Consider the following 72089-nt stretch of genomic DNA (forward strand, 5'->3'; position numbering starts at 1 on the left):
TGGAATTAAAGTTTTCGAAAGTGAATTTACAAATTCCAAAACTTGAGGGCAAGTTTTGAAACTATTCAAAACCTTTCATGTTCATAACTTATGGGTTTAATGGTTTATTAAAATGAAGACTCTTCACTTTTTGTAACCTATGGTTCTTTAATGACAATTTAAAGAAGTGACTTTTGGTAATCCATAACTTGAGGACAAATTATGGACTCTATCAATGACATTTAGATCAAGAATTATATCATCAAACAATTTGCAAATAATTCCTATTATCTTACTAAAACTCATAAGCATGAACATTCATATCAACAATTTCAAGAATCATAAACACATATAAAACTTAAAATGTTGATAATAACCATTGTAAATGGATTAGCATAATCATTACACCATCAAAAACAGGTTTTATAAGTCCAAGACAGTTTAGGGTAATGATTATAGTCTATTTCCAACAGTAAAACTCGAAATTCTACACACAGGGCTCCTACTCGCCGAGTGCAAGAACCTACCCAACGAGTAGGATGCATTTTCACTTGGACTCGTCGAGTCCCCCCATGGACTCGGCGAGTTCACTGAACAGTAAGCAACAATTTCGATTTTTCAAGCATTTTGCATCAGGTATACAGAAAACAAACCTAGGCTCTGATACCACTAATGGGTTTTGAGCATTCTAACACTCCTATGGTGTACATGCAACCCTAGAAACCTTGGATCTATGTTTTCTCTAATATACATGCAAATAAGAATTTTTCCAAGGTTTACATCCTAACTAGCAAGGCATGGGGTACTTGTAATTTAAAAAACTAGTTGAATGGCATACCTTTGTAGTTGCTTGGATTCCTTAAGACCTTGTGAGACTAGCACCCCAAAGGCGATGCCTCAAATGCTTCACACAACACCACAACTTTGGAATAACTTGAGAGAAGAACACTTTCACTTAAAAATCGGCTAGCCTTCTTGTTCTTTTTCTTAGTGGCCAATTTTGCTCCATATGAGGTTGCTTATGTTTTATGTGCTAGTATGGTATGATGTCATGTGATAGTGGTAGTAGGGGGAATAGTCCCCGTTTCCGGTCGAAAGGACCAAAGGGGTAGGTCGGGCACCCCGGTATGCCTGACAGTATGTAATGTTATGTTATTATGTGGTAGTGGTAGGGGTGAAATAGTACCCGTAACCGGTTGAGATACACCGGAGGATAGGTCGGACACCCAGATATGCCTGACATAGGGTAGGTCGGGCACCCCGATATACCTGACAATGGGGTAGGTTGAGCACCCTGGTATTCTCAGCAGGGTAGGTCGGGCACCCATATATGCCTGACATGGGGTAGGTCGGGCACCCCGGTATGTCTGACAGTATGTGAATAGTATGGTATGTTGTATAATTGGGGAACTCACTAAGCTTCGTGCTTACGGTTTACAGTTTCAGTCTCAGGTACTTCTTTTTCAAAAGGAACGGAGCCGGCAGGATCGCAGCGTATCACACTATGATTTCCGTGTTATGAGATTTTTGGGAGTTGTACTCTGATAATACTTTTCTATGACATGTTTTAATTACTTGAAATAATGGCTTTGATTATGAAATGAGTTAACACTGTTGATGTTTCAGACTATTGGTTTTAAAGTTACGTAATTAAAAACGAAATTTTTGGTCTTGAATTTTTGGATGTTACAAGTTGGTATCAGACCCTTGGTTTGAGGGATTTGGGCACACACTCGGGTGTGTCTGGACTCAAACTGAGGACTTGGTATGAAAATTTTCAGAAGAAAAATCATTTTATAAAAAGAATTTTGAAAAGGATTTGAAAAGAGAAAAAGAACTTTGAAAAGAACAAGGTGTATGATGCCTGCAATCAGCCAAGCTCAAGTAAGTTTTCCCCAAAATACCCATACATGTTATGTTATGATATGCATTGAGAATATGTGAACTGCATGCTAGATTAGGGCTAAGGATCTAGGAAGGATGCCTTATATGCGTACTGTATGTGCTTGTAGATCTGCATGCTAGTACTGATCAGTCAGTGATAGGATAGCCTATTTAGGTTTTGCCTGATTGTATGAGCTTTAGAATCTCATGCCAATATAGATTACTGATAAGAGGATAGAATGGTTTGATTGGATCATGTGGTTAGAATTTCCATTGTCTGAATGCTGCTTCCTTTGTGCTTTGTGGGACTCTTAGCAATGTGAGGTAGCTACTAAGTGAATATGCTAAGTCACATGTGGCACAGGCTGGATAATCTCAGAGTCATGAACTTAGCCCTATTGCGTATCTATCGTTTGAGTCTTATCGTTCTAGGATTGAGTCTTTTACTCGAAGGATTATCTGATCTATATTGCATGTGGCTATGTTCATGAGGTAGCTAGTTGACATTACAGGGAATCTTTCAGCAGCTGAGGACTGGGTGGGTTCGGGAACCTAAGAAAGCCTAGGATATGCTTCAGTGGGTTAGTAGTGAGGTTTAGTGAGATGTGGGACCATCAGTTTAAGGAAGTGACTTAGAGGATTTGGGAGGATTGTTGAGGAAAGTATGTATAGGTGTGGAAGGTAGTATTAGGCCCGTACTACTGATAACACATGATCCATACTCGAATTGGCGAGAGTCTTGGAGAATCTGAGAAGCTTAGGGGAGGAGAATCCTTCATTATGTTTTGAACAGTGGATTTGGGATTGTTCAATTTGGAGATGAGCACTCAGGGAGGCAGTTCTGGATCAGGATCAGGTCTCGGCTCAGGTCGTGAGCCAATCGAGGGAAGGACTGCTAGGTTTTTGAGTTCGCCTTGGATCTCTTGTAACAGGCGGCAAGGATTGATTGTGCAATCTATTGCAGTCTTGGGATTGGAGACTATGTCTTGGGAGGAGTTTGTGACCAGGTTCAGGGTAGAGCATGTTTCAGCTATTGCAGTTCCATGATTACCGAGTGAGATGGAGAGTGTGTCAGGGTGTTAGACCCTGAAGGATTTGATTTTCAGAGTCCGAGGGTGCGAGATCGATATAGAGTACGTTGGGAAGAGAGGGTCATGCCAGGTGCATATAGTAGAGGGTCCCGGGAAGAGACCTAATATTTATGATCATCGGGTGAAAGGCCAGCAGGGTCGGAGTCAGTGCAACACGTGTGATAAAGTACAAAAGGTAGATTGTCGGTCCAAGGGTTTAGGCTGCTACAAGTGTGGCAAGTCCGTTGTGTTTTCCCTGCGATCATGTGGGTCACAAGAAAGCCAATTGTCCGACGAGGGGAGGATTAGTTAGCACGCCTACCCCATATACTTTGAGGATCACTGATGGGCAAGAGAGTGGAGCCGTAGCTCCAGCAGAGAGGAGTGAGACTTTGCAGTGACATGCAGGAGAGATCAGGATTTCAGCAGACGAAGTTGCGGGTATACAACTTTTTCTCTTTTTCAGTTCTATCCGTATTTTGTGGTTGTTTTCTTGCATCGGATTTAAGCAAGCGTATCTATGGGGTAAGCTCTCTTCATATGTTGGATTATATTTTCAAGTAATGTCATATGCCAATTGCATACCGTAAGTTATAAGTAGTCAGTGAAAGGTCCTTCCCTTTTGCTGGTTCGGGGTGTTCAGTGTTCTATCGGCTCGTAGTAGAGATCGGTCGGCGGTATTATGTAGGACGTCTAGAGTTAGCTTCATCAGGGCTAGTTCCCATGTATCGATAGGGCATAGTGGTTTCATCATATGTTCTGGTACGATCGGTGGTGGCCTTGGGGAGAACTTATGGGTTCTAACACTACGGTCGCTAGTAGAGGAGTGGTAGCAGAAGGATACGAGTGTTAGAGGCATAGGTGTTTGGTTATTATATGTTCAAGAGAATTTTATTTTCACATGGGTTGTGTTCGGTTAGAGTTCAGTGGTGCTGTGAAATTGGAAGTGGGAACGAGGATTCGTCAGCCATGGTGAAGATTAAGGCCTCCAGTTGTCAGCATGGGAGGTGGATTGAGGTATCAGACTGGACCAAATTTCAAGAGTACTCTTCAAGATTTTAGAGGATGGATGATATTAGGGTTTAACTGGTAGTGGAACGCAAGCATTGGTAAGCACAGGTTGTCGACAATGGACTATTAGGAAGTAAGAAGGATTGGGAAACCTTGAATTCTCACGTGCCATGAAGACTTAGTAGACTCTAACTGGGGGAGAATCGATTAGGTATCTAGGAGCAAAAATAGGTGTGAAACTAGGATAGGTTTGACATCCCCGATAGGGAGAAAGGCGGTCGAGTAGCCGTCCATATTGAGGATTATGAGAGTTGGGAGTTTGGAAAACGTTCCAACATTTGGTCCAAACTTTCTCTTGGCATCGGATAATAGGCTTCGGGAAACAGGTTAGGCGTTCAGTGAAGACCGAGTTCAGTTGAGTGTTAGGTCGAGTGTGTGTTCGACTTATGACGGGTATGGATGGATTGGTGGTAGGACCAAGGTTGGCAGATAGTGCTAGAGTGTTGTAAGTCTGCGGGTGTAGCCGTAGCATTCACAAGGATGGCAGATAGTGCTAGAGTGTTTTAAGTCTGCAAGTGTAGCTATAGCATTCACAAGGTTGGCAGATAGTGCAAGACTGTTGTAAGTCTGTGGGTGTAGCCGTAGCATTCACAAGGTTAGCAGATAGTGCTAGAGTGTTGTAAGTCTGCGGGTGTAGCCGTAGCATTTACAAGGTTGGAAGATAGTGCTAGAGCGCTGTAAGTCTGCGGGTGTGGCCGTAGCATTCACAAGGTTGGCAGATAGTGCTAGAGTGTTGTAAGTCTGCGGGTGCAGCCGTATGTCACACCCCCAAACCGGAACGGCGGAAACGTTCGGGGGTGGAGGCGTCATGTACACTATCACAACAATTGCATAACAGTAATCAAAGAAAACACAACCATTACATTTATAATGTATTGTATTTACATCTATTCAATTCATAGTTTGTATGACATCAAAAGTGTATAGCAAAAGTATAAAAGACGCAGCTCTAAAAGCTCTGTCTTCTCAAAAACTGTGTGTGTACCTATCTACCGGTTCCTTGAGAATACAAGTGGTTTTGAAAGTGTATCAACATTTAAGTTGGCGAGGTCATAAGTATGTATTTAAGATGGAAAGCTTGTCTTTGTTCTTTGAAAATGTTATAATGTACTTCCAGAAAATCCAATATTTTCTTAGTGAATGAAACGTAGTCATAGAACCTAAGACCAAAATGAATGTTTTTTACTGTACTCTGAACTAGTGAACTATACTTTCTAATAGTAAGTTGTACTCTGAAATAGTAATCTGTACTTTGAAATAGTGATTTGTAATCTTATTAATAAAAAAAACTGTTTCATGAATATTTTCTTGAAATTGTATGTTGTACTAGTGTACTCTGTACTGGAAAAGTAGTGTATTGTAGTAATGTCTGTAATAATGTTTGTATGAAAACCTTTTTGTATGAGTGCCTAGAATCCACCAGTTGTAGTGTAAAGTATTGTACTGTAGTTGCATTATTTAAAATAAAACCTTTTGTATGGATGCCCGGAATCCACTAGCTGTAGTGTAAATTAGTGTACTATAGTTTTAGTAATTAAAAAAAACCTTTGAAGTAGTATTAATCCCGTAAACAAATGTTTTAGTTAATACTATGGTGAGTTTCATATAACCATGCTTGATATGACCTAGTGACCTCTATGACGTTCTTCAGGCATCGAAATGTTATCACATTTGTCACCGCAAGCCTACCGGCCTAGCTGTTGCAAGCAGCTCGGGTGCGGGATTGTTAGTCCTGTATAGATCTATACACAAATTCACGCTCTCCCTCCAGGAGACTCTGTTTATAATTTAAAGGATTTAGACTTGTACCCTGATAGGTACAATGAAGTAGTGCCTCACAACCCTGTATTAACTAGTTTATGTGTAGTGTAGTAGTGTACTTTGTAATGTAAAATAATTATACTGAAATAATTATTTAGTAGTGTATCCTTGAGTTAGTGGGATAGAGTAGTGTTCCATAAACTATACCTATTATAGTTTATAAACTTGTTTTTGTATAGTGATCATGAGCTTGTAAAGTAGTGTAGTGTTTCCCAAACTATACCAATTATAATTTAATTGTATGTTCTTGTATCATGTATTGAACTTTGCAAAATAGCGTAGTGTTCCCCAAAATATACCTTTTATAGTTTGTATGTATGTTATGTAATGAATTGAAAACCCTTGCAATTTAATAGTGAGTATAAATCGGTATTCAAGATTTGTGAAATCACCCTTTTTCTCAACATGTTACAAAAGTTTTAATAATGTAATTTGATACAACGCAGTAGTTAAAACGGTTTTGATGTAATTTCAAGTGATTTAAGAACGTTTGAAAACGTTTGTATGCTAACACAAGATTCCTTGTGTTTTACTTGTATCCCCCCCCCCCTAAAAACATTCAAAAGTAATGAAAATGTAGGGGTATGAACTCACCTCTAGTGTGTTCGAGTCTGGATAGCGGAACAGTAGAGATGATCCTTGGGCTAGCATATGCGGAAAGAACGGTATCCTAGTACTATTTAAACACGTAATCGTATTTAAATTAGCGAAATAATTAATTAAGGTGTTAAACAACACTTAATTTATGTGAGGAATAATTACCGAGAATTATTTGGATTGTTGATAAGGGTTTTCGGTCTAGCATTCACCGAAATCCTTGATTTCGGTCTTAAAACCTCAACCGATAACCAAGTTGTCGGTTTTAAGGTGTTCTCGGTCCGGAACGAGTTCTCGGTCCAAGGTGTTTTCGGTCAGATGAATATTTGAAGATTGTTCTTGGTGTTCTTGGTGAAAATTATTAAGATTTGAAGGATTTTTCTTGAAGGTTTGTAGGTTTTTGGATGATAGTTGAGAGTAAAATGGGAGTGTTTTCGATTGAAAAAGTGAGAAAATGACTTATTTTTCGAGTGAAACTACTTATATCGGTTGGGTTTTCGGCCGGAAAGGGGATTTCGGTCCGAAGGGTTTGCGATCCGAGGGTTTTTGGTCCGAGGAATTGGACCCTTCGCACGTTCTCGGTTCCTATTTTAGCCCCTAAAATTGTGTTTTTGTCTAAATGGTTTTGTTCCAAACATTAAAATAATTATATAACCACATCATTTAAATTGTAACAACGTAAATTTTCAAACAACTTTTTTCATTTTTAAAACACATAATTCTCAATATCATATTCCAAAAACCACAAATGTCAAATTGTCAAAACAAAAATTCATAAATTTTTTGATAAACACCGAGATCCACAAAACATAAACTCTATCTCAGGTGTGTGTACAATCAAGCTGGTGCCTTTCCGCGATCCTAAGAAGTACCTGAAACACATAACACATAACACGGTAAGCACGAAGCTTAGTGAGTTCCAAAATACCACACATATCTTATTAGCCTCTCATGGCTATATCTCGAATAAGACCCTCCGATCAACGTGTCTCAGTGGGACCCTCTGGTCCCACAACTCGGGTGGACCTTCCAGTCGTAACTCAGTAAAGCTCGAAATAATACACAACATAAATCACAAAGACATAATGCAAGATATCACAATACTCAAGGTAAGTATAGTGAGAAAACTCACTTCGTAAACAAGCAAATGAATCTCGTACACGAATCATGGATCTAGCCTCCGCCTAACACATATGATAATTATCTCTAATTAACACGCCATTCACAACTCTAATTAAACCAAAGGCTATTCTCTCTCTCTCTCTCTCTCTCTCTAACTCTTGGAATGGGTAAAAGACCATTCTACCCCTCCATGGTCTCAATAATCCCTGTCTTGACCAAACCCTAAAGTCAAGTGAAGTCAACACTCGAGTCAACATTCCTTATTGACCCGACTCATTGAGTGGACCTATGTGACTCGTCGAGTCCCCTTGTTCCTTCAGAAAAGTCATGAAAACCACATGTAACTCGTCGAGTTGTCTCATCCACTCGCCTTGTTACTCATGCCCAAACTCATCGGGGAAAACCCTAGCCGACTCGTCGAATTGGCTCATCCACTCGGCGAGTCCCTTAAGTCTCAAATCTCATTCAGATGTTTTAAGGCAAATTCATAACCCCAAACTCTAGATATAACCTCTCAAGGCTAATATATCAAGTAAAGCTGCAAGCTTTACGTCCATGCATGGCACTTAGGGCTTGAAATGCGAAAACAACTTCTATTTAGGGTCTGAATCATAAAAGCTCTCCTATTAGATGGATAAAGCTGGGACCTTTGGACTCTAGGGACCTCACATGGCCCAGATCCGAAGCCTCAATTACTTGGTACGCTCAAAGTCTCAAGGAAGATGGAATAGGCCCTAAACTCCATAAAATGAGATCTAATCAAACTAGTGAGCAAGGTAGAGACTTTTTACCTTCAACAGAAGCTCTAGATGAAATAACACCAGATCCCACAGCCTCTTCTCATTCCTTGCTTGATACTCTTCTCTTCTTCTTCACAAAGTGCACCAAAATGCCCAAAGATTAGCTCTCTTTCTCACTTAGCTCACTAAAAACAATTAGGGTTTCACATAGGGGAGTGGGGTGGCTGGTGAGGCGGAAATAAGGGCTTAAGGTCCTTCAAATAGGACCCAACCCCGACGATTTAGGGTTTCCTCACATAGCGCCAACTCGGCGAGTCGGATCTCCGACTCGTCGAGTTGGCATTAAACCCATGTGGTCAATCCGACTCTACTCGACGAGTTGGGCATACAACTCGACGAGTCACTCAGTAAAACCTAAAAATATACATATATAAACATTATACCTGGGATTCGGGATGTTAGATAAATCATATTTAACCATTATGATCTTTAACAAAATAAATAAAACTCAAATTTTATTTAAAATGGTTTGACTTTTTTTGACTGGAAAAATAACGGGTTGTTACATTATCCCCCCATTAAAGGGAAAATTTGTCCCAAAATTCTTTCTATAGTGAATACATCATGGACTAGGGAAAAAGATGCAGGTACTTTTGTTGCATCTGATCTTCTCGCTCCCAAGTGAATTCAGGTCCTCGCTTGGCATTCCAGCGAACCTTCTCTATTTGTATGTGACTTTGTTTCGTTCGGTTGACTTCCCTATCCATGATTTCTACTGGTTCTTCCACAAATTTAAGACTCTCGTTTATCTCGATTTCATCGAGTGGAATCACAAGAGTCTCGTCGGATAGGCATTTCTTTAGATTTGACATGTGGAAGATAGGGTGTATGTTGTTAAATTCTTGTGGTAGACAGAGTTTGTAAGCTACTGGGCCGATTCTAGCGAGAATATCGAATGGACCAATGTACCTTGGATTTAGTTTTCCACGCTTTCCGAAGCGTATCATGCCCTTCCAAGGTGAGACCTTCAATAGAATGCGGTCACCCACCTGGAATTCTAAGGCTTTTCGTCTCTTGTCTGCATAGCTCTTTTGTCTATCCCTAGAGGCTTTCAGTCGTTCTAGGATTTGGACGATCTTTTCTGTGGTTTCTCAAATGATCTCCGGGCCAGTGAGAGTGCTATCAGGGACTTGCCCTTTAGCTAGCTGCGTGTCACCCACTTCAGCCCAGCACAGAGGGGATCTGCACTTACGGCCATAGAGGGCTTCGAACGGGGCAACCTTGATGCTAGAGTGGTAGCTATTGTTGTATGAAAACTTGAAAAGTGACAAATGGGTATCCCATGCTTTACCAAAGTGGATCACACAGGCTCTCAACATGTATTCTAGTATTTGAATGGTTCTCTCACTCTGCCTGTCAGTTTGTGGATGGTAGGCTGTGCCCATGTCCAGCCTAGTTCCCAGAGATTTCTATAATGACTGCCAAAATCGCGAGGTGAATCTACTGTCTCTATCCGAGATAATAGATATGGGCACACCATGCAGTCGCACTATCTATTTGATGTAAGTTTGGGTCAATCTCTCCATTTTGTCTGTTTCCTTTATTGGTAGAAAATGAGCGGATTTGGTTAATCTATCGACGATTACCCATATGGTGTCATGACCACCCGATTTCTTGGGCAACTTGATTATGAAATCCATTGTAATCCGGTCCCACTTCCACTCAGGTATCTCGGGTTGCTATTGTAAACCTGAGGGCTTTTGATATTCTACCTTGACTTTGGCGCAAGTTAGGCATTTGCCCATGTAGGTAGCAATCTCAGATTTCATGTTTGGCCACCAATAGAGTTTCTTGAGATCCATATACATCTTATCTGAACCTGGATGAACAGAGTATCGAGTTTTGTGGGATTCGTTCATGACATCTCTGTAGCCACCAAACTTTGGTGTCCAGATCTGATTCATGAAGTAACGAACTCTGTCACCCTTGATTTCTAAGTCCCTTTCCATTCCTCTCAAGGCTTCATGTGCCATATTATTCGGCTTCAAGGCTTCTAGCTGAGCCTCTTTGATCTGTGTGGATAGATGCGAATGGATTGTCATGGTTAGTGCCTTCACTCTACTACCTGAGTACTCCTTTCGACTAAGGGCATCTGCTACTACTTTGGCTTTGCTGGGATGATAGTGAATTTTACATTCGTAATCATTGAGTAGCTCTACCCATCATCGTTGTCTCATGTTATGTTCTTTCTGATTGAAGATGTGTTCAAGGATTTTGTGGTCGGTGAAGATAGTGCACTTGGTACTATAAAGGTAGTGGCTCCAGATTTTTAGTGTAAAAACTATAGCTCCCAACTCAAGATTTGGATTGGTGTAGTTGACTTCATGTGCCTTTATCTGTCTCGAGGCATAGGCAATAACCTTTCCTCGCTGCATAAGCACACAACCTAGCCCTTGATTGGATGCATCGCAGTATACTAAAAGGTCTTCCGTTCCTTCAAGAAGGGACAAGATAGGCACGCTACAAGAGGCTTGCTTCAGCGTTTGGAACGCAATGTTTTGTTTCTCTCCCCAAGTAAAGTTACACCCTTCTGAGTTAGGGAAGTAAGAGGTTTAGCGATTCGGGAGAAGTTTTATATGAATCTACGGTAATAGCCAGCAAGTCCTAAAAACGGGCGGATCTCTGTTGGCATTCTAGGTGCTGACCAGTTCTCGATTGCCTTTATTTTGGAGGGGTCCACATGTATTCCTTCTTTGCTAACCACGTGACCAAGGAAATTTACCTTCCTAATCCAAATCTCGCACTTTGAGAATTTTGCATAAAGCTTTTCCGCCCTTAAGGTTTCTAAGACTTGTCTTAGGTGCTGGCTATGTTCTTACTTACTTCGTGAGTAGATTAGTATATCATCTATGAATACTATAATGAATTTGTATAGGAAGGGACGGCATACTCGATTCATTAGATCCATGAATACCGCAGGTGCATTGGTTAGACCAAAGGGCTTTACTACAAACTCGTAGTGACCATAACGAGTTTGGAATGCTCTTTTGGGAACATCATTCTCGTGGACTTGTAATTGGTGATACCCCAATCTCAGATCGATCTTTGAAAAATAACTGTCTCCTTGGAGTTGGTCGAAGAGGTCGTCTATACATGGAAAAGGGTATCGGTTCTTAATGGTAAGCTTGCTTAGTTTACGATAATCTATGCGCATTCGGAATGATCCATCCCTCTTCTTAACGAACAGGACTTGTGTTCCCAGGGTGAGAAGCTCGGTCGAATGAATCCCTTACTGAGCAGTTCATTTAATTGGCTGGATATATCCTGCATTTCCGCTGGTGCTAGATGATACAAGGATTTGGCTATGGGGGTAGCTCCAGGAATCAAGTCGATTCGGAACTCGAATTGGCGTTCAGGAGGAGCTCATGGATGATCTTCGGGGAAGATGTTAGGAAAATTACAAACTTCGAGGATGCTCTCGAGGTGTTTTACTTCTTGTTTTTCATTGACTACATGAGCTAGGAATGTGTGACACTCCTTTTGCATGTATTTTTGGGCTTTGATGCAAGAGATGATGCAAAGGTTCATACTGGGTTTGTCGTCGTAGATAACGAGGGTTTCGCCACTTGGCAGATTGTCGCGTATGGCTTTTTTGTAGCATAGAATATCAGCATGATGAGGACTTAACCAATCCATACCGATGATGATGTCGAATCTTTTTATGGAGACCGGCATAAGGTCGATTGGGAAGGAATAGTTGTTTAGAGTGAGGGTATAGCCTATGAATATGTCGTTAGTGCTCTCTTTCTTCCCGTTAGCCATCTCGGTAGTGAATGTTTCGTTTAGTGATTGTTGTTTGTGTTTGAGTAAGTGCTTGAATTTATGGCTGACGAAACTCCTGTCCGCACCACTATTAAAGAGTATGCATGCATAAGAGTTATTGAGAAGGAACATACCCATGACTACTGCGGGATCCGCTACTACCTCCTCCTAACCCATTGCTAGAACTCTTCCTGCATTGCCAACATTCTTTGCCTTTGGGCAATCCCTCTTGTAGTTCCCTGCTTCACCACACCCATAGCAGGCTTGGCCTACTCCAGCTCTGGGGGTCTGGGCATTAGGCTGCGCAGGTGTCTTTCAGAAGCGTGTTGTATGCCCCTTCTTGTTGCATTTGGTGCATTGCATTTCCTGACAAGGCTCGTGGTGGTGGAAGTTGCATTTGTTACACTTCGGTAGGTTACCAGCATATCGACTTGGAGGTGCTGGAGCAGCAGGAGTAACAACAGGAATGGTAGCAGCATGGATTGCCACTTCTTGCTATCTCTTTGAGCGCTCCTATGAAGATTGGCCCTTTCTTTTGTTCCAGAACTTCTTTTTGCTGCCACTCTCTTTAGGCTGTTCAGGAATGGCTGTTACGAAGTCTTGGAGATCTCCGTGATCTACTAGAGTCTATGCCAGACGCTTGACACTATCGAAAGTAAGTGGATTGGAAGCTAGAACATTTCCTTGAGTCGGGGGAGTTAATCCCCATATGTATCTTTCCACCTTCTTTCTCTCCGGGATGATCATCACGGGACATAAAAGAGCTTAGTTACTGAATCTGGCAGTGTAAGCAGCGATATCGGGGTCCTTCATCTTCAGACTCCAGAGCTCCTGCTCTAGTTTTTGCATCTCGCCCCTCAGGCAATATTCTGCTAGCATTAGTTCTTTCAAATCATCCCAACTCATAGCATTGGCTATTAGGAGAGTCAATGACTTGACTTGGCTGTTCCACCAAGTTAGGGCTCTATCTGTGAAAGTGCATGCTGCAAATTTCACTTTGCTAGACTTGGGGCACGTACAGATTTCGAATATTGATTCAGTCTTCTCGAACCAACGTGTTAAAGCAATGACACCTCTGGTGCCATCAAAGGACTTGGGTTTAGCATTCGTGAAGTCCTTATTGGAACACTCTCTCGGGTGTCCTTGACTATCTCTGTGGTTAAGACGATTGGCACCACTACCCGACCCGCTACTGCAACTTGCATTGATCTGTGTCATGGCGGCTGCCACGATGACAGTTACCGCTGCTTGGAAGACAGCAGGGTCATACTGAGGAGGTGGTGGCGGGGGTTGATTCGTCGACTGGTTCTTTTTGTTCCGGTTGGAGTTCTTTGGAGACATCTTTCTATATAATTATTTAAGAGAAAATGATAATAAGTCCTCTATAGTGGTCGTAATTCAGGTGATATTTGAACAAGACATATCCTATCCTGACTGTTATAGTGTTCTATGAAGTCGTTTACAGTGGAAGTCTACTAATATAAGTAAACAATCGCTAACTTCGTTTATAGCAACACTTGTAAAGAATTTGTATAACGCGACTCACACTGGGTCATTCTATAGTTAGCTAGCGTATACGATCTATGTATAACAATAGAGGTCTAAATGTTCTTGTTCTAGTGTTGTAGAAACATAAAATACTCCTATACTATTTTAATTTCATGTTTGGTTCTAGAGTTTTTCTTGTAGGTATTGTTGGTAAGTTTTAGACTTGTTGCAACACTACCATCACTCCCAAACACATGTTGGTCGTCTCTGAAATAAATATAGTTGATCAAGCTATATTTATCCCAGATATGATTACATAAATGTCTAGATTTAACTGCAGTGTCCAACATCTAAATACTTTTGTGTAGTTTTCACGGTGACACTGTTTCTGGTATGTATGTGTATTTGTATACTTCTTATAAAATACTTAGATTTTAAAAATATACTTTTAGTCAGAGCACTTCGGCCCCATTGTATTTATAGTTGTATATCTTGTAAGGTTTTATATACTTAGTTCACTATAAACAATGCTCTGATACCAATCTGTCACACCCCCAAACCGGAACGGCGGAAACGTTCGGGGGCAGAGGACATCATGTACAGTATCACAACAATTGCATAATAGTAATCACAACAAACACAACCATTACATTTATAAAGTATTGTGTTTACATCTGTTCAATACATATTTTGTATGACATCAAAAGTGTATAGAAAAAGTATAAAAGACGCGACTCTAAAAGCTCCGTCTTCTCAAAACCTGTGAGTGTACTTGTCTACCGGTTCCCTGAGAATACAAGTGGTTTTGAAAGTGTATCAACATTTAAGTTGGTGAGTTCATAAGTATGTATTTGAGATGGAAAGCTTGTCTTTGTTCTTTGAAAATGTTATAGTGTACTTCCAGAAAATTCGATATTTTCTTAGTGAATAAAACGTAGTCTTAGAACTTAAGACCAAAATGAATGCTTGTTACTGTACTTTGAACTAGTGAACTGTACTTTGTAATAATAAGCTGTACTCAGAAATTGTATTCTGTACTTTGAAATAGTGATCTGTAGTCTTATTAATAAATAAAACTGTATCATGAATGTTTTCTTGAAATTGTATGTTGTACTAGTGTATTCTGTACAGGAAAAATAGTGTATTGTAGTAATATCTGTAATAGTGTGTGTATGAAAACGTTTGTTTATGAGTGCCTGGAATCCACCAGTTGTAGTGTAAAGTAGTGTACTGTAGTTTCATTATTTAAAATAAAACCTTTTGTATGAATGCCTGGAATCCACCAGCTGTAGTGTAAAGTAGTGTATTGTAGTTTTATTAATTAAAGTAAAACATGTGAGGTAGTATTAATCTCGTAAACAAATGTTTTAATTAATACTATTGTGATTTTCATATAACCATGCTTGATATGACCTAGTGACCTCTACGACGTTCTTCAGGCGTCGGAATGTTATGACATTTGTCACCCCAGGCCTGCCGGCCTAGCTGTTGCAAGCAGCTCAGGAGCGGAATTATACGTCACGTATAGATCTGTAAACAAATTCACGCTCTCCCTCCAGGAGACTCTAGTTATAATTTAAAGGATTTAGACCTGTACCCTGATAGGTATAATGAAGCAGTGCCTCGCAACCCTATATTAACTAGTTTACGTGTAGTGTAGTAGTGTTCTCTTGTACTTGAAACTATATGTATTGGCTTGTAATAGTGTACTTTTTAATGTAAAATAAATATACGGAAATAATTATTTAGTAGTGTATCCTTGAGTTAGTGGGATAGAGTAGTGTTCCATAAACTATACCTATTATAGTTTATATACTTGTTTCTGTATAGTGATCATGAGCTTGTAAAGTAGTGTAGTGTTTCCCAAACTATACCTATTATAATTTAATTGTATGTTCTTGTATCATGTATTGAACTTAGAAAAATAGTGTAGTGTTCCCCAAACTATACCTTTTTATAGTTTGTATGTATGTTCTGTAATGAATTGAAAACCCTTGCAATTTAATAGTGAGTATAAATCGGTATTCAAGATTTGTGAAATCACCCTTTTTCTCAACATGTTACGAAAGTGTTAATAATATAATTTGATACAATACAGTAGTTAAACACGGTTTTGATGTAATTTCAAGTGATTTGAGAACGTTTGTATGCTAACACAAGATTTCTTGTGTTTTACTTGTATTCCCCCCCCCATATAAAAACATTGAAATGTAATGAAAACGTAGGGTATGAACTCACCTCTAGTTTGTTCGAGTCTGGATAGCGGAATCGCAGAGATGATCCTCCGGCTAGCATATGCAGAAAGAACAGTATCCTAGTATTATTTAAACACGTAATCGTATTTAAATTAGCGAAATAATTAATTAAAGTTTTAAAAAACACTTAATTTATGTGAGGAATAATTACCGAGAATTATTTGGAGTGTTGATAAGTATTTTCGGTCTAGCCTTCACCGAAGTCCTTGATTTCGGTCTTAAAACCTCAACCGAGAACCAAGCTGTCGGTCTTAAGGTGTTCTCGGTCAGGAACGAGTTCTCGGTCCAAGGTGCTTTCGGTCAGATGAAGATTTGAAGATTGTTCTTGGTGTTCTTGGTGTTCTTTGTGAAAATTATGAAGATTTGAAGGATTTTGCTTGAAGGTTTGAAGGTTCTTAGATGATACTTGAGAGCAAAATGGGAGTGTCTTTGGTTGAAGTGAGAAAATGACTTATTTTTCGAGTGAAACTAGGTATATCGGTTGGGTTTTCGTCCGAAAAGGGGATTTCGGTCCGAAGGGTTTGCGGTCCGAGGGTTCTTGGCCGAAAAGGGGTTTTCGGTCCAAGGAGTTGGACCCTTCGCACGTTCTTGGTTCTTATTTTGGTCCCTAAAATTGTGTTTTGGTCTAAATGTTTTTGTTCCAAACAAGAAAATAATTTTATAACCACATCATTTAAATCATATTTAACCCTTATGATCTTTAACAAAATAAATTAAACTCAAATTTTATTTAAAAGGGTTTGACTTTTATTGACTGGAAAAATAATGGGTTGTTACACTGTAGCATTTACAAGGTTGGCAGATAGCGCTAGAGTGTTGTAAGTCTGCGGGTGTAGTCGTAGCATTCACAAGCTTGGAAGATAGTGTTGGGGTATTTTAAGTCTACGAGTGTAGCCATAGCATTCACAAGGTTGGCAGATAGTGTTGGGGTGTTGTAAGTCTGCGAGTGTAGCCATAGCATTCACAAGGTTGGCAGATAGTGGTAGAGTGTTGTAAGGTTGCGGGTGTAGCAGTAGCATCCACGAGGATAGTAGATGGCATGGGAGTGTTGTTTAAACGCGGAAGGGACAATAGTACCCACCAGTTCGGGTGCAGTTGTGAGGACATGGAAAATCCACAAGGTGGATTACGGAATTACCCAGATGGGTTAGATCTGGTTGAACCGGTGACAAGACCGTGGGAACAACACGGCAGTCATGGGATCAAGGAAGCAATGGACCGCATAAGGTCGTTTGTGACATAATGATGTCTCCAGTCATGATGCATTCACTTTTAGCTTTGGGTTTGGTGACATCAGGATTTGACGTATGGACCGATCGGTTGGATCAGGAGGTCATTAGAGCCATAGTGGCAAGATAATTGACGACAACTTTTCAAATAAGGATTTCGTACGAATATCGCATGGGGCGACTGTGTGGGATTCTTTTGACTCGACAATCGGGCTGACATTCGGTATTTCAGTTGACTGGCCGACGAATTGAGACCAGGGAGGCCTCGGTGGAGTATAGACAGTAGCCAGGAGGCAGCATGCTATGTCTGACATATTAGTGTTTCAGATAGTTCAGCGTTCGGGCAGTTTAGTGTTTCAGGCAGCGTTAATGTTTAGGATTTTAGGTATGGATGGAGTAACTGGTTGATTGGGAAATGTTAAGTCACTCGCAGAAGGATTGAATAATCTCAGAGTAATTGATTTGACCCTGTTGCGCAGCTCTCATATGAGTCTAACCGTTGAAGGGATGAATCTGCTACTCGAAGGATTATCTGATCTATACGCTAGGTTGGACGTTCGGCATCTGGTTATAGTAAGTTAAATCATTCGGTGGGGGGAGGTAATATCGAGATGATCGGCACTAGAAGCGACTGGGGATTAGTTGTTTATAGAAAATTTATATGGCACTGTTTTGGCATGGGTGGTCTGTCAGGGAGACATATCAATGTAAGGTTCAGGATTCGGAAAGGAAAATGGTGGTTTTGTGCGTTAGACGGAAGATTTATCTTTCATAGAGGTAGAAAAGGGTCTTGTTGATTATGTTATGTTGCCTAGGAAAGGCCATGGACTGCGTGGGGTGATAGTTGTACCCCTTCGAGTGTCAGGAATAAGCACTCATGGAGTACCAGACGGGGTGTCAACGGTTGGTGAGGGCATTGGACCCAGGATTCATCATGAGTGAAGCGTTCCCAAGAGTTCACCTCCAGAGAGTGACATGTTATCTAGAAGGCGGGACTGTAGGTAAAGTATAGTGGTCCTTCTAAGGATTGGAATGGACTGGAAAAGTTATCCATCTGATTCTTAGTGATTTTCGAGGACGAAGTCTAGTTTAAGTGGGGGAGAGTTGTAACACCCGGTATCTAGAAGACATATTAAAAAAAATAAATTGCCTTAGAAAGGGCCAACTCGTCGAGTTAAAGGAGGAAAACTCGACGAGTAGGAATTATTTGGGACGCAGGCTTCAAAACCAACTCGACAAGTTGGGAGGACCAACTCGACGAGTTGGACTGGGTTTGGGAAACCCTAAATCTAGGATCTTACACCCTATTTAAACAACTTAACTCTGGGGTTTTGGCCTCATTTCCACCCTCTAAGTCCCAACACCCTAGCCACGGAACCCTAGAGCCTTGTGAGAGTTTTTGAGACCTTTTTGAGAGAAAACTGGTACTTTTGAAGCTGATGGGAGAAGAGGAGGTTAGAGACTCAAGAAGATAGGGTAGATCCATAAACTTCACTTCATTTGCAGCATTTTCGGGTAAGCAAGTCTCAAACTTGCTCAATGATTCTTTAGATCTTTTCATTTCACTTTTATGGGGATTTTGGTCCAAGAATGTTAGCTTTTGAGACTTGGACATCCCAAGTGATTACTCTTTCAGATCTGGGGTCTAGAAGGGGTTTCATGGCATAAAGGTGCAAACTTTATGGCCATGGAATCCCCATGCAAGCCTTAAGGTGTAATTTTGGCCTTTTAAGCTCCAAAAGGCCATGGATGGAAGGAAAGTTAAAAACTTTAATAAGATATCAGCTTTAGGGGACCAGATCTATGGTTTGGAAGCATTAAACTCGACTGGAAGTGACTGAATTGATTTAGACAAGGAAGGACTCGACGAGTTGTCCATTCAACTCGGCGAGTTGGGTCGTGGTCCCCAACCATTCCTGATTACTGAGCAGACTCGGTGAGTCTAGGAGATGACTCAGCGAGTTGGCTGAGATTCCAAGGGTTTTGAAGATCGAAGAACTCGAGGAGTTCAAGGAAGGACTCGACGATTTATAGTGAAAAGTACCGACTATGTTATAGGGAAGAACTCGACGAGTCTAAGGAAGGACTCAACGCGTTGGATCGTGATTTTTGGATTTATGGTGCATAGGACTCCACAAGTTAACAGACCAACTCGGCGAGTTGAGTCAACCAGAATGTTGACTTTGACTTGGACCATGGACCAGGATAGCCCATTTAGTATTTCAGGCACTTTTGGGGATTTGGCCATCTTGGGTTAGGTCCACGATGGATTTGGGCCTTGTGGGCCATTTCAGATTCCGGCTTTCTATGGGCTTGTAGGTACATGGATTTCGTTGGACTAGCTATGGACATGTATAAGTAGTCATAAAAAGTAAACGGGCTTTAGGAAAAGCCCCATGTAAGTGTTTGTGCCCAATTTGGAAATTCGGCCATTAGTAGGATTTTATAGATTTTATTTGTTTTAGGCCTCATTGGTTTTGGGCTTGGGCCTTAGTTAAGTATCTTGTGGGCCAGGGGTAACATAGTCATTTTACCCCAAATATGGATTATGGATCATGGTATGGGACCGAAATGCTAATTGGGTGATATTTTGGTATTGACAGCTCGAGGAGTTGCCAGGAAAACAGCTAAAGATTTCTTGTAGTGGAGTTCACCAGCATGAGGTGAGTTACCTTCCAGTAGAAGTGGGTTTAAGGCCACAATGTCGGCCCACTAGTAGGAGTTGTTTGTTAGATGATTGTCTTTGTGATAATTGGTTGGTATGCCATTATCTGTTATGTTCTATGTGATAGTATGGTACGATGTCATGTGATAGTAGTAGTAGTAGAAATAGTCCCCGTATCCGGTCGAAAGGACCAAAGGGGTAGGTCGGGCACCCCGGTATGCCTGACAGTATGTTATGTTATGTTATTATGAGGTAGTGGTAGGGGTGAAATAGTCCCCGTAACCGGTTGTGATACACTGGAGGGTAGGTCGGGCCCCCGGATATGCCTGCGATGGGGTAGGTCGGGAACCCCGGTATGCCTGACAATGGGGTAGGTTGAGCACCCCGGTATGCTTAGCAGGGTAGGTCGGGCACCCAGATATGCCTGAGATGGGGTAGGTCTGGCACCCCGGTATGCCTGACAGTATGTGATTAGTATGGTATGTGGTATAATGGGGGAACTCACTAAGCTTCATGCATACGGTTTACAGTTCCAGTCTCAGGTACTTCTTTTTCAAAAGGACCAAAGTCGGCAGGATCGCAACGCATCACACTATGATTTCCGCATTATGAGATCTTTGGGAGTTGTACTGTGATAATACTTTTCTATGACATGTTTTAATTACTTGAATTAATGATATTGATTATGAAATGAGTTAACATTGTTGATGTTTCAGACTATTGGTTTTATACTTACTTAAAGGCGAAGTCCTGATTGTTATCCCATATTGCATACCCATATTTCAGAGAACACGGGGAGAGCGAATAATATCTATTTTTGGTAATCTTGAGATTAAATTAGAGCCAGTTACAAGGAGAAGCTAGGAATCAATCCATCATGACATAAATCTATGTTATAACTCCTTAATCCTTTGTTAATTCTCATTAGATGGCTGACTTGAGGAAATATGTTGGATTAGGTGTCTAATACATTAACTAAATCATTATGAAATTGAATTATTAGCAAAATCCTTTTGGGTTGCCCTTAAACCTAGTAATTGACTGGAATGCTTTTTGGAGAGAAAGGACGATTTGTTAATTTAATATATGATTAATAAATTAATTAGAAATCAAAATATATAATTTATTAATAAGTTTTAAGAAAAATATATTAATTAGAAATTATATTATTTAATTAAGAATTAATGAAAAATTAATTTGAATTAATTTTGGGATTAATTGGATTAATTAAAAGTAGAATGACTAAAAGTTTCAATGTCCAAAAGTTAAACATTGACTGGTTCCAGAACCTCCCTAGGAGAGGAGACGGTTCTAGGGGGTTTTATGGAGCTTTTCTATGGCTTCTAGGAAGCTTAGGATTTCTTGGGGGAAAACAAAAGGGTTAGGTTTATCCATATTGAAATTTGCCTTATATACAACCCCTTCCTAACAACAATAAATACCCCCTTAGGGATATGAATGTCACCATTCACAATTCCCCAAGAGAATTGTGAAAAATCATTTTGCACATCCCCTCTCTTCAGTAGCCTCCAACTTGTAGGGTTTGGGTGTGAGCCGGAAGAGACACGAGATTTCTGGTGTTGGCTTTATGAAGTTCTGAAAAGAAGGATTACTAGTTTATTTTACAATAATAAACTCAAAGTTATGTTTTATATTATCCCTTCTCATAAATCAAAAATAGCAATGTACTTTAGGGTTCTTAAATTCAAATTTTTGTTTGCATATCATAGTGAGAACATAAATCTTTAGGGTGTATGCGAACTTAGGGTTTTAGGTTTTCCGCCAAAAATATGATTTTTATTACCTATAAAACCCATCAGTGGAATCAGAGCGATTGTTCTCTGTTACCTTACACAAAGTTGAATAAAGTCAAAAACCCTTTTGATGGTTTACGATTTGGGCAAGGGATTTTAGAAACCCTAGCCTCCTTCTTCATTTTCGAAATTGCTAGGGTTTTGATAGGGTTTCCTTGTTTTGATAATTATTAGTTTTAAAGCCTTAAAATTAGATAATTATTATTTGGTAAATCCCAAACCCTAATTTCGAAATTAGAGGGTATTGGATTAGGATTAAAATTTATTTGATTAATTGTTTAATGGTAAATAAATTGTTTAATCCTTATTGGTTTAATTTAAATTGAATTAATTTTATTAATTTCGAATTTGTAACTAAACCTAGTATTTTTCAAAAAAACTTTAAAAAAATACAACTTATATATGTAATATTAAAAAGTTAATTACTACATGTATAAGATTAAGTTATTCGGATCGCTAGTATGCCTCATTGACGAAGATGAACTATAACGGGGTATAGGGAAACTGCCTATAAAGTGGTAGTTGAATGGGTGTCCACTCTCACCCACCGCTTCCTTGTTTGGTGGAGGTTCATTAGCAGAAAGGATCTGATAGGACATTAACTTCATGAAAAAGTATTAATGCTATTAAAGTAACTAAACCATTTTTTAAAAAAATTCTCACTCTTAGTTACTTTAGGAAAAATATGAAAAAGTATGATAATCCATGAAAATGCACATTAAGCTTTATATGTTGTTAGTGGAGCGTGTGTAGTTAACTAACATACTAATAGAGACTATAAAGAGTACTAATGGGCATCTCGAAAATTGTCATTGTTAATGGAGCGTGTGTGCTTAACCGACACATTAATTGGAAATGATAAATGACATCGAGAGTGCCAAGCATATTTGCATGGTTATTCACATCTTTTTTGTGATCCTTAGTATCCCAGTCACAAATAGATGAGCATAATGTGAGATTAAACATGTCATTTATTGATTCAATCAATCTCAAAAGATCTAGGAATTTCATTTTGATTGAAATTGGTAAATTGCTTTTACCTACCTTTAAAAAAATTACAATTAGATTATGGCATCCCTCTTATAGATTGTGAATTTATTAGTTGGGTCGTATCCTTAAATATTTATTATGGGTTAAATATTAAGGATTATATTATCATCTAACTAAAACTATTCCTTTTTTCTTTAGATGTCTACTCCTGGTGATGCTTCTTCTCCTTCTTCGTATACCCACCACTCAGGTTTCTCCGATACGCTCTATATTGTCCAAGGTGACCTTTGATGGTACCAATTACAATAATTGGATGCGTAGTATCAAGATGGCTCTTCGATTTGAGGGCAAAGAATATGCATTTGAAGAAAAATTTGTTGAAATTGATGAAGTCATTTCTACTCCAGAACAACTAGCCTCCTACAAGAAACACTACGATGATGCAATAAAAGTTGCTTTCATCATGGTCGTTGTCATGGCCCCTGAATTGCAGAGCTTCTATGAGGAATATTGGCCCAATGATATGAACATTAACTTGTGCAAAAGTACCACAAGAGAGATCGCAAGAGAAATATGAATTGGTAAAAGCTCTCATGGCTGGCAAAATGAAAGAGGGAGAGTTTGTGTGCAACCACGTGTGGAGAATGCAAAGGTACATGGAATGCCTTGTTAGGCTCAATGTGCAGTTCTATGAGGAGTTGGCCATTAACATGGTCTTAAACTCCTTACCAAGTTGTTATGATCAGATAATTTTGGCCTATCAATAGAACAACACAGAAACCACAATGGCCCAACTCCACAACTTACTACAGACTGCTGAGTCGGGAATGAAGGGGATGAATCCAACTCCTTCTACTAATTCTCCTATTCTCGCCATTGGTTAAAGAAAAGGGAAATAAGAAAGGTTCCTCCCAAATATAACTGGAAGGGCAAGGCCCATGTTAGGCCATCTAGGAATGTCCCAAAGGCGAAGCCTAGTTTGGACTTTCAGCTGTTAGTGACCCCAAGGAGGCCATTTGCTACTATTGCAATGACAAGGTCCATTGGAAGAAAAGATGACCCAACTACCTGCATGACATCAAGGATAGAAAGGTGAAGCCAATGTCAACAAGTATATACACTATTCAAAATAATAACTCACCGTCTAATTGTTCTTGGGTCCATGATAAAGGATGTGGTTTTCACATTTTTTTTCTGATTTGCATGGACTAAGAGAAAATAAAGAGGTGGAGCATGGAAGGATGAATCTCATCATAGGCAATAGGCGATTTTCTCCTGTTACCAAGATTTTGACTTATCATCTTGTGCTTAGTAGTGATGTTAGTTTATATTTGATTAATTGTGGTTATTCGTCAGAAATGATGCGAAACAATATTTCATTTCATGCATTATTTAGAAAAGGTTCTCGTTACTTGTTTCATGATTTGACTAGTTCAATTATAGTTTATAAAAATGGTGTTTTTTATATTTAAAGCTTTACCTTGCAATGATGTGTATGATACATTGAGTTGTGTTGATAGCTTAAACGCCAGGGATTGATTATGATGAGACCTTCTCACTAGTGGGCAATATAAAATTGATTTGGATAATGCTTTCCATAGCTTCCTTTCATGATTATGAAATTTGGTAGATGGATGTCAAAACCACTTTCCTTAATGGGAAGTTGGATGAAGATGTTTACATAAATTATCCAGAGGCTTTTGTTGATGCAAAGTTTCGCAATAGAGTGTGTAAGATTGAGAAATCCATCAATGGATTGAAACAAGCATCTTGCAGCTGGAATCATTGCTTCCATGAGGAAGTCAAAGAGTTTGGTTTCTACAGAAGTGAGTATGAGTCTTGTGTGTATATCAAGGCTAGTGGGAGTATAGTAAATTTTCTAGTATTGTATCTTGATAGAAGGACAAGACTAATTGGACTTAGTTGAAGTACATACTAAGAAAAGGTACTAAAGTGGTTTAGTATGAAAAATTCCAAGAAAAGAGAGCTACCTATTCAGATTAATGCCAAATTGAGTAAGACTGAAATCCCCATTACAAATGAAGAGTTAGCTGATATGAGTCTAGTCACCTATGCTTCGGCTGTAGGATCGATCATGTACGTTATGGCATGTACACGCCCTGATGTGTCCTTTTTCTGTAATCATGGTCAGTCGCTATCCGGTAAATCCTAGCAAAACTCATTGGACAACAGTAAAGAACATTCTCAAGTATTTGCGAAGGACAAAAGACATGATTCTACTCTTTGGAGGCAGCATGCTTCTAAATAACGTAAGGTGTGACTTAGTGGTAATGTCAAGTCTCAAGCTTTTCCTAGCCTTGGCGAGCCACGTCGTTTGTAAAGCGTGATTTAAGGCGGTAATTTTGTATATAATTCATATTTTTATATGTGTTTTCAACTATTATTCATTTTTATACACATATATGAGTTAAGGCGGCGTTTTGATTAAGCTTGGTGGAAAGTACAAGGCTTGGAACCATGGCGAGCTTTTTAGAACCTTGGGAGGTAGTGATGCGTTGAGAGTGTCTGGGTATAGTGCACCAACTTTCAAATAGATAGAGACAACTTTCGTTCTCAATATGGATGGTTGTTCACATTAAATGGTGGAGCAATTACTTGGAAAAGTTCGAAGAAAGATACGGTCGCTGATTCTACTTGAATCAGAGTACATAGCAGCAAGTGAAGCATTAAAGGAAGCAGCTTGGTTGAAAATTTTTATCGGAGATCTAGGAGTAATTCCAACCATTCAAGTGCCAATGGAACTTTTGTACAATAATGAAGGTGTGGTTGCTTTGACTAAAGAACCGAGAGACGATGGCAAGTCAAGACATATCGATAGAAAGTACCATTACATCATACATATAGTAGAATAAGGTCACCTCATTGTGAAGAGGGTATCATCAGAAGAGAATCCTGCTGATCCTTTGACGAAGTATCTGAGTAGGGTCAAGCATAATTGGCATACTAGATGCATTGGCTTGAGAGATGATATTAGATTTAGTAGTTAGATGAGTAGTGTGAAACTTGTAACACAATAAATGTAATTGTTTTTTGGTGATTAAATAATAGAGAGTATTTATGACTTTGTTACTCCCTTTGTGAATTATTTATTCTTGTGCTGCATTTTTGCATGTTTTTCTTCCCGAATAATTTAAATATTCAAATTCCACAGTCATTCATACTTTGGGGAGTCAGTAGTAAATTAAGACTGTCATGAATTGGATTGTAGATTGTCTAAGGGAGTTAGACATAGCAATTATATTGCTATAACATTCATGAGTACTTTGAAATGGAGATTTAAGTATTTGATAAATCCACGCTCAGAGAATTACTTCATGGATTATATCACGAGTAATTCTGAGATGATAACATCTTATATTCTTAAAACGGAGATATATGAGTAGTAATTACAAATCGGTTGTGCATTGGTGTTGCAAAAATGCATCAATGACTTGATGCTATAAAACATAGTGTCACGTATGATTTAGTGAGTAAAGGATACCAGGATATACATCAAAGTTTATTCGTTTCATTTTCCTTAACAGGAAAAGGGATATCTTTGGGCCCTCTACGATTTGGTGTTGACTTATAGTGATGGGCCCAGTCAGGACTAAATTGATGTGTTCAATTAGAAGTCTTATGTCGTCATCACAAATCAGAAATCGGAAAACAATATTTTGGACAATGAGATATATTCTAATCCATGTCTCCTGTCTATACGATATCTAGTAGAACGTAGGGATATTTGATCATTTATCATAAGACCAATGTCTAATTAGATTAGAGTTTGGCAGTTGCTTTGGAAAGCACACTTTGTTGTTTAATTGGAAGTTGTAATTTATATAAAGACTTATCCAAGTGGGATATTGTTGGATTAGGTGTCTAAGCCATTAACTAAATTATAATAAACTTGAATTATTAGCAAAGTCCTTTTACGTTGTCCTCAAACCTAGTAATTGACAGGAATGTTTTTTGGATAGAAAGGACGATTTGTTAATTTATTATATGATTAATAAATTAATTAGAAATAATACTAAATAATTTATTTATATGTTTTAAGAAAAAATATATTAATTAGAAATTATATTATTAATTAAGAATTAATCAGAAATTAATTGGAATTAATTTTGGGATTAATTGGATTATTTAAAAATAAAAGGACTAAAAGTGTTAATGTTCAAACGTTGAACATTGACTGATTCGAGAACCTCCCTAAGAGAGGGGACGGTTCTAGGGGTTTCATGGATCATTTCTAGGGCTTCTAGGAAGCTTAGGATTTCTTGGGGGAAAGAAAAGGGTTAGGGTTATCCATATGGAAACCTGCTTTATATACAAACCCTTCCTAACAACTATAAATACCTCCTTAGGGATATGAATTTCGGCATTCACAATTCCCCTAGAGAATTCCGAAAATCCTTCTACACATCCCCTCTCTTCAATAACCTCCAACTGCTAGGGTTTGGGTGTAAGCCGTCAGAGACACGAGATTTCTAGTGTTGGCTTTCTGATGTTGTAAACAAAGGATTATTAGTTTATTTATAATAATAGACGAAAAGGTATGTTTTCTATTATCCCTTCTCCTAAATCGAAAATAGCAATGTACTTTAGGGTTATTAAATTCAAATTGTTGTTTACATATCATAGTCAGAACATAGACCTTATAAAACCCATCAAAATATTCATAAACCTTATATTTCACATGATATTGGATGATGAGATTATTGCACAATTGATACAAGTGGGATGTTATTAACTTGTTGTAATGCTTTAATTCATGAATATATGCTTAGAAATGAAGAATTCATGGAGTATGTTTGAATTGGATAAAAGGTGATCAAGAACCCAAATTAGTGAAATGTTGAATTGGATGGAATTGAATTGCTAATGGAGTTAATTAGATGATATGGATAACATATTTGTAGAGTATAATTAACTTTGACTAAATAGATTAAGACACCCCATTAACTCATGTCTATATGGTAATAATGAAAGCATGTTGTACACATAGGAACATGGTAGTTAAATGATGACTTTAATTATGTCTTAACGGGTTAAAACAACAAATTAAAGAATTATGATTTTTTTTTAATATAATTGAATAATAGGACATAATGGAAAATATTAAGTCAAGTTCATGCATAAATGGGTGGTGTTATGAGTTATACTACTCTAGATTGTATGAAGTTTGACAATATACAAGACGAGAGCTGTTACGTGACTTCACAAGCTGGAACCCTATATATCGAATATATTCCAAGTAAGTAAGCACACTCATCTTCAAGATAAATGGTTACTAAATGTGTGTTTATTATTGTATTGTGTGATAAATGTAATATTATGGTTATTGTGAAATGATATGTTATGGGTTGAGAACTTATAAAATTGTATCTAGATGAGAGTTGCATTAGACTTGTATAATTGAATCTAACAAGAAGTTTATTGCTATGTGAACCAATGATTTGATTTATCTCGATTTAGATAAACTATGATATACGACTTAAATAACAAGTTTAGTCGATTTTTTGTAAACTAAGGAATATTTATGTAGTTTTTTTATGACTACGAGTTATAGTGTCGTGAATTGTATTATGCTTTGTGGTGGAAAGTGGGACATAAAAGACTTGGTTTCTGAAATGCTATGGTTCCAAATGACTTTGTATTATGGAGCAGTATTGGTGACTATTATATCTCGAATATGAATTATTAGTTTTAGTGATAGCCTTTGTGGTTGAAGTACCACTATTTATAAATTGTTCGTCATGGTAGTCTTGATGACTGTAGTACTAACTGACCAACGTGTATGATAACCTTGGTAGCTGTAACACCCTATTTCCAATAGGAAATTTTTTTTTGGTACCAAATAAAAGTTGATAATAATATATCATTGCTAATAATCATTCCTTTTGGTGTTACATGAAGCATTGTCACTGAGAGTAAATAGCGGAAGACATTATATTTTCAAAGTAGTTTTAAAAGTGTAATGCGGATGTTACTACAGTCAAATTGTGTTCTTCTCTGATAATCTTGAAAATATTAATAACAATAGGTAAACGAACATGCTTAGCGAGTCTACACAATACTCACCCATTATATTAATAATATACCTCTAAATAGCACATGGAATCATATAATCATGTAATACATGGATTCTAACTGATACTATTTGCACTAATATTGTAACTTTCCCTTATAGGGTCTCTTATGACATATTGATTACTTCTCCTTATCGGGTCACTTATGATTATTTCCCATTTTAGGGTCACTCATGATCATCCTAAATCTTGACCAATTCATAATAATCAGATGTGCTTTCAATGCACTGAAGAACTTCATGCTACTCCTATTGAACATCAGTTTCATCTTCGATTGGAGTGCATAGTGCATGAAGAAGTGGAACAAGAATATCACTCACTGATCTCACTCGAACTAAGTAATCGCATTGAAGAGCATAAAGGAGATAACTTCAAGTGAATGAAGCAAGAAATTTTGTATGAGGTTGACGATTTCAATTAGAGTTAGTTTTTACATCATCGAATTGGGGGAGATTGTAAGGTCAAATCTTATAATCTGATGAGTCAAATACACATTAACCATCAACTCCAGCGCCAGCGCCATCGTTAGCTCATGTACCTCATCAGCGTCAGTGTGTGATCACCTGTACTAGTGTATTTACTTTGTATGTTGTAATTATAGTAATAGTAGATGTTGGTTAACTGATCCTTAATCTCAGTGATTAGGATCAACTTGTTTACATAAATTAGATTCAATCCCCTAAATGTCAAGATTTGTTGTTACTGGTTTACTATATATTAGTGTACTCGGGGTGTTCTCATTAGCAACCATAATCACCGCTTTGTGTTGATTCTCTTCTTGAGCATCATTTCTTAGTGAAGACATCTTTGTGATCACTTTGTTATTTGTTCTTACTTTTTTGTATCCAATCTACGAACCTTCAAGCCGTAAAATCGAATACCAGTTTTTAGTTAGGACTGGTTGATTGTTATGAATGTGATTGGTCCTAAATCGTAATACGACCCATGTATGATTAATTGGATATGAATTTGGTTGATAAGATACATATGATGAATTGAGATAGAGGATAGAACTTTGCAGTCTTTGTGACTGCAATGCTAAGGTTCAAAGTGGTTTCATATTTCAGGGTAGTCTTGGTGACCGTAATATCTCGTATACTAATTATTGGATTGAATGGTAGTCTTAGTGATTGAAATACCATTGTATTAAAAACTATTGATCATGGTTGTCTTAGTGACTGCAATACCATTGACTAACAAGTAAGATAATAGAGTAAGAATAATGAAAGGTACATTGGATGTTTTAATTATGTTAGAAGTTATTGTAATTATTAGCATATAAATTATTATACTTACATATGAATGTAAGGGATGATAAAGTAGGTTGTTATAACCTGGTCATAGCCTGTTGACGATATTTCAAGGACGGAGTCTTGTTAAAGGGGAGAGAGAGCTTGTAATACTCATTTTTTTTAAAACATGAGTTATGGTGCAAGAATGGATAGGGGTTAGTATAAAAGAGAGGTAGATTACTCTGAGACGATTCCTTGGATATAAAGATCGTCGAAAACGGAGTTCATGTGAAGAAGTTGTGACCTTTTGAAGTTTGAATGAAATTATGTTGCTATTTTGATAAAGTCAACCAAAGTTAAAATCAAAGGTCAAATCGTGGGTCACCGGGACATGGTGGTGTACATGGCATGGCGTGGTAGTAAACTGAGTCATTAGACATGTGCCGATTGAACGAGAAACATGGTGAAACTGGTGTAAGCCTTGTCACCATGGTGTGGCATGCCTCTTGAAACAACGTGGTGTGTCTGGGGTATAAATAATCCTCAAATGTGTCGTTTTGAGGGTTTTTTTACATTCGATCGGGGCAGAGGCTAGGGAGTGTTTCCGGAGAATTTTTACCATAAATTCGTACTAGTGTACGGGGATACGAGGGTTGAGTTACAAATTTGTAGTGATATATTTTATCATGTATTTACATAAATAAATTTATGTAAGGTTTTATAGAGGTCGTTAGACCTGAGTAGGTGTTATAGGATTTCATGATATAGTACTATTTTGAACCCGGTGATCAGTTAAATGTTTAATTTGAGCGGTAAGGGTTATATACCGTAGGTTACAGAGATTTTTTTATTGGGCTAACGTATTATGGGGTTAAGTCATTAAGTGATTATGCTTGTAAAGTTGATTAGTTTTATAAATAATTGTTAGTATGTGTAGTCAGTGATCAGATAATTGATCACCGTGGCTGATATCGTGTTGAGTTTACACAAGTTCTAATGAACCTGATATATTGTCCAAATAGATTTGGATAAGTGATGATTTGGGAAGCGTTAAAGGGCTTGAGGTAGGAGTCATAATTAGTATTCACTAACTAACCGGGTGAACAACATTACTTCTTTTATATATATATATATATATATATATATATATATATATATATATATATATATATTGTCAAGATGTATGTTATTGTTGGGTTGCATTGATTACATTTTAAATACAATAATATGATTATTATGTATTGTTATGTTTAGGATTGGAACTAGTAGGGTATAGGAGAATTACAGATCAATGGCGGACTTAGTGTATGAATGCTATACTTGTAGATTTTTATTCGTTAATGTACGTCAATGGCAGACTTAATGACTGATCGCCATTCTTGTATAATGTTAAGAAATATGAATTAGTAATGGGTATTTAGAAACTCTAGAATAGTATAATTATGGAAATGAGTAGAATTATTAGTTTATGATGATAGCCTTGGTGGTTCTAATATCATCAGTATAGATATGAATATTTTTAACAGACTTAGTGTCTGTAGTGCTATATTTGAAGGATTGTTGCAGAAGAGTGATGGTAGTCTTGGTGACTATAATACCATTACTGGATGAATTAGAAATTTATGTAATATTAACTACTATCAAGAGAGGTTATAACAATTAATAGCAACTAACATTACTGTAAGTCTATTATGCCTTCTGAGCATGTGGAATGTTTGATAGCATTATTAGTGACATTGTATGTCTATTGGTTAGTAGGATGTTGGTGTACCGTTAGTGTCCATATATGTGCTAGACTAAAGTAGTTTTTTTGGCCATAAGGTAATGTGATAAGGTTGTATATATATTAATGACAAAATTATAACAAGAATGATATTGTATTGTAAGTTCATAGGATGGAATTTATGGTAATCTAGGTGATTGTAATCTTTTTATTCAAGGAATGAAAGTCAATGGTGGATTTAGTATCAGTAACATTATACTTGTAGATTATTTAGAAAGAGATAGTGGTATGATTGGTGTTGTAATTACCAATGTGTGGGAATCAGTTATTAGTGGTATGGTCATTTCTGTAATTACCATTGTTTATCTCTGATGTAGTTAATGGTTATTGTGGTATGCTTATTCCTGGAAATATCACTATGATGGAATAATGTAAGTCATGATAGTCTTAGTGACTATAATATCGTGGACTAATATTTGTGATGATCTTTGTGACTGTAAAACCACAATATTGAGAATACTTATTAGTGGTGGTCTTGGTGACTGTAACACCACTGTATTGAGAATAGTTATTACTGGTGGTCTTGGTGACTGTAAGACCACGATACTGAGAATAGTTATTAGTGACGGTCATGGTGATTGTAACACCATGGTATTGAGAATAGTCATTAGTGGTGGTCTTGATAACTGTAACACCATTGTATTGGGATCGGTTATTTGTGGTGATCTTGGTGACTATAACAACATGGTATTGGGTTGATTATTTGTGGTAATCTTGGTGAAAAGAACACCATGTGTTGGTAATTGTAATTAGTGGTGGTATTGGTGACGGTAACACCACGGGGTTATGAGAATTTATAAATAATTGTATGATAATATTATATTATAATAATAGCCTTGGTGGTTGTAATATTATCATTTGGAGAACTGTAAATTTACAGTAACCTTGGTGGTTGAAATACTATACTTGTGAAATAATATGTATGATTGAGAATGTGATGAGATAATTAGTTGTATAACTAATTTAAATTGTGTTATATAGGTTTCTCACTAATATATTTGTAGCTTACATGTTTATTGTTTGGGTGTCTTTTAGATTCAAGTAGACGTGTAGAAGGAAGTGGAGTTAGTAGCTCTTGGCTTGGATTCTTGCACTAGATTTTTATAAGATCCTCTTTATAACTACTTTAACTAATTTGTGATATGAATATACACCGAATTTGTAATAATTCATGATTTATAAATGGAAACTTTTGGGTGTACTTTGTGTTAGAAATAGGGAGTTACAAGTTGGTATCATAGTCGTGGTATAAGTGAATTAGGCGTCTGGTAGTAGATTCCTAGTCTTAATCCAGAGAGTAGGAATAGAATGTGAATTGGCTAGTCCTTGTGAATATAAGTTAGTCCAATTCTTTGAATCTGTAAAGGAATATTATGGTATTTATATAACTTTTTTCTCATAAACTGTATGATTATATGTTTTGTTTGGGTGATGGTAAGATCAGACTTATGGTGTTCTGAACCAAACAGTCTTGTTTGGGTGATGGCAAGATCAACATTGCAACACCGTGGGCTAAATAGATCTGATAGTAACATTGATGTTATGATTGTTTTGTTGGGATAAAGACATGATCGGCATTGCCGCATCATGGGGTGATAGTGACAGAAACGTAGTTTCATGAGCTAAAGAGACCCGGGGGATAATGGCGAAAGCCCAGAAGTCTGATGTTGACATCAATGTTGTGTTTAAGGATTGTTGTTGGACAATTACTATCGGTATTAGAAAAAGATTTAGAAAGTTAATCTCATTATATAACGTTGAAAACCATTTTAATACCGTTTAGTATTTTCAATTATGAGAAAGGATTGATGAGTCAGATAGACTCGCGGAGAATATTGGGATCATATGTAGAGGTGGTAAATATAGTCTAGAACTAATGTTATGAACCTAGAAAGTGTGTTTTCAAGTATAATCGTGATGAAGAAGGTGGGATTTGTTTCATGTAAATTAAATGGTAACAACATCATACCTTGGGGTTTTGTGATGTGGAAAGAATAACCGCGACGCAGTGTAAAACTAGATTGTTATAATCTTTCTTTATGGAATTTTAGTAACAGATGGGAACTGTCTGGAATACTCCAGGACCAAGACGCGACCATAATAGTATCTGCGATGCAGAAATTAGATTGCATACGTTCATGTATGTGATAACATTGTCGTGTATGACATTTGGTTATTCGAATATGAGATAGAGTGAGGCATTTTTATGAGATACGTCATTGTATGAATAAGGTTGAGACTCAAGAGTCATTGTCATTGTTTCTTATTTTATTAGAGTCATGGATATGAGATGTTGTGAGTTTAACCCATAGATTCTTTTCATCGGTATGAAACTTGAGGAATGAAAAAATGTGTAAGTCAAGAGAAACGGGAGATTAGAGACTTATTTAGAATATAATTCATTTACTTGTAAGTGTTCAAGTCTAGTGTATTGGAAAGGTTTGGGATAACTAGGAGGAATGTTGATGTTGTGAGATAGAAAGGTTTTACGATGTGATATCCTTGGTGATAAGACTACCTAGAGGATCATAGTAGCATAATGGAAGCGTGTGAGTTTGTAACTCATTCATAGATAGTAATATACGATGCTATATCAGGATGAGAAGATTTTATTGATGCGAGGTCCTCTGTAGAGAGTAAGTGTTTATCAAATGATTAATGTGAATTGATTCCTATTTTGATTGTTGACCTATTTGTAAATACGGTCTATATAGTTATTGAGTCCAAGATAGAATGTTACGGATCACTTGATAGGTATATTTTGAATACCTTGAGAAATTAACCACCTTGTTAGTATGGAATGTATTAGTATGATTGAGAATGGATATGAGGTGATTATCGATAAAAGTTATAGCTAAGACAAAGGAATATATCGTTTAAAAGACGTTATGGAAGGAGAAATGAATTCCATAAGAATTGTAACATCCCAAAATCCAAGACCCAAAATTTCATTTTTAAATAAGTTATTATAAAACCAACAGTATAAAAACATCCATAATAACATCCCATGTCAAAACCCAAGTGTCAATAATCAAAACATGTTATCATAAAACAATATCAGAGTGTAATCCCCAAGATCTCATGTGCGGAAAACATAGTGTGATGCGCTGTGATCGAGCCGACTCCTTTCCTTTGAAAACTAGAAGCACCTGAATCCAAAACTGAAAACCGTAAGCACGAAGCTTAGTGAGTTCCCCAAATACCACATACCATACATATCAACATGCAGCCTAACATATATGGGTGTTGGCCTACCCATTCGGTCTCTTTCAACCGGATACTACCGTACATAACTGTGAGCCATACAAATCAATCATATATCATAATCATATAAAACACTATGTGCCAAAACAGAGTCTTGCCATTATTCCACGGGCCACCACGTGGTCTTTCTTGCCAAGCCGGGGGCCACCCCCTTCGGTCTTACAGACAAGTCCTAAGAGCCACCTCCTGGTCTTCCATGCAAGCATCACAAAGACAACTAGTATACATATTTCTCTACTTAACTAATCAACATATAGTGTGCCAGGAGCCACCTCCTAGTCTTTCATACATAATGGCTAGGGCTAACCCTCGGGTCTTCCTACCATACATAATAGCATACAGTGTGTCAGGAGCCGCCTCCTGGTCTTTCATACATAATGCCTAGGGCTAAACCCCGAGTCTTCCTACCATACATAAACTAAATGGGTCGGCATTGGTGCCTTAGAGCCATACAAAGAGTGAGGAGACTCACCTCGCATTGCTGAAGTCTCGCGAATAAGTCCCTGGCTGCTGGCTGACAGATCCCCAAACTGTCAATCATCAAAACAACACCCAATTAATAATTGGGTTCCAATGCATAACCATAACTCCATATTTGGGGTAATGAGACTATTTTACCCCTAACCTAACTTGGACCAAAATCATGGCCCAAACTCAAACTCTGGAGGCCCATAAGCCAAATAATAAATCAAGGCCAAATATATGGCCCAATTTTCCAAATTGGGCCCAAAACTCTATAAGGTCTTACCTTAAGGCCCAACCATTTATTCTAGTCAAAACATTTGGCATTCCGATGGTCCAATGTCTCATAATCATCAAGGCCCAAACATGGCCCATCTATGGCCCAATTTTCCAAATTGGGCCCAAACGTTCACATTATCCTTACCCTAAAGTCCATCCAAATATTCTAGTCCATATACTTGTTCTTGGATGGCCCATCAATAGCCTAATCACCAAAACCCAACGGAAAGGCCCAACTCAAGGCCCAAACAAAATTAGGGTTTTCACATAAAATGACGATTAGGGTTAATTAGGAACACTTAACCCATTAAGGACTTAATCCATTAAGTCCATCATTCTACTAGGTAACTCACACGGTGTGGTCGGGCGTAATTCATTACTCAATTCCAATGGACCAAAACGAGGGTCCCGACAACTCCAAAACCAATATATCCAAAATTAGGGTTTTATAAACCCTAATTAGGGTTTCCAACCTAGTCGCGTGCCAATTAGACAAATGGTTAAATTTTTAGGTTTATTAATGTTAATTAAGTCAGACACTACCCACTACCACCTCAGGTAGTGGTGGTCAATGGCAGCTCACGGCGGCGGCCACCACCTCGTGGTGGTGATTAGGATTTTAGACTAAATATGTCCAAGCATTCCAAATAAAAGTCACACACAAATGCACACAGCGACCCAAAGTAGCGGCTGGTGGTGGAAAAATGGTGGCGTAAGGTGGCAGCCACCACCTCACAGTGGTGGTGGTGGGTTTTTCTCCGTTTCCCCGACCAAGAAATGCTCCTACAGCCCCATACCATTAAAATACACGCACATAAAGACCACATCACCACACAAACAGAAAACACACACAATACCGCCACCCTCATGCTGGCAGGCGGTGGTCGGAGGTCGTTGTGGAGACAATCAGATGAACGGTTGCATTAGGTAAGAAGTAGAGGAGAGAATATGGTTTTACAGTAGCAACACACACACACTAACGTTAACACCACACAGCCACCCACTCACGGTGGTGTACATCCGACGGAAGGATTTAGCGACGGGACAGTCACCGGAACAGCGGCGACAACGACGGAATAAAGAAGAAGAAAAAAAAGAAGCAAGTGGGAAAGGATGGCACCATTACCGGAGAGGAAGAGGCCACAATAGCCACGCTTCGGTGATCTTTGCTATTGTCGGCAACAACAACGGTGGTGCTCGGCTCTCTTGGTGGTTCGCGACGACAATGAGGGTGCGACGGCAGCGGATGATGGCAAGGAATAAAGTGGCGGCTGAGGTTTCTAAGGTGATGGGGCTGCAATAACTTAGGGTTAGCGTTTGCTACTTCACTAAAAAGAGAGGGAGGGTAGCGGATTTAGCTCTCGTATCCTCGTTCTAACTTAACTCCTTTTTTTCAATTCTGGTCCCTCCCCCATAAAGTGTTTTTCATCTCAACCATCAAACTTACCAAACATCCCTTGTCTTTTGAAATCTTTACAATCCAGCTCCAGATGTTACCCCTTTAGCCCCCTGCTCCCAATAATCTATTCAATACAAGTCCAATTGATATAATTTATACTATAAATTCCCAAACCTATAGCATTTAGCTCCATAGACTAACACTAATTAAATTATTATGGATTCAGGGCTTCGATAAAATAATGTATAAAATACATCTCAGGAGTTTAAGGCTTATTATTTATTCATTTATTTTTATTCACTTATTATTATTATTATTATCCTTATTTATTTATTATATTCTATTGTATCTTTAAACGGAATGTTACAATTCTCCCCCACCTAAATTAGATTTCGTCCTTGAAATCATTCCTTACCATTCCTATCACGCCAAACCACTCAAGTGACATGGCCACAATCCCGAGCACACCTTAGCCTTCCTAGGGCAACCGAAACAAGCCTTCGCAGGGCCCTACAATCCGCAGATGTACGAATTCCTTGCATCATGGTCACATTAGTCAATCTGAAATCTAAAGTCTCGAGATGGTCTGACTCCTTGACAGACAACCCATATAGAATCATTATTGTTGAACCCAGTCCACTTATCTCCCAACTGACTACCCGACTTCTGACAACTCGAGGTTCCCACTAGAAAATAGTGTCACAGACCAAATGTCCCTGTAGAATACTTGTACTAGATAGAAGGCTCATATAATCCTTCAAGTAGAAGATTCATCCCTGCAATGGTTAGACTCAAACGAGAGCTGCGCAATAGGGTCAAATCAATTACTCTAAGTTATTTAATCCAAACTGCAAGTGACTAGCACTTTCGAGCAACGAGCTACTCCACACACACATGAATCCCTCAAGTTACTACTATTTCCTGAAACATCACGCCTGGTCTCCAACGACTTACTGTTCCCGGATCCAATCGTATTGTGGCCTACTCACATTCGTGTGGCTGATCCGCCCTGTCTTAAATCATCTGAAGGAATCCATGAGTGAATCAAAAATCAATCACCTTCTCACTGTCGGGTAGGTACTGATGAATGCTACGGGCCACCCCGCAGTCTTACAACACTCATATACTAACTGACCATTAGTGAACGCTACGGGCAACCCCCACAGTCTTACTATACCACTTATACTAACGGCTAACTAACAAATGCTACAGGCCAACCCTGTAGTCTTACAACGTTTCTACTCTATCTACCAACTAGTGAATGCTACGGGCCACCCTGCAGTCTTACAACACTACTACACTACCTGCTAACTAGTGAATGCTACGGGCCACCCTACAGTCTTACAACACTTTTACGCTGTCTGCTGACTAATTCTAAGGGCCACCCCACAGTCTTATCACATTCCCCGATGCTATCTGGCAACTGGTGAATGCTACGGCTATCCAGCAGTCTTACAACACCTTCCCTACTATCTAGCTGCTAGTGAATGCTACGGTTATCCCGCAATCTTATATCACTTCCCCCGCTAACTCCACCGCTGACCATGTTCTATTCTGCTGATTACCAATCTAAACACATCCAAGGTCGAGCACACACATGGTCTAACATCCCTCACTGAACTCGTGTCTTGACTGAATCCTCAACCTGGTTCACTATATTCTGCTACACGTCAATCAAATGTGGTCCCAAAGTCGGAAAGTTTCCCGAACTTCCAATTCACACTATCCTCCATTTAAGTAGCCACTTGGGCCACCTTTGCTCTCCTGATGGGGATACGAGCTCATCCCAATTTCAGCTTGCTTCTATCTTGGGTAACTGAACGGTTCTCCCCCACTTCGGTCCTACTAAGTCTCCATGGCATACAAGAAATGGAACGATTCCCGATCCTTCCTACCTTCCAATGATTGATCTGCTGACAACCGGCGCTTAGCAAAGCTAGCGACCCATTACTAGGCTAACATAAAAGACCATACAACCCCTGAAGACTAGATAAACATTTTCTGAAGTCCAACAATACTGATAACTCCATATGCCTTGAAATGGTATCGTACTCACGTCTTGAGCTCCAAATAGCCGACGCTCCGACCAAAACCTCAGCAATAGACCACTTCCCTTGGCGACCCCATGAGTCAATCCGAGCACAACGAATGAACCCTCCGAAACGTGACGTAGGTGGATAAACACCCTGTTGAACTCTGACCGCAGACCTTCCACCTAATGTCCCTGAACGGATCTCGATTACGAATCGAGATAATGTTGAACACCTCGAACCAGCAATATGGAAACGACCTTACACTAACCACTTATAATTTAAGGTATGCAATTGGCATATGACATTTCTTGAAAATATAATCCAAACACAAGCAGAGAATAAACCGATTATATGCTTACCCAAACGGATGCAATACCCTAACAACCATAAACACATATATAAACAACCTGAAAGAAGGAAAAAGATACATACCTGCAGAACTCCACTCCTCTCTGTTGGTGCTCCTGCCCTACCATCTCGTCCATCGGTGATCCTCAAAGAAGTTGGAGCAGGCACACTCACTCCTCCTCCCCTCAGCGTCGGACAGTCGGCCTTTTTTTGGAGCACCCGATCACAGTGAAAACATAATGGGCTTGCCCCCTGAGGGAAATCCCTGCTGACGTGACCACCCCTGCCACGCTTGTAGCAACCCAAACCCTTGGAGCGAAAAACTTCATCGTGCAGTTTCCCGTACGCGCTTCACTGAATCTGGTCCTGCTAGCCTCTCGAATGTTGGCCAGAAGTATTGGGTCTCTTCCCAGGACCCTCCAAAGTATACACCTGATCTGACCTCCTCTTCTCAATGTGCTCCAAATCAATCTCCCACTCTCGGGCTCAAGAGATCATATCATTAAGGGTCTTGCACCTTGAAACACTGACGAATTTACTAATGTCATCCCGCAGCATATCATGGTACCTTACTTTCTTCATCTCCTCGTCTGTTACATACTCTGGTACCAATAAAGCCCTCTCTCGGAACTTGGCAATTATCTCTGCCACCATCTCAGTAGTCTGGCGGAGATCCAGGAACTATCGCACCAACTGCTGCACCTCAATCGTCGGTGCAAACTCAGCTCAGAACCTGGTCGAGAAATCATCCCATGACATAGCATCGACCGCATTATCACCCAACTCACTACTGATCTCTTCCTACCAATCCCGTGCCCGACCCTTCAATAGGTAGGAAGCATATCTGACCTTCGCCTCCTCGGGGTAGAAACTCGTCCTAAATGCGTTAGCCATATCTGCTAACCACCTCCTACTGATAATGGGGTCCCTCTACCCATGGAACGCAGGAGCTCCACTAGCACGGAACTCAAGGAATGTCAGTGTGCGACCTCCGATGATAGCCATAACCTCCTCACGGAACCCACCCAAGCCCTCATCCACTATCTCCGAAACATAGCAAGAGATCTCTGATGAAATGAACTCCCGCAACTACTCACTAATCGGCTCAGTACTTGTACCTGAGCCATAACCCGAACCTGAACCATTTCCATGCGAGCTCATCTCCCAACTGTAAAGCGACAAACCAATAATCAGAACATACTTAAGAATCCACCTCTCCTAAGCTTCTTAGATTCTCTAAGACTCTCACCAATTCGAGTATGGATCCTGTGCTTTCAGTAGTACAAGCCCAATACTAGCTTCCACACCTATCCATACTTTCCTTAGCAATCCTCCCGAATCCTCTAACTCACTTCTTCAAACCATTATGTCGGTACCCACTGAACCATACTACTAACCCACTGCAACATATCCTACGCTTTTCTAGCTTCCCAAACCCACCCAGTCCTTAGCTACTGAAGGATTCCCATTAATCTAAACTAGCTACATCATGAATATAGCCACATGCAAAAAAGATCAAATAATCGTTCGAGTAAAAGACTCAGACAAGAGCTGCGGAATAGGGTCAAATGCATCACTCTGAGATTATCAAGCCCGTGCCACATGTGACTTAGCATATTCATGTAGCAGCTAGCTCACATTGCTAAGAGTCCCACAAAGCACAAAGCAAGCAGCATTCAGACAATGGAAAATCTAACCAACACACCCCATCAAGCCATTCTATCCTCTAATCAGGAATCTGTACTAGCATGTAATTCAAAGGCTCATACAATCAGGTATAACCTAAACAGGCCATCATATCACTAACTAGTCAGTAGTAGCATGTAGTTCAGTAAGCACATAAAGTAGGCATACATATCATATCACATAATCTAGCATGCGAATCACATAATCATATCATATCATGTAACAAACATGTATTGCTATTTTGGGAACCACTTACTTGAGCTCGGCTGATTGCACGTATCATACTCATTGTTATTTATCAAAAAATCTTTATTTTAATTTTTTTGAAAAATTATTTTCTTGTAAAAATCTTTCAAACCCTCGATTTGAGTCCAGACACCCCTGAAGGTGTGTCCGAATCCCTCAAACCAAAGCTGTGATACCAACTTGTAACACCCCAAAATCTAAGACCAAAAATTTCATTTTTAAATATGTTATTATAAAACCAACAGTATAAAAACATCCATCATAACATCCCATGTCAAAAGCCACATACCGTACATATCATCATGCTGGAAGCATCTGAAACTAAACCTGAAAACCGTAATCACAAAGCTTAGTGAGTTCCCTAAATACCATATACCATACATATCAACATGCTGCCTAGCATATCTAGGTGTTGGCCTACCCCTTCGGTCTCTTTCAACCGGATACTACCATACATAGCTGTGAGCCATACAAATCAATCATATATCATAACCACATAAAATATTATGTGCCAAAACATAGTCTTGCCATTATGTGAGCCATACTCCCTTCCCCTCCTCACTTTGAGTACAGCTCCTAAGGACTCTATTTATAGTGAACAGTAGCAGCAAACAGTTTACAACTGTAAACTTGTTTGAAACTATAAACTTGTTTGCAACCGTAAACACTATACAGACCGTAAACATCACATGGACCGTAAAAGCCACCCAACCGTAAACCCAATGCTAGACCAAAAATACATGGGTTTTCGGTCCAAGCTACAAATAAACCCAAGGAGTTTTCGGCCCTTGACCGAAAACTATTAAAGCCTAGAAAAGTAAAGTATAAACCTTATTTTTGACCCAACAATCTCCCCCTTGGTTTATAGCTTTCGTTTCTTTTCACCTAACAAACTCCCCCTAGGTTTGTAGCTTGCATTTCTTGTCAATCTTAAATTTGAGCTTGCCTTCAGCTTTAAACTTCAATTTATTCACAACTTCAAGATGAACATATGAATCTTCTATGTGAATAACTTTATCTTGAACAGTTGGGCTTGTCTTAAAAAATTTGACTATGAACGCCCATTGGGTGAGGAGGCTTCTTGTAAAGATTCTTGAAAATCAGCACTTTCAGCTTGAGAATCATCAGAGAGAACAGAGAACGAAACATATGGATCACTTCAGCAGGTCACAGATAGCAGCAAATTGATTGAGGAGGCTTCAATGCAATTCACCACATAATCTTCAAGTACAACTTCACCTTGCTTCTAGGGTTGAATGATTGAATGTTGAGAGAATAATCTTCATTTCTTGTCCCTTCGAATGAGAATTCTTCGACAATCACGGATGAAGCCTTGACCCAGAAAATCTCGATACAGTCTCAATGAGTTTCATCTACATCTAAATTAACTTTTCAAGACAAATAAAGGTTGAGATAAAAACAAAAACTAAAAGAAAACATAGATCACAATATTTTTGGATTTTTCATATTTTCTGAAAAAAAAAAACAGGAACAAAAATATTTTTGGATTTTTGATTTTTCTGAAAAAAATAAAATAGAAATAACACTATTTTTGGATTTTTAATTTTTGATTTTTGTTTGTTTTTTAATTTCTCCCCCTTAAATTTGTGCATAGAGGAAAACTATGAACAAATTTAACAGAAACAAAAATGATAACTAAATTTGCTAGTGACGATCTTATTAGATTTATCAGACACATCACCACATTTATCATAAACATTCAAATAATCAGATTTCAAAACAGAATCATTCAAAATAGAAACATCACTGTTTGAATCAGAAACATCAGTTTGCACAACAAAATTATTTCCAGAAACACTCTCTTTAGCTGCCTGCTTGTCTTTAACTAAAGGTGAATCTGCAAATGAATTAGAAACGTTAGTATCATTCACACGAGAGCTACTTTCTGGCACCACCACAGCAGGTTTTCCATACTGAAGATATGCTTCTCTTTCCGTTTCTTCTTTAGATAGATGAATGTTAGTGTAAGTATGGTTAAAAGGAGGTGGAACACTATCATACCCGATACCTACTTTCTTCTTGTCCTGCCATTGTAATTGTGTTTCTATCATGCTCTCAACTGTCTTACTTGACATATCATACTTACTAAAATTAAAATCTTCATTTTAAAATCTAATCTTCAATGTGTCAAGTTCGGCAGTTAATTTAGCATGTTGTGTCTTAACATGGTCATAGTTCTCACATTTGTTGCTATAGTCTTCCTGAAGCTATCTAAAGTCCTTGGTTTTGGTCTCTAGTTGTTCTTTTAGTGGTTTTTGACCCTTCCTAAGAGAATAGGTTTCATACCTAAGGTCCTCATTGTCTCTACGTAACAAATCAATTTGCTCACGCAAATATTTAACAGTATCCATGCATTTTTTAGAGCAAGAAATTTCACAGACCTCTTTCTTCTCTGGAGTGGTAGATACCATGAAAGCAAATTGAAGCTACATCATTTGTACTTCAACATCCTCTTTAACTTCTTGATCTGGTAGTTTATTTATTTGTGCCAAATTGGCAGTTTCGGGTCCTGAGATGTTCAATGCCTTAATCTGATCCTCCCAGTCAAATGACTGACCCACCACTGCCAAATTTGTTGTTTCAGTGTTGGAAGAAGTTTTTATGTTGTTCACCACCGACATCATTGTCCTGTCATGATTTTCCCTTCTATCTGGTTTTGGGCACTCACGAGCAAAATGACCAGCCTCATGACACTTGAAGCACCTGAGCTTGCCCCTATTGAAACCAACTTTTTTGTCTCCATTCAATCCCCAGTTGTTCTTTCCTGTCTTCTTGGCAAATTGTTTAGTTCTGAACACTTCCATGGCAATTTGCCAGGTCATATCCATTTCCTCAACATCTTCAGGATGAATCTGGTCAAGATCAGCAAAAGAGATCTGAGGAGGCAACTCTCCAGCTAAGAAAGCATTGTAGCAATTTACAAGACCAGATGCTAGAGCCAGATTTTCTTCAGTTTCCTTTGGAGTTGAAACATTTGTAGGGGCATTGGAGGAGGAGGCTAAATGTGGGTAAGGCATGGATGGTGGAATTGCATGGGATTGTGGTTGTGGTCCAGGGTAGGTTTAAGTTTGTGGAACATTGAAAGCTTGAGATTGTGGAACTATGAATGATGAAAAGGAATTTTTCGATGAAATTCACAGATTAGCTGTTGAGTAGGAATTCACATGGTTTATCTCGTGTTGCTTATCATCCAAATCACAAGCTTTGATGATAGCCATTGTTTCAGCAAGAGTGAGTCTGTTGATATCTTTGGTTTTCTTGATAACAGAGACGTTCATGTCCCATGACTTGGGAAGAGAATTTAGAAGTTTTTTGTTAATCTCTGAACGTGGCACAAAAATTCCAGCAGTACTCATTTATGTGGTAAGAGTAATAAATCTCTGCAACTAGGCTTCAAGAGTCTCCCAAAACATGATTGAACATGTTGAATTTCTGACGAAGCATGTCTTGTGTGTTTTGTTTCATGTCATCATTTCGTTTGTAGACCTCTATCAGTTCTTCCCACAGTACTTTTGCTGAATCATACTCCCTGAATCCTTGTGCAATGTCAAGGGATAGGGCCATAGTCAGAGTTGCCAGTGCTTTTTCTTGTTCTTCAATTTTCTCAAAATCAGCATCAGTATAGTTTTCCACCTTTTTGTCAGTTATTGAACCATCTTCCAGAGTAGTTGTGATTCTAACAGGACCCCTAAGAATACTTCTCCAAATCTTAAAATCTTTCATTTTGATGTATTTTTCGATTTTGTATTTCCATTCTGGAAATCCTTCTGCAGAAAAGAGACATGGAATTCTCGTGGTAGTTCCCCTGATTGAATCCAACTCCTGATGAATTGCACTGTTTTGTGGTTCCATTTTTTTAAATTTTTTTAAATTTTAATCAAAAATAAACTTGTTCAAAAATCAAAGAGAATCACAACCGAAAAAGGTGTACAACTAAGAAAGGTTTACAGCTGAGAAAGGTTCACAACCTGAGAAAGGTTCACAGCCGAATAAGGTTTACAGCCGACGAGGGTTTACTAAGAACCAACTAGTGATCAACACAAAGAACAAGCCAAAATGATAAGAACAAGAAGGAGTAGAATCAAGTTTGATCCAAATTGCACATATTTATATCAACTTCACACGTCAGGTACAATGGACTCAAAACACACACACTTGACTGTAAACTCCCTTCCCCTCCTCACTTTGACTAGAGCTCCTATGGACTCTATTTATAGTGAACAGTAGAAGCATACATTTTACAACCGTAAACTTGTTTGCAACCGTAAACTTGTTTGCAACCGCGAACACTATACAGACCGTAAACATCACATGGACCATAAACGCCACCCAACCGCAAACCCAATGCTAGACCGAAAACACATGGGTTTTCGGTCCAAGCTACAAATAAACCCAAGGAGTTTTCAGCCCTTGACCGAAAACTATTAAAGCCTAGAAAAGTAAAGTATAAACCATATTTTTGACCCAACGCTTGATGACTATGACACCACGTATTGAGAATGTGATGATATAATTAGTTGTATAACTAATTTATATGGTGTTATGTAGGTTCCTCACAAAGCTCTTTGTAGCTTAGCTATGTGTTATTTGTGTATCTTTCAGGTCCAAGTAGAAGTGTAGAAGGAAGCGGAGTTATTAACGCCCAACTTAGATTCTTACACTAGGTTCGTGTAGGATTCTCTTGATAACTACTTGTACTGATTTGTGATACGAATGTACACCAAATTTGTAATGATTCATGTCTTATAAATGGAAATATTTTGGCAAACTTGGTTTCTATAACATTATACTTGTATATTCTTATTGATGAGCGGTGGTAGTCTCGGTGACTATAATACTATCTTTGAGAAATACAAGTCAATGGCATATTTGGTGTCTATAATGATATATGTGTATACTATTATTGGAGTATGGTGGTAGCCCTATTGGTTGTAACTCTATCATTAGAGAACTAAAATTCAATGACAAACTTGGTATCAGTAATACTATACTTGCAAATGAATACGTTGTAATGAAAGCTTTTGTCGTCGTAATGCCATTAGGAAATGTAAATTAGATATGGTGGTAGTCTACGTAATTAAGATACCACTAAAGAAAGGTTATTTTGAATTGGTAGTAGCTTGTGTGGTTATAAGTATAGTATGTATAGTTAATAGTTGGATTAACAACTTAATTAGTTGTAACCTTGATTATTATGGAATTTATGTAATAACACTAAGTATGGGTGTATATTGAATAGTTTGAAAGACATTGTTAGAACAATATTCTATATAATTGATATATATAATTTTGTAATCATTTTATGTTATGTTGGCATGGTTACTCGTTAAGCTCGGTGTAGCTTATCCTTTTACAGTTGTATGACTTTCAGGTTCAGGTAGACTGCGTAGAATGATGTGAAGTTAGTAGCAACAGACGCGGATCATCATATCAAAAATATATATGATCCTTTTTGTAACTTCATGTATTTATTTTTAATGCGAATGTAGACCATATTAATATCATTTATGATTTGAAAACAGTTTTTTTGGGTGTACTTTCTTATAAAAGACGACTGTTACACTAACGATGGGGATATTGTCTTATCAAAGTCACAATTCGCATGTATATCATTAAAGAGATCTTATATCAAGGACAATAAATAGTGTATGATGGACGGGGACTAATAACTTAAATATATTTCCTTTCATTTTTAGGTCCAAATTTTGAATGCTTTATAGGTTACATTGGAACATTGACTAAGCACCTAAATACACATAAATGTGAGACATTAGGCTCATATCCATTTAACAACTAGTACACATAAAGTTGTTTGGTGGACATGGGCCTTAGACTGGCCTAAGTTCTCACAATTATTTGTATTCGTATAATAAATGCTTCTGCAAGACCATTTAAGGACTGAACATACGCAACATGGTGTTCAAGATCAATTTCCAAAGTTATGCAATAGTAATTGAATGTTTTCAATGTGAAATCTACAACATTATCAAGTCAAATTTACTTTATCGAAAAATTTGCATGATAAGCTCTCAATTTAATGATATGATCTTGTGTTAAAGCAAAAAATGTCCCTTTTAAACTTAACGATCCGCAGTTCCATTTTGCTACCGTATCTCATTTAGATACCGCAATCAGTTTTGCCACCGCAACGGATGTTTGTCTACCGCAGTGGAAGATGTTGTTTTATGAACCGGAGTGAACCGCAACTACTACTACCACAATGAAGACTTCTTTGTTACATCAACTAACTTAGTGTTTTAGCACTCTTTTGTCCAGTAACCTTGCATGGTCACTTAAGTCAGTAGTTTATTATTGTTTATTCCAGATATAACTTTATAAGACTCTATAAATAGGGTCTTCGTCTTCATATATCTTTACCACTTACCACCACTTCTTACCATTTCTTAAAAGATCTTTCTGAACTTTCACTTTGAAATACAAAGATCATTCTCTCATATCTCTATATTTCTTATTATCTTCGAGTTCCTCTTCACCTTATACTGATCACACATACTAACTTGTGTTTGAATTCACACCTCGTTATGAATCAGTTTGGTGTATACTTGATATAACTTGTTGTCATTTACATTTCCTTTACTTTTCAGCACTTTATATTTCCGCAACCAACTATCTAACAAATCTAACTTATTATTGTTGAGCTTACATGATCCTTTGAGATTAACTAATTCCGCAACTATTATCTTGTACTAACGTTTGTTCAAGTGTTTCTCAAAAGTTTTTCTCTCAACAATTGGTATCAGAGCCAAAGTGGTTGATTTTTAAACAAAACTCTGATTTTGAAAAAGCCTTCTATATTGTTACAACTAGCATTTTGGCTAGGAAATTCCGTCCTCATGAAAGCAATAACTATTGTGAGGCTTGTGCTAACACATTAAAAGGGTACATTATGGTTCCTAATGGACCACGTAAAGTTACAATCCAAATCTCTCCAAGTATGTGAAATCTCTCCAAGTATGTGAAATATCTCCCAAATCTCTCCAAGTATGTGAAATCTCTCCCAAATCTCTCCAAGTATGTGAAATCTCTCCCAAATCTCTCAAAGTATGAGAAATCTCTCCCAAATCTCTCCAAGTATGACAAACCTCTCTAAAATCTCTCCAAGTATGAGAAATCTCTCCCAAATCTCTCCAAGTATGTGAAATCTCTCCCAAATCTCTCCAAGTATGTGAAATCTCTCCCAAATCTCTCCAAGTATGTAAAATCTCTCTCAAATCTCTCCAAGCAGGTGAAATCACTCCCAAATCTCTCTATGTACCTTCCTCAGTCGAAAACAGCCCAAAACCGAAGGAGAAAACCCAAAAGGACCCTCTTGGTCCGGAACCCTCTTGGTCCGGAATGCCTTCTAAGGAACCAAGAGGAATCGCATCTCGGAACCTCCCCTACTTCGGATCTCCTCGCATGCTCCGAAAGCATTGACTCCGGAAGGACCTCGCTTAGGGCTTGCTTCGGAAATTCTAGACAGCTTCGCACCTCAGTCCGGCCAACCGAACACGCGCCTGACTCCGGATCCGAGGGAAATGCTCTAGAAGTGAGCATGCAGCTTCAGAACTCACCTGCTGTCTCCGGAAACCCTTGAATCCACTCCGGAAATTAGAAGCTGACTTCGGACCCTCGCAGGAGCAATGCTACACTCCGGATTTTGGACCATTGCAGACTTTTTCATCAGTTTAGGATATTTTGACGTCGGAAATTCCTCCAAACTCGTGTTTTTCATATTTTAGACCCCTTAAACCCCTAATTTATGCCAAAATTGTTTATTTTAAACATATTTATATAAAATAATAATACCCAAGATTTTTTTTAAGGGATTCTAAGAAGATAAGGGTTGACTCTATGATGTGACATTTCATCAAGTTCCAAGATAATCACGGATAAACATGCAATATCCATGGGTAACCAAGCATTGTACACCAGTCCTTCAAGCAAGTGTCATGTCACCCTTATCCACTCCTTCTTGGTACGTGAACTCCTCTTTTCCTCCCTCATATTCCACTTCTCACTTTCACATCCAGTAAACTTCTAAGAAGTGCTTTCAACTCATTCAAGCTTCAAGTCCCCTTCCATCAAAGAAAATTCCCAGACTTCTTTTTGTAAGTCTTTCATCTTCTTTGACTAATGATTCTCCACATTATTCCTAAGATTTTATTATATTTACATATAAAATTATTCTTAGGATATTCTAAAGTTCAAAGAACCTTTCAAGTGTTGGAACTTGGAAGCTCCTTAACACTTCATCAAATCACCCACAAAACTAACTCAAGGTGAGCTTCATACCCCTTCTTTTTCGAGATTTCTATTGTTTTTGGGGGAGAACACAAGTCAAAGTCTTGTGTAAATCATGATCTATTTGCTTTTTGTGTATGCATGCCATCTTACATGTGCTTAAGTATGAAAACCCTTATAAATAGTCCAAAAACTCGAGATTTTAGTTAAGTTTCAAGAGTTTGGATTATATCTCACAAATCACGTTTGGAATCAAGACCTAGTATGTTACCAAGTATAAGTCACGAATTTTTATAACAACAACTATAAGGATTTGCTTCAATATTTGCTTAAACAAGTTGTTGGACAAAATATTTTGAAAATGATTAAAGTATGGAAATAATAATATTTTGGATCATTTTTGGCCAAACATAAATACAAGGGTTATCTTGGAATATTATGTCATACTCATGACTTTTTACCAGATTAACAAACTATTTGTGATTATTTATAATTATTTAATATAAATAATTTTATCAAGGAAAATATACGAAAACAGAGTTTTCATGACAAAAATATTTACATGTCATAAACTGCTGTCGTAAAACCTTCAGGAACATAAGTAATGTTTTATATGTCATAAAACAGAAAATGCGTGTCATAAGCTGCAGTCATAAATTTACACAAATTATAACTTGACACTTTTCTCTTGACTGATATGGGCCTGAGTCGACAATTTATAGAAAGGAAAGTCCATTTTGTCAATTCCGATAATGTTGGGTCATTTTGGTAAACGTTCAAAATGGCTTATTTTTCAATAAACGAAACGGAACGAACACGAGCACCCATTTAACAAGCACAATAACGATATGGAACGAGAACGATATTTCTATTCAATGAGTACGAAATTCATTATTTATCTAACGAATAATGGATCTCAAGCGATTGCTCAAAAGGTTGTTAATATTCTAGTCAGACAAATCTCAAAAGTACCAAAATATAAAAATATTAGTGTATGTCTAAAGTCCTGTAAGGAGTTATAGCCAGAGTCTCCTGGAGGGAGAGCGGGAATTTTTGTATAGATCTATACGGGGTTGACACCCCGCACCTTCGTTGTTCGCTACAGCTAAACCGGCCAGTCTAGGGTGACAAATGTCTTTTCCAAAACGAGGGCGCCTGAGAAACGCCAAAACAGGCTTCCGTTATATTAGTATCGTTATAACGACTCACTAGAATATGTTATGTTATCTAGAAATTTATGCAAGGAAAAACCTCATAATGAGTATGGAGTCCTAATACTGCTATTTTACAAATCATAAAATGTAGGACTTTATGGAAAATGTTTGTAAACGATAAACTAACACACAAACATATGCAAGTTTACACAGTTGGAAACAGAACTTACGAATATTTTATAGCAGAAAATATAGGATTTTCTGGAGGAAACGATTTTATACGATTTCGATAACGATAAAATAGCACGCACACTCAATTTTACTCGATAAGAAAAACAAGATTTACAACTATATTCTCTTTTTGAAAATAGGGGATTTTCTGGAAACGGTTGACTATTACTACTCAAAAGAACAATTCTCGAACACAGCTCGCCTTTACAAACTACACTACTTTTCAAAATCACTCCTCATAAGGATGACCAAAAGTAACGACATGCACACACTTATCCATGATTTTCAAAGCAAGGCTTCAAACGAATTCATAGTTAATATCGGATTTTCTGAAAGTACAATGAGAACGATTCTAAACAAGTGTAAAACTATCTTATACAAAAATGCTTATGAACTCACCAACTTTTTAGTTGACGCTTTTCAAAACGACTTGTATTCTCAGGGATCTACTAAGCAGGTAACAAGGGACGCGGATACAGGACTATTTAGCTGTAGTTTGGAATTTTCTGCTTATGTCTCTTTTGTGTAATTCGAAGGACGAATACAATATGTAAACAATGTAAGTTTGTTATCTCAATGTATGATGTTTGGATTGCTCTTTTTCATTTATATTCAATTGTTATGATACTGCACAATGTAGTCACCCGCCTCCGGACGTTTCCGCCGTCTGGCCCGAGGGTTTGACATATTAGTATCAGAGCATTGTTTATAATGAACTGGTATATCTAACCATACAAGATATACAACTATAAATACAATGGGACTAAAACACACTCTGCCTAAAGGTATACTTTAAAAAGACAAGTATTTCATAAAAGTATACATATCTACTAACACAGTATCATAACGAGAAGAAAAGAAAAGTAACTAAAGGTTGAACACTACGGTCAAACCTAGGTAGTTATGTAATCATATCTAGGATAAATATAGCTTGATCAACAATATTTATTTGAGATATGACCAACATGTGCTTGGGAGTGATGGTGGTGTTGCAACAAACCTAAAACCTACCAACTATGAGTACAAGAGAATATTAGAATCGAACATCAAGTTTAAAATACTATATGTGTATTTTAGGATACTATAAACCCCTCCCACACCTAAACTTTCCCCGTATATTTCATACCTCGATTCTCACACAAACAACGTAGTCGAAATTCCTCGCCAGGACTTCTACTACCCTGTCACGGTAAATTGCGGATGGGGCAAGGAGAGACCAAAAGAAGTCCATGAGGAAAAATCCAGAAGTGGATCCAAAGGAATACCAAGAGATGAATCGTGAAAGGGAGGATTCCGACTAAAAACCTAGCAAGGATAAAAGCGCCAAGGAAACCCTTGGCGAAGCTCTACCCAATTGATAGTAGATCAGAGACCCTTTCACCTTTCTCTTCCCAGATACATAAACACCCCATATAGGTACTCCTGGAATAGACATACTTAGAAGCAAAACGATACCCACGAAGAAACAAGTTGAGTAATTGACTCCTATCCAATTCAGGGCGCACCTTCACGAAAGACACCCCGATCCACAATCGACGTGCACCGAACTCCGATAGTCAACACCCTTACAAATCAAGCACCACCTCCGTTTGGGCCACAAGTAACCCAAATTGACTCCCAGGTTCCAACTCTCTGTCATAGAGTAATGGAGACCGTAAACAAAGCCCAATACGTAAAAATGTAAATCTGATCCCCCACAAGTAACAAGAACACCATTCCAAATGCCTTGCGAAACCCACAAGTAGAACCAGAAAACTATGAAGACCATCTACACTCCTTGAAAGAGGAGGTGGTCATTTAGAGACCACAACTCATTGTAATCAAGGCTAGGGCAGCCTTAGCAATGTAAAGAACACAAAAAGAGCACTCAGGATAGGAGTAAAAAGGTCAAGCACCTTCTGCACCATGTCGATAAAAGAGAATCACCGCACTACTCGCCTTAGATTCATAATCTCTTTAATCGCAACCAGTAGTAGTGAACCAAGAGGAGTACACCCTCCAAGAATCCATACAACCAAATCCGCTAACTATACTACTAACTATGGGCGATTTTGACAGACTTAACATCATGCAATATATGTTTCCACTCTATACTGTCACACCCCAAAACCGGAACGGCGGAAACGTTCGGGGGTGGAGGACGTCATGTACAGTATCACAACAAAGTATAGTAGTAAACAAGCAACAACATCATCCATTTGCATTAATAATATAATTTCATACAAGTGTGTTCTGTAAAGTTTATAAGACACCAAAAATGTAAATCAAAACTAAGAGATGAGTCTTGAACGAGCTCCATCTTCTCAAAACCTGGCATCGGTACCTGTCTACTGATGACCTGAGAATACAAGTTATTTTGAAAGAGTTTATCAGCTTTAAAGCTGGTGAGTTCATAATCATTTTAGTGTCATTGTTTGTATGAAAGTGTTTGTAAGTACTTGATGTATAAGTTTATAAATGTTTGTAAATGTTTGTAATTGTTTGTATCTCCTAGAAAATCCTATATTTCCTAATAAACGTAGCCTTCTACCAAGGCATCAAATGAAATGTATGTTTGTTTCTTGTAAGAGTGTATATTTTCCCAAGTGTGACTACAATTAACCAAAGATATAGTTTTACATTACTTTTTATGTGAAAAGATCACAATGTGAATGCAATGGGGAAATAATAAAGTACTGTAGTGTTGTATTATAGTAACTACTTCTGTACTTTCTACCTTAATCCGACCGTTAATTAAGATTAAATGTGAAATGGTTGCACCATACTATCGACTAATAACACGATGATGAAAGACGTCGGAAGAAATGACATTTGGCACCCGTAGACTTGCAAGTCCCACTGTAGCTAGCATCAAGGTGTAGGATAGTCAATCCAGTATAGATCTATACGCAAATTCACGCTCTCCCTCCAGGAGATTCTGGCTACAAATCGAGCCATGACAGGTGATGCCATGCCCCGAACGATGGTTCACATTTATGTTATTGTATACTTGTATATGTAATGTATGTACTAGCTGTATTGTATGTTCTCTCTGTCTAGTATGTATGTATGTTCTCTTAGTTTCTCATAATAGTATGTTCTCTTGTATAATGTATAGTATGTACTTGCTGTATTGTATGTTCTTTCTATCTAGTATGTATGTATGTTCTCTTTGTTTCTCATCACAGTATGTATTGACTCATGTATGAACTGACTCTTTGTATGTTTCATTGTTCTTGTAATAGTATTAGTAACTTCCTAAACTACACCTATTATAGTTTACTAGTAATGTTCTTTGTATGAAATGAACATGATTGAATACCCTTGCTACCCAAAGGTATTGAACTGAATGAAGGAACTTTTATATCTATATATATATATATATACATAATATATAACTAAGATTCAAACGACCTTCGGACAAACAACTGATACCCTAAGTCCACAACCAGACAAGCAACAGGAAGTAAGGTGAGCTATCAGTCCTAAGTCCTTTCAATCCTACTCATATAACTATATCTATATAGATACTCATTTGACAAAATATAAGTTTGAAAGAGTTTAATAAAAGTATTTAGCATGTAAGAGAGTTTGTAAAATGATCTGAAGTAGTTTGTTTGATAACACAGTTTGAAAAGTAAGAAATCCATTTGTTTGGTAGTTATTAATCACATGTGATTGATATAATAACTATAATAGCTCAACTTGTATTCCCCCCCATAAAAGCATTTAAATAATTTAAAAGGTTGATTAACGGGTATGAACTCACCTGTAGTGAGTGGTTTGGATGAACGGATGGTATAGGATGCTAAGTGTCAAGTGAAGACTTGAGCACACACACGGACCCTATTTAACATATAATGACACATATACGTTTACAATTAGTGTTTAAACAACTAATTATGCAAGTAAAGACACCCTAGGACATGGAAAACACTTGATTTAAGTGCTAGGAGTACCAAAGGGTTGCATCTAAGGGTTGTAGGGTCTTGCTTTGGAGTTTACGTTCCAAGAGTAAACTCCCCATGAGTTTACGGCCTAGGGTTTGCGGCCCTAATGGGTTTACGGCCGTAAACCCATGGTGACTTCTACCATTTGTTGTTTAAGGTCATATAAATGTATTGGGAGTGTTCTATGATTAAGTCTAAGCCTTAGGAAAGAATAGTGGCACAAATGCACCGCCTTTTAGGGTTTACGGCCCAAGGTGATTGCCTTGGCCGTAAACACCATGTGTTCTTGATTCTTTTGTTGTTTAAGGTCCTATACTCTACTTGGAAGTATTCTGGACTTGGTTCCAAGGCTTTGGAAGAGATTAGGGCTCATTTTGCCCCCTTAATTCGGGTTTACGGCCCAAGGAGATTGCCTTGGCTGTAAACACCTTTTGATCTTGTGTTCTTGATGTTTTCTAGGTGTAAACTAAGTGATTCAAGCATATAACAAGCTAAGGCAAGAGTACTTACAATATAGAAGCTTGTAAGGGTGTTTAAGGTCCAAGAACACTAGTGTGTGTTCTTGGTGAAATGAGGAACACTTGAAGATGTATCAAAATGAAGATATTTCATGGATGAAATCATGTATATTCACTAGATATTGAAGGATATCAAGTTGAAAATGGAAAGATTGCTTACTAGATTGAAGATTTGAATGAAAGTTCCTGATGATACTTGAGAGCAAAACCGAGTTCTAGGCTTGAAAGTGTGATAATGAACGAAAATGGCCAAGAATTTCATGTATAGGCATGGCCACCATGAGTTTACGGCCGTAAACCCATGGTCTCATGGTCGTAAACTCCTCATTTGAGGGTTTAGGGCATGTTTGGTGGTTTGGAACTTTAGTTGACCCATTCTAGTATTTGATCCTATGATATACTAAGCTCAGTAAGCTCAAACGGATTCTATACCGTGCTAAAAGTTAGCAGAAACAAGTCTGACTTTGATTGGAGTGAATGGATTGTACAAGATATATATTTCGGGTTGTCACATCATCCCCCCATTAGAGGGAATTTCGTCCCGAAATTAGAGTTTAAGCAAATAATTAGTTACAAATAACTAAGTAAAAAGATGAGGATATTTCAATTTCATTTGATCCTCGCGCTCCCAAGTGTATTCAGGTCCTCGCTTGGCGTTCCAGCGAACCTTCACTATCGGGATACGACTTTGCTTCATTTGCTTGATCTCTCGGTCCATGATCTCTACAGGTTCTTCCACGAAGTTGAGGCTATCATTGATCTCGATCTCGTCGAGTGGGATTACAAGAGTCTTGTCAGACAGACACTTTTTCAAGTTTGAGACGTGGAAAGTAGGATGTACGTTACTGAGTTCGCGAGGTAAGTTGAGTTTGTAAGCTACAGGGCCGATTCTAGCGAGAATATTGAAAGGCCCTATGTATCTTGGATTTAGCTTTCCACGCTTTCCGAAGAGTATCAAGCCTTTCCAGGGTGAGACCTTCAATAGAACATGGTCGCCCACCTGGAATTCCAACGGTTTCCTTCGTTTATCTGCGTAGCTTTTCTGTCTGTCTCTAGAGGCTTTCAATCGTTCATGAATTTGAACGATCTTCTCTGTCGTTTCCCGAATGATCTCCGGACCAGTGAGAGTGCTGTCAGGAACTCGTCCTTTAGCTAACTGGGTGTCACCCACCTCAGCCCAGCATAGAGGGGATCTGCACTTTCGGCCATAGAGGGCTTCAAATGGAGCAGCCTTTATGCTTGTGTGGTAACTATTATTGTAGGAAAACTCGACAACGGTTAAGTGAGTATCCCATGCCTTCCCAAAGTCGATCACACAGGCTCGCAACATATCCTCCAAGGTTTGGATAGTCCTCTCACTTTGTCCGTCGGTCTGTGGGTGGTAGGCTGTACTCATGTCCAACCTAGTTCCTAGGGAACTTTGTAGCGACTGCCAGAACCTCAAAGTGAATCTACTATCTCTATCGGAGATAATAGATATAGGAACACCATGCAGTCGTACGATCTCCCTTATGTAGGTTCTTGTTAGCTTCTCCATCTTGTCCATCTCTTTGATAGGCAGGAAGTGTGCGGACTTTGTTAGCCTGTCTACGACCACCCAAATGGTATTGAGGCCACCCGTTGTCTTGGTCAACTTGGTTATGAAGTCCATTGTGATCCGCTCCCACTTCCATTCTGGTATCTCCGGCTGTTGTAGTAAACCTGAGGGTTTCTGGTATTCGACCTTAACCTTGGTGCAAGTAAGGCATTTACTTACGGAGGTAGAAATCTCTGCTTTCATGTTAGGGCACCAGTATAACTTTTTAAGATCTAGATACATCTTATCTGAACCTGCGTTGTAACATCCATAAATTTTACGCCAAATTTAAACTTTTCAAGCATAAATAAAACCAAATAGCAATTGTTTACAAAAGTGTTTTCCATTCATTATTCAATCAGAGTGTCCCAAAAGCCAGATCATAAGGATGAGGAGCGGTACGGTCACGCCTTCGCCTTGCCATGAACTCCTGAAGTACCTGAAACAATAAACTGAAAACTGTAACCCCGAGGGCTTAGTGAGCTACCCCCAAAATACCAATACCACACTGATAATACCATGTCCGTAATAATCAATCAATCAACATGCATACTGGGCCATTGGCCTGACTGGACCGCCCTCCAGGGCCTACAATCCAACTGAATCTATACCGAGCCTTCGGCATGACTGGACCGCCACGTGGGCCTACAGTCTCCCCGGACCGCTCATAGGGTGTGTTGGCCTTCAGCACAGAGCAGGACCGCCTCAACCCAAGCAACAAGCTACTAATCATGTACGCATAACTAACATATACTGGCATACACAATCATCAAACATATCTATCTCACTGATCACCAAACATGGCAATCACTCATAACTAGAGCACTGACCTAACAGGTCAACAACATATTAATCCCTACGGATCATAAAAGCATAACATACTGTCTATCCTGATTCCGATCTAACAGATCATATCCACATATAGCATACCATAACGATAACAACTAAAAGGGTCGGCCTTGGTGCCTTAGACCCTATCGATATAGTGAGGATAACTCACCTCACAGATGTCGACTTGGTAGATAGATCCCAACTCTCGAATCACTTGACACAAGCTCCACCACCTATTACCATAGCACAATATACCCATAAGTCCTTAACCTTATAAGGTACTCCATAACCCACTAGTCAACCCCTGGTCAAAGTCAAAGTCCTCAGTCAAGGTCAACAGTCCATGTTGACCTTCACTCGTCGAGTACCCTCGGCTACTTGCCGACTTCCTTAAAGCACTTTCCAACTCGCCGAGTCATCGAGGTGACTCGTCGAGTTCCTCTGATTCTTGATCCCATTCTAAGGCCACCCGTCGGGTTTCCCTCTTGCAACACGACGGATACACACGCATACATGTCCTGGAGAAAACTCATCCGACTCGCCGAGTTGTTCATACAACTCGCCGAGTCTATGGCAATCTTCATCGGACTCGCCGAGTTGCTCATCCAACTCGTCGAGTTCAAGGTCATCTTCATACGACTCGCCGAGTCAACCTTGTGACTCGCCGAGTTCCTTCAGTCCTTAAGCCATACAGACTTATTTAACACATGCAATGGCTCCAAACTACAGATCCAAGCTTCTAGAGCATGCTTTTCACGTAAAGTTGCAAACTTTACGTGTATGCATGACTAAAAAGGCTCTTAATGGAAATTCTAAGCTCTTAATGGGTTTTCATGCACAAGGAGGACCTCCATCACCCCCAAACCCAAAACTTTATGATTCTAGTATATAGGGAGGGTTCAGATCTGAAGTTACAACTTTAGATTTGGCCCATAGCTTGCCATATCAACTCAAAATCCATAAAAACCTAAAAGTCAACCAAAAGAAAAGAGATCTAGAAGGAAAGGGAAGTAAAGATTGCAACTTGATACCTCCAGAAGATGCTAGCTGGGGTAAGTTCTGCTTCCCACACCTTCCTTGCTTCAACTCCTTTGCTCTTCAAGCTTTTCTCTCCTAGCCAACCTTCTTTCCAAGGCTTAAATCACACCAAGAAGAGTACCACACGAATTATGGTTTCACTGAGTTCTCAAAGACTGTAAAGAGGCCAAAGGAGGCTGAGGTTCCTTTAAATAGGGTGCAAAACCCCGGGATTTAGGGTTTCATCTGCCAGCTCCTACTCGTCGAGTCCCTTCATGGACTCGGCGAGTAGGTCACTAAACACGCGATCCCACCCTGCTGCTACTCGACGAGTAAGGCAACCAACTCGTCGAGTAGGACATAAAACCAAATAACCTTTTATTTAATCCATCCCTGAGAATCGGGGCGTTACAATTCTCCCCCACTTGAACTAGACTTCGCCCTCGAAGTCCCTTGGGAAAAACAATGCCAGGTAATGCTCACGCATCTCCGCCTCCGGCTCCCATGTCCACTCGGATCCCCTCCGATGTTCCCACTGCACCTTCACCAAAGGTATTTCCTTGTTCCGAAGGATCTTCTTCTTCCTTTCCAAAATGGCCACCGGCCTCTCCACATAATTCAGGCGCTCATCGACCTGAATGTCGTCCAGTGATACTACTGCCTCCTGGCCAATGATACACCTCCACAATTGCGAAACATGGAACGTGCTATGAATCCGGCTAAGCTCTTCCGGAAGCTCCAGCCTATACGCCACCTTGCCAACCCTGGCAACGATCCTGAACGGCCCAATAAAACGGGGACCTAGTTTTCCCCTCTTCCTGAAACAGATCACCCCCTTCCAGGGTGAGACTTTCAGGAGTACCATGTCACCCACCTGAAATTCCAACTCAGATCAGCGTCTGTCGGCATAGCTCTTCTGCCGACTCTGAGCGGTCTGCAAACGTTGTCTAACCTGATGTATCTTTTTGCTAGTCTGCAGAACTACCTCTGTCCACCCCATAACCCTGTGCCCAATCTCACCCCAGCAGACTGGGGTTCTACACTTCCGGCCATACAACAACTCGAAAGGCGAGGCGCCAATACTGGAATGATAGCTATTGTTGTAGGCGAACTCTGCAAGCGGTAGGTGGGAATCCCAACTCCTACCAAAATCAATAACGCACGCCCTCAACATATCCTCGAGGGTCTGGATGGTCCGCTCACTCTGCCCATCTGTCTGCGGATGGAAAGTTATACTAAAATGCAGTCGCGTACCCAGTTCCTCACGGAACTTCTGCCAAAAACGGGAAGTAAACCTGACATCCCTATCGGAAACGATAGAAACTAGAACCCCATGGCGAGAGACAATCTCGCTGACATACATGTTGGCCAATTTCTCAGCCGACGAACTCTCTCGTATGGCCAAGAAATGGGCACTCTTGGTCAACCGATCCACGATGACCCATATAGCATCAAACCCCTTCGCCTTCCTCGGCAACTTTGTAATGAAATCCATCGTGATCTGCTCCTATTTCCACATGGGAATCTCCAGAGGCTGCAGCTTGCCATGCGGCCTCTGATGCTCGGCCTTGACCATCCTATAGGTCAAGCACCTCTCAACATACCCAGCGATTTCTCGCTTCATGCATGGCCACTAGTAGCTCAAACTCAAATCCCGATACATCTTGGTGGCCCCCGGGTGTATAGAAAAGTGAGACTTATGAGCCTCCTCCATCACTGTCTGCCGGATCCCTCCGGTCATCGGAACCCAAACCCGACCGTGTCGGGTCAATAATCCGCGACTATCCTGAACAAACCAGGCGTTCTCGCCCTTAATCCGCTCCATCTTCCAGTTCTCTGGTCTCGTGCCCTCGACCTGAGCATCCCTAATCAAGCTCACAAGCAGGGAATCCACCGCTATCCTCATACACCTTGCCGGGGTAGAAGACCCAGCTGACTTGCGGCTCAAAGCGTCCGCAACCACATTCGCTTTACCAGGATGGTAAAGGATCTCACAATCATAGTCCTTGACTACATCCAGCCACCTGCGCTGCCTCATATTCAGGTTCGGCTGATCCATAATGTGCCTCAAACTCTTGTGATTCGTTTATATAGTACATCGGACCCCGTACAGATAATGCCTCCAAATCTTGAGAACGAAAACCACCGCTCCCAACTCAAGCTTGTACGTAGGGTATCTCGTCTCATGCGGCTTCAGCTGCCGCGATGCATAGGCTATCACCCATCCCCTCTGCATGAGGACCGCCCCCAGACCTGTGATGGATGCATCACAAAATACCACAAAATCCTCGACTCCCTCGGGGAGCGTCAACACTGGCGCCTCACACAAACATCGTCGGAGGGTCTCAAACGCCCTCTGCTGCTCAGGGCCCCACCGGAAATCCACCCCCTTCCTCGTTAGACGAGTGAGGGGTACTGCAACCTTGGAAAAATCTCGAATAAATCTCCGGTAGTACCCTGCTAATCCCAAGAAACTCCTAATGTCGGAGGGAGATTTCGGAATCTCCCACTGCATAACGGCCTCAACTTTGGCCGGGTCGACCAAAATCCCCTCCTGGTTAACGAGATGCCCGAGGAACTGGCCCGCACGTAACCAAAACTCACACTTTGAGAACTTGGCATACAGCCGTTCTCGTCGCAGAACCTCCAGCAGCTCCCTGAGGTGCTCCTCGTGTTGCTCTCGCGTCTTGGAATACACCAATATATCGTCTATGAACACAATGACCGAGCGATCGAGCATCGGTCTGCAGACCCCGTTTATCAAATCCATGAACACTGTCGGCGTGTTGGTGAGCCCAAACGGCATCACCACGAACTCGTAATGACCATAACGAGTCCGAAACGCGGTCTTCTCCACGTCTTCCTCCCTCACCCTGACCTGGTGATATCTGGACCTCAAATCGATCTTGGAAAACCAAGATGCACCCTGCAGTTGATCGAAAATATCATCTATCCTCGGGAGTGAATAACCGTTCTTCACCGTTAACTTATTCAACTCCCTATAATCAATGCACATCCTGTGCGAACCGTCCTTCTTCCTGACGAAAAGGATCAGTGCTCCCCATGGGGAACTACTCGGACGAATAAACTGCTTACCCAGCAGCTCCTGCAACTGAGATGACAAATCCTGCATCTCTGGCGGTGCCAGTCGGTACGGCGCCTTAGGGATAGGTGTCGCCCCCGGCACTAGATCAATCCTAAACTCAACCTGCCTCTCCGGAGGCACTCCAGGTAACTCCTCCGGAAACACGTCAGCAAACTCTCTAACTACTGGGACCTCCGAAACCGAGGGCTGATCCCTAACCCACGTATCTACCACATACGCTAAATAACCGGCACACCCGTGCTGAATATACTGTCGAGCCCTGGCCGCCGAACAAAACCTTGATCCCATCCTGGTGCCCTCGCCATATACCACCAATTCTCCCCCACTTGGGGTTCGAACTACCACTCGCTGTCCCTCACAGTCGATCATGGCGCCAAATCGACTGAGCCAATCCATCCCTACGATCACACACACTTCCCCCATGGGAATAGGGATCAAATCTATCGGGAAGAGCACCCTAAAAATCTCCAACTCGCATCCCCGGTAGACCGAAGAAGCAGAAACCCCGTGCTCGTTGGCGATCGAAACTCGCAACGGACACTCAAGCTCATCTACCGGCACACTAAACCCTCTACGGAAAGTCTAAGATACGAACGACCGACTCGCCCCCGAGTCAAATAAAACCAAAGCAGACAAAGAATTCACTAAAAACGTACCTATTCACAGGTACAACCAATGAGCATAACACAAATACAATAACTGAGATAGAGAAAAGATACATACTAGCAACCACATCCGGTGCTGCCTTGGCCTCCTCGGCCGTGAGCTGGAAGTCGCGACCCTGAGCCTTCGAAGGCTCCACCTTGACTAGCCTCCCATCCCCAATCCTCACAGTAGCTGACGTGGGGCCCTGCGCCGGCTTGGCGGTGAGTTGCGGACAGTTGGTCTTCATATGACCAACCTGATGACAATGGTAACAAATCCTCATATCTGCTGGAGGGGCGGACTGACGGCAGTCCCTGGCATAGTGCCCCTCCTTGCCACATTTGTGGCATCCACCTCCTGCTCGACACACCCCCTAATGACCCCTGCCACACTTTCCACAAGTGCGGCTCTGCTGACTCCCAGTCCGAGTATCCGCGGTCTTAGACCGCTTAGGCGCCGGCTGAGATTGTGTCGGTGCCTGACAATGCTCCTTCAACTGCAGCTCTATCTCCAACTCATGCCGCCTCGCGGCTTCCTGAAGATCCAGGAGGGTATCACATCGCTGTGTAGACACAAACTGTCGAATATCAGTCTTGAGCATACTCAGATAACGAGTCATCTGAGACTGCTCTGAAGCAAACTCCGGGCAAAACATAGCCCTCTCCGTGAACATACGGGTAATCGCCATCACTGACTCCCCATCCTGTCTCAATGTCAAAAACTCCTGAGCAAGCCGCTACCACTCAACACGTGGAACGTAGCGGGTGCGGAACATATCGCGGAACTGCTCCCAAGTAACAGCAGCTCGCTGATCATCCGTGTACGACCCTGTCGTCAATCTCCACCAGTCATTTGCCCTAAGCGTCAGCAGGTTCAGGGCACACCTGACCTTCTGGTCAGCAGGACATGAACACGTGAAGAAACATCCTTCCACATCAGATAACCACCTCATAGCTCTGATCGCATCCTGTGTACCATCAAACGTCGGGGGCTTCGTATTATCGAAGTCCCGATACTGGAAAGCCCTGCCGGCCCCTCCTCCAACCCCTGCCGTGGTTACAGCCGAAGTGGCTGCAGCGGCAGCTGTCTCTGCTAGAGCTGCATATCGCTCATCAAAGTACTCGACCATCGCGGTCTTAATCGACCCAAATATCTCTGGCAACTGCGCTCGGAACGCTGCAGCAATCTCGTCGTGCATAATCTCCCAGATCCTCGCATCCAACTCCTTGGTCCCTATATGTACCACGAGCTCAGGTGCTACCGGCACCTCCGACCCTCCGTCTCCCGACCCTGACCCCGATCCGGACCCTGATCCTGATCCGAGCCCAACAGCAAAACGTCTCGTCACCACCATACTGAAAGATATACTCAAACATCAGATAAATAACATAATATCGGGAGGCCAAACCCACAAACCCTAGGGGTCGTGACTTCCTTGCTACGCATATGGGTCCTGTGCTTTCAGTAGTATGGGCCCATACTACCTTCCACACCTACCCATATTTGTCTCAAGCATCACCACAACACCCTAACACTAGCATCGACATAAAATGCGCTCAACCCTCATCCCTAGAGGAATATCAACTATCTCGCAACTGGTCTTACCGCCTCTCACAACTCACACCTCCATCAAACTTTCATCATCCCCTGCAGCGCTAGTGTATGCTAACTTCATATAACGTTGGACCCAATAGACTTTCGAATGTCCCATCCTACCCGAAGGCCGAATCAACATTGTCAGGCTATGAGGTCTTTATTATGCACAGCCGTGATGCATACACTATTCATCAACAGTTATGATGTCAATTCCACATACAAGGAACCCTAGGCTAATGGGCATCATATAATCAGGCAAGTCTATCATGCGATTCCTGAAGATCCCTAGCCTAGCACTAGCATGCTGTTCTAACATATCAGAATATCAAATAATTGTATGGTATTTTGGGGTTTACTTACAGGCTCCGGCTGATCGTACCCTCTGCATCCTCCATCCTTTATTTTGAAAACCAATTTAAAAATTTTACTTTCCGCAAACCTCCTTGATTTGAGACTGGATTCACACGAGTGTTCCTCCAATTTACTCAAACCAAGGCTCTGATACCAACTTGTAACATCCATAAACTTTATGCCAAATTTAAACTTTTCAAGCATAAATAAAACCAAATAGCAATTGTTTACAAAAGTGTTTTCAATTCATTATTCAATCAGAGTGTCCCAAAAGCCAGATCATAAGGATGAGGAGCGGTACGGTCACGCCTTCGCCTTGCCATGAACTCCTGAAGTACCTGAAACAATAAACTGAAAACTGTAAGCCCGAGGGCTTAGTGAGCTACCCCCAAAATACCAATACCATACTGATAATACCATGTCCGTAATAATCAATCAATCAACATGCATATTGGGCCATCGGCCTGACTGGACCGCCCTCCAGGGCCTTCAGTCCAACTGAATCTATGTCGAGCCTTCGGCATGACTGGACCGCCACGTGGGCCTACAGTCTCCCCGGACCGCTCATAGGGTGTGTTGGCCTTCAGCATAGAGCAGGACCGCCTCAACCAAGCAACAAGCTACTAATCATGTACGCATAACTAACATATACTGGCATATACAATCATCAAACATATCTATCTCATTGATCACCAAACATGGCAATCACTGATAACTAGAGCACTGACCTAACAGGTCACTAACATATTAATCCCTACGGATCATAAGAGCATAACATACTGTCTATCGTGATTCCGATCTAACAGATCATATCCACATATAGCATACCATAACGACAACAACTAAAAGGGCCGACCTTGGTGCCTTAGACCCTATCGATATAGTGAGGATAACTCACCTTACAGGTGTCGACTCGGTAGATAGATCCCAACTCTCGAATCACTTGACACAAGCTCCACCACCTATTACCATAGCACAATATACCCATAAGTCCTTAACCTTATAAGGTACTCCATAACCCACTAGTCAACCCCTGGTCAAAGTCAAAGTCCTTAGTCAAGGTCAACAGTCCATGTTGACCTTAACTCGTCGAGTACCCTCGGCTACTCGCCGAGTTCCTTGAAGCGATTTCCAACTCGCCGAGTCATCGAGGTGACTCGTCGAGTTCCTCCGATTTTTGATCCTATTCTAAGGCCACTCGTCGAGTTTCCCTCTTGCAACATGACGGATACACACGCATACATGTCCTGGAGAAAACTCATCCGACTCGCCGAGTTGTTCATACAACTCGCCGACTCTATGGCAATCTTCATCGGACTCGCCGAGTTGCTCATCCAACTCGTCGAGTTCAAGGTCATCTTCATACGACTCGCCGAGTCAACCTTGTGAATCGCCGAGTTCCTTCAGTCCTTAAGCCATACAGACTTATTTAAGCCATGCAATGGCTCCAAACTATAGATCCAAGCTTCTAGAGCATGCTTTTCACGTAAAGTTGCAAACTTTACGTGTGTGCATGACTAAAAAGGCTCTTAATGGCAATTCTAAGATCTTAATGGGGTTTCATCCACAAGGAGGACCTCCATCACCCCCAAACCCGAAACTTTATGATTCTAGTATATAGGGAGGGTTTAGATCTGAAGTTACAACTTTAGATCTGGCCCATAGCTTGCCAGATCCGATCCATGATATATAAGGCTCCGCCACCCTTGACTTCCAAATTCTTATTCATCCCCCTCAGGGATTCACCCGCCAAATTCTCAAGTCTCAAGGATTCGAGCTGAGCTTCCTTGATTTGTGTGGACAAGTGTGAATGGATAGTCATAGTCAAAGATTTGACTTTACGACCAGAGTATTCTTTCCGACTTAGGGCGTCAGCTACTACATTGGCCTTGCCGGGATGATAACGAATTTCGCATTCGTAATCACTTAGTAGCTCGACCCACCGTCGTTGTCTCATGTTGAGCTCCTTCTGGTCGAATATATGTTGTAGGTTTTTGTGGTCTGTAAAGATTGTGCTTTTTGTACCATACAGGTAGTGTCTCCAGATCTTTAGAGCAAACACTACTGCTCCCAACTCAAGATCGTGAGTGGTGTAGTTGACCTCGTGTGTCTTCAACTGTCTCGAGGCATAGGCGATGACCTTACCTCGCTGCATCAGAACACAACCGAGCCCTTGATTTGACGTATCGCAATAGACCACGAAGTCTTCTATCCCTTCGGGGAGGGATAGTATCGGTACGGTGCAGAAGGCTCGCTTTAGCGTTTGGAACGCTTTCTCCTGCTTCTCTTCCCAGTCAAAGGCCACGCCCTTCTGGGTCAAAGTCGTAAGAGGTTTCGCAATTCGTGAGAAGTTCTGAATGAACTTGCGATAGTAGCCAGCGAGACCTATAAAATTGACGAATTTCTGTAGGCGTCTTCAGTGTTGACCAGTTCTCAATGCTCATTCTGGAAGGGTCCACGTGTATTCCTTCTTCGCAAAGCACGTGTCCTAAGAATTCGACTATTCGGATCCAAAATTCACATTTCGAGAACTTCGCATAGAGCTTCTCCAATCGTAGTGTTTCCAAGACCTGCTAAAGATGTTGACTATGTTCCTCCTTACTACGAGAGTAGATAAGTATGTCATCGATGAAGACGATGACGAACTGATCCAAGTAAGGACGGCACACCCTATTCATTAAATCCATGAATACTGCGGGCGCGTTGGTTAATCCGAACGGCATCACTACGAATTCGTAGTGTCCATAACGAGTTCGGAAGGCTGTCTTCGGAACATCCTCCCCTAACACCCGTAACTGGTGATACCCGGATCTTAGGTCTATTTTTGAAAAGAAGCTCGCCCCTTGAAGTTGGTCAAACAAATAGTCTATACAAGGCAGAGGGTAACGATTCTTAACGGTAAGCTTGTTGAGCTCCCTGTAGTCGATGTATATACGAAACGATCTGTCTTTCTTCTTGATGAACAAGACTGGAGCTCCCCAGGGTGAGAAGCTTGGTATTATAAAGCCCTTGCTGAGCAGTTCGTTAAGTTGACCGGACAGTTCTTGCATCTCTGCAGGTGCTAGATGATAGGGCGATTTGGCTACTGGTGTAGCCCCTGGAACTAAGTCGATTCTGAACTCGACTTGACGTTATGGAGGTAGTCCAGGGAGTTCTTCTGGAAAGATGTCGGGAAAATCACGTACTACTGGAATGTTCTTAATGTATTTCATTTCTTGGCTTACATCGACAACATGAGCAAGGAATGCGCGACATTCCTTTCGCAAGAATTTCTGGGCTTGAATACTCGAGATGAGGGAAAGGTTAGTGTCGGGTTTGTCGCCGTAGATTACTAGAGTTTTGCTAGACGGCTGATTAAGGCGAACAACCTTTTCATAACACATGATGTCGGCACGCTGCAGACTCAACCAATCCATGCCGATAATGACGTCGAAACTTTTAATTGAAACCGGCATGAGGTCGATTGAAAATGAATGGCTTTCTAGAGTTAGTGAACAACCTATGTATATGCAGCTAGTACTCTCTGTCTTTCCGTTAGCCATTTCTACTGTAAATGGCTCTTTAAGTGCATGCGATTTATTCTTAAGTAAGTGAGCAAATTTCTGGTTCACGAAACTCCTCTCCGCTCCACTATCAAACAGAATGCATGCATAAGAGTTATCGAGGAGAAACGTACCAGTGACCACTGTAGGGTCGGCAACTGCTTCCTCGTGGCCTATAGCCAAAACTCTTCCAACTTCATCGGCGTTTCGTGCCTTCGGGCAGTTCCTTTTGTAGTGGCCCATTTCGCCACAATTGTAGCAAGCTTGGCCCACTCTAGCGCCGGGGACTTGGTTGATTGGCTTTGTCGGGGCTTTGCAGAAACGAGCAGTGTGCCCCTTCCTGTTGCAGTTTGAACACTGCATTTCTCGGCATGCTCCAGTGTGGTGGAAGTTGCATTTGTTGCACTTGGGCAAACTTCCAGCGTACTGCTTTACCGGAGCAGCAGCGGCGGGAGCTATCGCAGCATGAACTGCCACGACCTGCTGCTTTTTGGCAGCCTTCTTCTTCTTCTTGTCCTCCCAGAATTTCTGCTTATTGTCGGCGGCTTTGGAGGGTTCTGAGATGGCTAGGGTTGTTGTGTTTCATGGGGTACGGACCCCATGGTCAATGAGTCGCTGTGCCAACCGCTTGGCACTATCGAATGTAGTGGGGTTTGAGGCTAAAACATTCCCCTGAAATGGAGGCACCAGCCCCCAGATGTACCTCTCTATTTTCTTTCCCTCCGTGTGAACCATGTTGGGACAGAGGGCCACCATCTCGCAGAATCTGGCGGTGTAGGAAACTATGTCGGAGCCCTTCATGGTTAGGCTCCATAGTTCCTGTTCCAATTTCTGGATTTCGCCCCTCGGGCAGTATTCTTCAATCATCAGCTCTCTGAGAGCTTCCCAGCCCATAGCATTTGCCACCACTAGAGATAGTGACTTCACATGGCTATTCCACCATGTCAGGGCTTTTTCCTCGAAGGTGCAAGCAGCGAACTTGACCTTGCTCTCTTCTTAACAGGAGCAGATTTCGAAGACCGATTCGGTCTTCTCGAACCATTGCGAGAGGGCAATGACTCCGCCAGTCCCTTTAAAGGACTTTGGCTGACAGTTGGTGAAGTCCTTGTAGGAGCACTCTCTCGAGCGCACGGGGGCTTCACCGTGAGTAGAATGAACAGGTGTTTCACCTCTGGTGGCACTGGAGGAATGATATTGAGCCATGGCTGTTGCCACAGCCGCAGCTACTGCAACATTTAGAGCTGTTGTATCAATTTGAGGAGTAGGTGGTGGTCCTGAAGTTACCGGAGGATTGCGTCTCGTTGATCGGCGCGGAGGCATCTTTTAACTAAAAGTTTACAAAGATGACGATACTGGTAAGAATAGAGAAATTGATGAGAGTGACTCATGGACTAACTCTCTGTAGCCCAACAACACAATCGAATCGTATGATTGAATGTAGATCTAGCACTAAAAGATGATGGCATATGGATATTAAATTCCATGAGATTAGATATCTGTCAAATATACAGGTATTACAGATGTAACAAGTTCGGGAAAATCGACCTAGAAGTAGGTCTTACATCAAGCCAAGATGGGAAAATTTTGACAGAACTACGACCAAATCCTGACTTAACAGATCTAAGGTCTTCACAAAGATAGGAAATTAAACTAGAGTTTTTACATAAACTAAGTTATATCCAAGAGAGAAAGTTGAGTAGGCTCTATCTACGACGAGAGCCACTAGAGTGAGTCCTTGATTCTGACAGACGGCGCTCCATGTCTCTCATGCGCCTTTCTGTCATTGCATGTCGAGCTCGAAGTTCCCTGACTTCAGCTCGGGTTTCAGTAAGTTCTCTTTGTAGGGCTGCATTCTGGTTCTGAGTTCTTTCATGAGCAGACTCCAGTTGACGAATGCGGACTGTGTTAACGCCAGAGTTGGCGTCAATTTCCACGACTCGGTCGATGGCTGCTCGACCTTGCTCGGTGTTCTGAGCAATCCTACGGACCATGATGGGTAGGACTCGTTCAGCTGAACCTCCCTCGCTTAGATTGTAAAAGCTTCGGTCCCCATTGTAGGGCATGGGTTGACCCTGCTCATCACTCTAACGGTTCAAGTTTGTCGCCCACAAGGGTGTGGGACCTTGAAATGTTGGTCGGGGGTTGAGATTTGGGACTTGAACCCCTTGAGGTAGGTTGTTGACTTCTGGCTCGGAGTCAGAACTATCCGAAAAGCCTTCAACGTGGTGATCATCCAAAGGGATTGGATGATCATCTTCTGGCTCTTCTCCAAGCCATCCTGCATTGCCGTTGTTGGGATTGTACGGGTCTCCAGGGAGATGGAATCCAGCCATGATATCTATGCGAGAAAAGGGGTATAAGAAATAACTAAATAGACGTAATAACTAGCTAATTATAAGATGATATTTATCAGATACTTCAATACTTGTTTAGTGCATACCAGTTATATGTAGTCAAAACAGGATAGACCTTCGAATAAGTTACCCTAACTCGAAACCCACAACCAAACAAGGAACAGGGAGTAAAGCAAAGATTACAGATTCTAACTCTATGACATCCTAGCTACATATAACCTTAGCGTATCCACTTAGCAACTATTGACCTACTGATAAAAACCTTTTTAGTTCTCACATAAGTAATTTATAGTAACACAAAATACTCCTATAGTATTTTTAAGTTTATGTTCTGTTCTAATGTTTTCATTGTAATAGTATTGGTAAGTTTTTAGACTTGGTGCCACATCACAACCATTCTCGGGCATATGCTAATCACTTCTCGGACCAACATAGTTGATCAGGCTATGTCATTCCCAGAACTGATCATACATCCCCGAGTCTACTTGTGATGTTCAACAATCGTAATACTTTTGTTCTGTCCTAGTGACACTGATTTTAGTATGAATGCAGGTATGTATACTTGGTTAAATATTTTATTATTTAAAAGTATAAACTCTTGGTCAGAGTATTTTAATCCCGTTGTGTTTATAGTTTGTATATCTTTTATGGGTTGATATACTCGATTCACTGTAAACAATGCTCTGATACCAATCTGTCACACCCCAAAACCGGAATGGCAGAAACGTTCGGGGGTGGAGGACGTCATGTACAGTATCACAACAAAGTATAGTAGTAAACAAGCAACAAAATCATCCATTTGCATTAATAATATAATTTCATACAAGTGTGTTCTGTAAAGTTTATAAGACACCAAAAATGTAAATCAAAACTAAGAGATGAGTCTTGAACGAGCTCCATCTTCTCCAAACCTCGCATCGGTACCTGTCTACTAATGACCTGAGAATACAAGTTATTTTGAAAGAGTTTATCAGCTTTAAAGCTGGTGAGTTCATAAGCATTTTAGTGTCATTGTTTGTATGAAAGTGTTTGTAAGTACTTGATGTATAAGTTTGTAAATGTTTGTAAATGTTTGTAATTGTTTGTATCTCCTAGAAAATCCTATATTTCCTACTAAACGTAGCCTTCTACCAAGGCATCAAATGAAATGTATGTTTGTTTCTTGTAAGAGTGTATATTTTCCCAACTGTGACTACAATTAACCAAAGATATAGTTTTACATTACTTTTTATGTGAAAAGATCACAATGTGAATGCAATGGGGAAATAATAAAGTACTGTAGTGTTGTATTATAGTAACTACTTTTGTACTTTCTACCTTAATCCGGCCGTTAATTAAGATTAAATGTGAAATGGTTGCACCATACTATCGACTAATAATACGACGATGAAAAACGTCGGAAGAAATGACATTTGGCACCCGTAGAATTGCAAGTCCCACTGTAGCTAGCAGCAAGGTGTAGGATAGTCAATCAAGTATAGATCTATACGCAAATTCACCCTCTCCCTCCAGGAGATTCTAGCTACAAATCGAGCCATGACAGGTGATGCCATTCCCCGAACGATGGTTCACATTTATGTTATTGTATACTTGTATATGTAAT

This window comes from Lactuca virosa, chromosome 8 (genome assembly GCF_052849685.1).
Source record: "Lactuca virosa cultivar CGN04683 chromosome 8, Lactuca_virosa_CGN04683_v6, whole genome shotgun sequence".
NCBI lineage: Eukaryota > Viridiplantae > Streptophyta > Magnoliopsida > Asterales > Asteraceae > Lactuca > Lactuca virosa.